The 54736-nt window shown below is 38.0% G+C and overlaps 3 protein-coding genes across 4 annotated transcripts; all 3 read right to left on the reverse strand.

Annotated features, from left to right (window-relative positions):
* Positions 1-5038: 5038 nt before the first annotated feature.
* calm1b (calmodulin 1b) lies at positions 5039-15339 on the reverse strand. Its single transcript, XM_081378523.1, has 6 exons — positions 15041-15339; positions 11688-11718; positions 11458-11601; positions 6845-6951; positions 6571-6706; positions 5039-5992 (listed from the first exon to the last, which is right to left on the reverse strand). Exons 1-6 carry the CDS (start codon positions 15041-15043, stop codon positions 5964-5966), a joined length of 450 nt encoding a protein of 149 aa, XP_081234649.1. The 5' UTR covers positions 15044-15339; the 3' UTR covers positions 5039-5963.
* A 3518-nt stretch (positions 15340-18857) lies between these two features.
* On the reverse strand, positions 18858-26760 carry psmc1b (proteasome 26S subunit, ATPase 1b). 2 transcript variants are annotated; one of them, XM_081379551.1, is made up of 12 exons: positions 26464-26514; positions 25377-25430; positions 25200-25296; positions 24992-25116; positions 24725-24910; positions 24086-24214; positions 22683-22779; positions 22381-22570; positions 21683-21834; positions 20259-20413; positions 19871-20114; positions 18858-19231 (listed from the first exon to the last, which is right to left on the reverse strand). In XM_081379551.1, the coding sequence occupies exons 1-11, from the start codon at positions 26464-26466 to the stop codon at positions 19980-19982; spliced, it is 1323 nt and encodes a 440-aa protein (XP_081235677.1). In that variant the 5' UTR covers positions 26467-26514; the 3' UTR covers positions 18858-19231; positions 19871-19979. The 2 variants fall into 2 exon arrangements, with proteins under 2 accessions (XP_081235677.1, XP_081235676.1); XM_081379550.1 differs by lacking the exon at positions 18858-19231 and having other exon boundaries at positions 19841-20114; positions 26464-26760.
* Positions 26761-31663: 4903 nt separating this feature from the next.
* kcnk13b (potassium channel, subfamily K, member 13b) lies at positions 31664-36260 on the reverse strand (the record flags this gene model as incomplete). The annotated part of the gene is made up of 2 exons (XM_081378354.1): positions 31664-32562; positions 35921-36260. 2 exons carry the CDS (start codon positions 36258-36260, stop codon positions 31664-31666), a joined length of 1239 nt encoding a protein of 412 aa, XP_081234480.1.
* Positions 36261-54736: the final 18476 nt, after the last annotated feature.

A 54736-nucleotide genomic window follows, 5' to 3' on the forward strand; every position in this document is an offset into this window, starting at 1 on the left:
ACAACCCATGTGCAAATTCATAAGTCAACACCACTGCTGAATGCTGAGTATCACAAACTACCTTGTAACCAATCAGGTCAACGTGTGATCGTCAATGAGTGGATCTCTGAGCTGGTGTGAGTGAGTGGAGGCGGGGCTAATTTGCATATTCATATACCACATATACTAAATGAAGTATAGAGTTTGTGTAGAGTTACATTCGTTTTTGGACTCAGTCGGACTCAGACTGCAGCCCTGCCTCACTCCATTTCCCTGCCAGAAAAACGTGTAGAGTTACATTCAAGCTATGTGATATCAAGTAGTAACTTGCTAGATTTTGAGTGCGGCTCATCCCCATTCCTATCCAATAAGAAATGTGTTGTACAATTCCAATCACCTTAAAGGAGAACTCCGGTCAATTTTAACATTGAGCTCATTTTTTTGTACATTTGGAGTGCTGTCAATACAGAGAACAATGACAAAAATCGGTGTTGCCTACACCGAGTTATTCTATTTTTAAAATTTGCACCCTGTTGACTTCAATGGGGCAAGTACTAAACCTGCTTTTAGCCTCTTAACATCCTTGATGTGTCATTACAAGTGCACAGAAAATGTGAGTGATTCCTTCTGAGTGAACACGGGTGAGTCTGACTGCAGTAGATGTGAAAGATATGTATAAAAATGATGTTATTTAAGCCAGCGCAAATACCTGTGTTTACATCCTGTTTTCGGTTGAAGTCCAAAGTAGTGAACTCGGCAATCGATTACTTTGGACTTCAACCGAAAACAGGATGTAAACACAGGTATTTGCGCTGGCTTAAATAACATCATTTTTATACATATCTTTCACATCTACTGCAGTCAGATTCACTCGTGTTCACTCAGAAGGAATCACTCACATTTTCTGTGCACTTGTAATGACACATCAAGGATGTTAAGAGGCTAAAAGCAGGTTTAGTACTTGCCCCATTGAAGTCAACAGGGTGCAAATTTTAAAAATAGAATAACTCGGTGTAGGCAACACCGATTTTTGTCATTGTTCTCTGTATTGACAGCACTCCAAATGTACAAAAAAATGAGCTCAATGTTAAAATTGACCGGAGTTCTCCTTTAAGGCATGAAGAATTTTTTCGTTAATTTTTGTTCAAAATCCATTCATTTTGGTGATCGAAGATGAGTTTTAAGGGATACAATTATTGACTACAAGGGGACTTTAATTATTTATATATAATATGTTAATGCTTTGGCAACATTGATACACAGTCATGCTAATAAAGAGAGAGAGTGAGAGTTGGGAGTAATGCATTACAAGTTACATTGATTGCTTTTTTTAAATACATTTGTGAAAGTAACACATTACTTTATAAATGTATACATTAATTGAGTTACTTTTTAAAATTCAGTTTTAATTCATTTGCTTAAATATTTTTGCTGAAATAAAATTCTTTCTTGTCCATGACAGATGCGTCCGCAGGAAGAGACAAAAAGTACAAAATTACTACTTTCAATAAACAGAGTTGTACGGTAGGAAATATAACCTGTAATGCTCTGAGATCTTTTGTATGGCATAGCATAGGGGCCAGGAAATATTCTAATTGGTCAGAATATAATAATATTCTAAATGTGTTTTTAAAAGAAAATGAAGGTATAGGCTATGTTGTTGAATGCATTACTGTGTTAAACAATTGCAAAAAAAAACAAAAAAAAAACTGCAAGGCCTGGAAAAGAGTGAGCCTCAGCCAGGTGAGAAAAAGTAACGTAATAAAACACTACTTTTCATAAAAAATAACTTTTTAGCGAGTAACATAACATTGTAACACATAAAAGTAAATTTTGCCCAACAGTGTTCAGCATGTGGTTATGGGGAAACCCCTCCTCAGCGCACCCTTGCTGGGAAGACGCATGAAGAAACGTTTTTATGAAGCAATTTATTACAAAATCTGTCTGAAAGGGGTTTTATGCATTATGTGTTTCAGGGCTTTGTGCGTGACTTTTCATGGCGGGTTCACTGTGTTGCACTCTGCCATACTGTACTCCAATACACACAGAGACATGGTCTACAAACACACACACACAGAGAGAAAGAAACACAAACTGCTGTCAGCAGTGTTATATAACAAACTGTCTTCAGGCTTCGTAATCCTGTATGCTGATGTTAGTGTCTCAGTGTGTCTGTGCGGTTTCTCTCTTGCCTGACAGTTTCTACAGCTTCCTGCTCAGAGCCACAGATTCAATAATACATGAATAAAAGATGAAGATACACTGTAAAAGATTATATGACCAATAAGTTATGACAACATATGTTTTTACATTGCTTTAACTCATCAAAATAAGTTAAGCAATTTTCACCTTTTATACGTTATACAAGATTCAACTCGTTTTTTTTTATTAATTTACTTAATAATTTAAGTTGAAATGACTTAAACATCCAAGCTGATTGTACTTAGTTTACTCTTAGTTTGACGTTTGGATCAATTTGAATGCAATTCACACATTTCTAATAGTGACAAAGTGCAAGTTTGCTGATATTCATCCTGCTTTGTATTGTTACAGTGTAAATGAACAAATGAACAGTCCAGGTGTGAGAATTTCCCATTTATTTGTCAGCAAATAATCCGCCAGACTTTTGACAGCTCTGGAGCTTTTGTGAAAACTACAGATTATAATTACGCATTTTTGTATCCCTGTCCACAGGCACAGAACAAAACAAAACATTTATTGCACAATAGGTTTATCACTGGTAATGGTATCGTACTTTGTCTACTCTTTAAATAGCATCATGGTAAAAACAGCCTTCTTCACGGCTCACTCCCACTTAACGTTTACTTTTTGAATTCTTGCACCCGGAAACAAAACAAGTCGATACCATTTAAGATAAAAGTTTGCTAAGAAGTATTTCCTTCTGACGCAAGGCGGTATTTGACTCTTGTCGATTCAATTCACCTTGTTCTTAACGTAAGTGCAGAGCAGCCATTGTGAGTTGATTTTGTCGACTGTCGAGGCTTCCAGTCTCATTCTCTTCCTGTTATTTTATCTGCACAAAAACTGTCCGTTATGCTGCTTGATATTGCAAACTATTACTTGTTATTATATTATCCAGATATTTACCTATAGCAGCAAATGAACTGGAAGTCTCAGCACATTGACAGAAAATAGCTTACCTCCCTGTATAAATATAAGGTGAATAGGAAAAGACTGGAAGTGGCCTTGGATGGCAACATGCCCAGTGCATTATGGGTGTTGAAGTTTTCCTATTCGGCAAAATAGAAGTCAACAGTCCTTTTTATCTGTTTTCTCAAATCAGGTATATCATCAACTTACTCTCATTATATGTATTAGTAGACTGTTAGGTTAGGGTTTGGGTTAGTAGAATAAGTTGACATGTAGTTACTTATCGTCAGTAATGTCTGTTGGGGAGAAATAAAATAAAGTGTTAGCATATAATAAGCAGACAGTCTATTAATACTCTAAAGACTATTAGTTGACATGTAGTTGCAAAGTTACTTATAGTTAGTAGAATGTCTAAGTGGACTTTTGAAATAAAGTGTTACCCCATGTTTTATTGAAAGCCCATTTTGCCATTGGTGAATTAGCCCTTTAAGTGTCCAAATACTCACTGTAAACCCTAACACTCAAAATAATTATTTGGATTGAGTAGAGCCAACTTAAATTAAACAAAATAGTTCAAACAAATTAACTTTACTTTTATGAGTATTTAGAACAGTCTTTTTCTTTTGAGTTCACAAAACTGACACATTTTAAGTCATCTGAATTGTTTCAGTGTTTTGAATTGTATTTACTTAAATCTTTTCATTTAGACTAACTTAATTTTAATTGAAACTGGGCTGGGATTTCTATTTCCCAGCATGCTTTGCCATGACACTCAAAGGGAGAGTAAATGCTAAAATCTAATGTTCTGCTTACTTAAACTTTGAATTTCTTAACATAAACAATTTGATGTAATTGATTGCCTAATTTTTTTTTTAATTCTGAGTTTTGCCAACTTATTCAGGTTTACAGTTTTTATGAGAACTCCATGTCAAATTCAAAGGACTTGACTAATATACTTTTTCACATCCGGACTGGTGTCATAATACAGAAAGAAAAGGGGCCAGTTTTGCTATAGAAACCTTAAGAAATACTGATCTGATATCAGACAGGAGGAAGTCTTTGCCACAAAAACAGCTGGTAAAGGTTACAGTGATATTTCATCAAGTGATGTTGCACATAAATTGCACAAACAAGTGTTGCTAAGTGTCGTCTGATGTGGACACAGTACTGTCTAATGAATCAAAAAAGGACATTTATTTAAGTTTAATGGGAGCAGATAAAGCAGTGTGCTGTATTTTTTTCAGACTTTTTTGACCGAGCACCTGCTCAATTTAGAATGTGCGCAGCTGCGCACACTACTTCGAATTGAAAAATGTAGTTATGCAAATAAAATACAATTAATTTAAAATTTGTATCATTATTTTTTTATTTGTAACATGCAGGAGAGTCTCTGCATTGTGTTGTGGAATATGATAGGGCTTTAGTCTGTGTTGTTGATGGTTGAGAGGAGGTGTGGAGGGGGAAGGGTGGTAAATCCTGCTCTCTTCTTACTGGTACGGCAACATCCTGCCTCATTTTCACGTGAAATATTGATACTCCTAATTTAACCACAGGGCAGCTCAGATATCAAAATGTGTGGGTTTGGCGAGTGAGACTGTCTCCTGCTTCTTGGGTGGGCGGCGGTAAAGATTAGGAGCTTTGCATTATGCAGGTCAATTCTAAAGAGAATTGCGTCTATATATACATACATATGTGAAGTTGAGAAAACTGAGGTGTAAAATGACACTTGAGAAAAGGAGAAAACTGGAAGGGAAGCTAGATGATCTGGTTATTAAATGTTTGATGCTTTGTCTCAACAGGAAGCTGTAATTTAGCTGGAACACAGGTGGTCTAGTGCGGTCACTGATCTATTTGAGCTCAAACGGGATGGATGTCAGAAAACCTGGACCTTACTTCGCTCAACGGACACAGGATGGTTTCATAAGGAACAGCATAGAGCAGGGAGTCGTAAAGTACATGGTCACTTTATTCGAAGAAAATATTAAAACAGTAGCATGTACAACTTGGAATGAATGCAAACTGAAGAGTGGAGTGCAAACTCCCGCAGCAGAAGAGATGCAGGGGAGAATTCACCGTTCAGGAGTAAAGAAACAGAGGACAGAAAAGTGAAGGCTCAGACACAGTCCTCCAACCATCTCGAACATCCCTCCATCATCTCCATCATGGTGAGACACCACAGAGACGGCCGTCCAGTAAAAGAAAGTCATTGAAACGAAAATAAATGATTGACAAAAAAAACAAAAAAAAGTAAAATCATGCCAAAAAAAATAGATTTTTTTCCTTTTGGATTTTTGCTTGTTATCCCCCGCAATACCTTAAAGCCCCATTCCACTCGAAACTTGAATTTACAAGCTTTCTCCCTACTTGTGGTTCCTCTTAAATTACAAAAAAAAAAAACAAAAAAAAAAAAAACAGTACAACACTTCAGTGGACTCAGCACGCTCTGATTGGCTGGAGAATGAGCTCCGGGCTCAAGCTGCATGCATGAAGAACAGAAGAAAAAAAAAAACCAAGAGAACAAAAGGAGGATGGCCAGCCCAAACATTATCAAGAGCAGATGGAACTTAAGGAGTTCACCAAATGCTGTTTTTCTTTCAGTTTGAAGGTAGTTACAGGATATTTTTCTCTTGAATAACTGATGCTAGACTAATCTTTGGGGACATGATCACTAACCATTTCATGCAGATATTTGACTTTTTTTTCTCCATTATTTTCTGTGTGGACAGAAGGATACTTTATTTTAACATTCAATTATTATTATTTTTAAACAGAAATATTGTGAATAAATAAACATTTTTTTCCCCAAGAGGTAAGTAAAACATTTGACTGATTTTTTTTTCTCTTCTAAGAGGGCACGGCAGAAGGAGGCGGCTTCACTTTGCGGTCATCATCTGTACAAATTCTGAGAGGAGAGATGGAGAGAAAATGAGATTAGGCAGTTGCTTTTGGCCGAACGCCACGCTGCGCACCCAGCTGCTAAATTGCTCAATGGCTTATTAATTTTTTAATCAAGAGGTGAAGGTAGAATTCACACGGTAATTAGCGTCCCATTTCCGAATAGCTTTCATACGAGTCTAATCAAGAGGCTCCGCTTTCAGCAAGACAAAAAAGAGGCCCTTTCACATGTGCTCTGTACGATTATGGTGCATTCTGGGAAATATGAGCCAATTTCGACGCAGATAACTTAGAAGTAAAATATACTGTGGTGATTCCAACATGGAGATGAATAAAGTAAACACCACAGATGAGATTTTAAAGGAATTTTAGTTCTCTGAACGAATCATTAAGAAATCATGAGGTAATGAGATCACAGTTGAATGTAGAGTCATTTACAACGGTTTCGAACGCAGTGGAACAACCAATTGGAATCAAGGACTATCCGTTTTACAAAATAGCCTTTTATAATAGCCAAACAAACATATGACTAAAAAAAGGAATGTTGTAGGAAATACAGTGAGCGTTGAGAGGTAAGCAACATACCTTCATAGTTCACCTGACCATCACCATCTATGTCGGCTTCTCTGATCATCTCATCCACCTCTTCATCTGTCAGCTTCTCGCCGAGATTTGTCATGACATGACGCAACTCTGCAGCACTGATGTAGCCATTACCGTCCTGGAAGGAATAAGAAAATATAAGCCACAGAAAGGGCAGGAAAACTTTGGCCTCACTGCCGTGACTCTGAAATTCGAGTCGATTTTGGCTGTAATAAACAAACTAAAGCCAAATAAAGTAGTTACAGCTCAAACATACCTTGTCAAATACCCGGAACGCCTCGCGAATCTCTTCCTCGCTGTCTGTGTCCTTCATTTTCCTGGCCATCATCGTCAAGAACTCTGGGAAATCTATGGTTCCATTTCCTAAGAAAAAGGGAAGTGAAATTTTATTGAAAACCAAAGTATTGACAGGAATGTTCACCTCAAATACTCTGAGAGGTATAATAAACCATTTCCGCCTCAGAGTAAAGGCCCGTTCACACCAAGAACAATAAATATAAAGATAAAGATAACTGTTAGGCATCCACGCCAGTGGACGTGTGCTGCAGTTTTGTCGTCTGCCTTTTTAAATGCTCAAGCTCATTAAAGTCTGGTGGATTCTGATTGGCTCTTAATTGTTCATCAGCTGGAATAATCATCCTGAAAGTGATTCCAACGATATGGTTCCTCTGTGTCATTATATTTAGAAAGATTTTTAGAACTATATATTTATCGTTATCGTCCTTGGTGTGAACGGGCCTTAACAAAATAAGGTAACTGTGACTTTAAATCTTAAAATTGCAAGAAATAAACAACTTTGAATGAACTTGTTTCTCATAAACGTGACCATTTCTCATGATTGCGACTTCATGCAATGTGGCCTTTTCTTATAATTACAACTACAACTTTAATTGTATTTCTTATTTTAAAATTCATCTCACGATCACCTCTTCTGTTTTTGTCTCTCAGGCAAAGAAAAGGCTTCCATATTGAAGTGTCAAAGTTAAAGATCTATGTTTTGGGTGATGACTGGGTGATCTCCACCCCAGCTTAGGGTCATTTACATGGAAAGCTCTCAGAACGCAAACCGCAGCCGTGTCACGCCGTGGTCACTCACAGTTTACAAGCAAGCCATCAAAGAGATGAGAGTACTGGGAGGTGGGGATTCGCTAAGAGAGATCAAAAACCATGTGACTCACACTGGATTAGCAGGAGATGATAGCCCTCAAGGGGCTGCGGTGAATAATAAAAGCTGAGAGGGTTACTGTGATATAAGAGACGTGGCTAGATCCCTAAAGCTGGCACGGACTAGCCTTAGCTTGACCATAAAAGAGTTAAACCATGTCTAACGTTCATCGAGGTCTGAAAAAGGTCAAGTGTGCGGTAATAAAGACCAGGCTGGATTACTGACTGGATGTGTGAAACCACTGGTCTAGGATTAGCCATCCTAAAAGAGACATTGAACTTTCACTCTGGTTTAAAACCTATGGTCTAAAACCTAAAACCTTTGGGTTGCAGCAGATGGTGATTTAATGGTCTGTGGCGTAATGTAGCACGAGTGAAACTCGTATTCAATGAAAACGTGTGCAACAAGCCACATTCTTAGCATGGCAGATAAAAATGTAAGACCTTCAATTGCCACAGGATGTTGAGTCATATTAGCACAGTCTTTCAAAGGTACCGGAGGGGGATGCAATTCATTACTAGAAGAACCACTCAGCAACACACGATTATGCTGAAATCAGCCATTTCCAGGTCACTTCCAGTGTCGGTTCTCAAAATAAGTTCTTCCACGGTTTCCCGGCAACTGAGTTGGATGAGTGTGTGGGAACGAGATGACAAACGCAAAGAGTGGATTACGCAATTACTTTTATTTTCCACTACTCGCATTATTGCCGTCTGACCTAGATCATGTCACGGCAGGAGAGAGACAGGCTGCATCCCACAGGCCCATCGATTCGCTGATCGACCGGCTTTAGAAGTCTTGCAGCCTCCTGATCATCCCAGACCATCTTGTCTGTCTGAGAGGTCTGTGACAGGAGGCTGATGGAAGAGTTTTCTTGTGTCACTCCTTGCTGAGTCACAACGATGAGTGGATGAGATTAAATTGCTGTACTTCAAATGACAGATGTGTAAAAAAAATAGTCGGTAAATTAAAGGTAAAGGATGTTGTTGTTGTTTTTATTGCATTGCAAGTTTAATATGCAAAGACAACTGAGTAAATGACGAATAAGAATGTCCATGATAAAGAAAAAGAAAAAAATTATGCAAAATTAAAGTTTGAACATAAATGTATTTTGGCAGTGTTTACACAAGCACCCTATAATGGTAAATTAAACCATTGCCCATAAATCATAAATTGTCTCAAAATCGTTCGTGTCTCAGCTATACGAGATAAGCAATCTGAATGTTCTATTGTTGGCTGTGTCAATAAACACAGAACGCGTTTTTCCATTCCACTGCGCTATTTTTCCATTGCTTTTCTATGTAAACGTGCTAGACGGACGTGTTTGATCGTTGCGCTCGCTTCTCGCATCTTTACAGCGTCTCTCTCAGGAAACAGCGTTCTAAAAACAGCGCTCAAGTTAAAAGAAGTTTAACTTTAAGAAAACGCATGTCATCTTGCACACCTTGACGTCTGTCTGTAGCGTATTTACAGAGAAAATACTGTAAAAGTAGTGGAATGCAAAAACTCGACTTTCTACTGTGCAGAGTCGAAGTGCTCCCAAGTGCTATTCCACCATACATTATAGTTATCCTTTTTACCCGCTTAGAAAAGCGCCACGTTTTATTTTGTGTCACCATACTTGGTCGTGTAACTACTCGTGTAACTGTATTTAAATAGGGTAAACGTGGAGGTGTTTGGTCGCTTCTAACTTCATCTCTGTTTGGATCCTAATGAATGAACTGGGCTAAGCTAAGTGCTATCAAAGTGTCGCCGCGCCAGAGCGATTGAGTGCACGCACTAAGACGAGAGAGGTATGCATCAACTCGCCTTGTTAAGGGAATAACATAGTTTAATATGAAAAAACGGTGAAGTAACCCTTTAAAGATACACACACGAAAACAGCGTGTTTTTGCTTCCACCCATACAATAAATAACCTATAATAAATGAGAAGTCATATACACCTAGGATGGCTTGAGGGTGAGTAAATCATGGGTTAATTTTCATTTGAAAGTGAACTACTCCTTTAACACATAAATAGGTTTTTGTAGAGCTTTTGTGACATTTCAGTGGGTCTACAGAGATCTTCTGTATTCAATTCAATTCAATTTATTGATGGATAGCCCCTTGAGATGCAACATCTCATTTTCAAGAGGGTCCAAATACACATATACATAATAAAACATAAAGCCATTGTCTTTATGATTTCCTCACTATGATTTTTCCCCTGTATGCTTCTGCAGGTTGGTAAAAATCAAATGACTGATTTGAAAGACTCAAGTTTTTTTTTTTTTTTTTTTATATTAATAAGCTGTTTTATTGATATATTTCCTTTCTAAGAAATAATAATAAAATATCTTGCCTAACTATTTAATAAGGTTAAACTTTTACACCTTTTCTTTCATTATGATATTTGGACAGTTGCATTACCCTGACATTTTTGACTTGATGCCACTTTATAAATTGTATTTATAATGTAATCTTTATAATGTAATCTCTTTAAATAAATAATAAAAAAGAGTGTTGAGTCACTGACCCAATAAGTAAGCCATTTGAAGGCTGATTTCCTGAACCAACATGCTCTGTTTGTCTGAGCAGTCAGACACAACATAATAATGAGTTTGTGGGGAGTGTCCTTTAAAGGGTTTGTTCACCCAAAAATGAAAATTCTGTCATCATTTACTCACCCTCATATGGAAGCTTGTTTCCGCCACAAAATAAAACATTTTAAAAGATAATTCTGACTTTATTTCTCAGAATTGCTAGATATAAAGTCAGAATTGCGTGAAATAAAGTCTCAATTGTGTGTTATAAAGTCAGAATTGCGAGATATAAAGTCCGAATTCTGACTTTTTTTCTCGCAATTGCGAGTTTATATCACGCAATTCTGACTTTATATCACGCAATTCTGACTTTATAACACGCAATTGCGAGTTTATATCTCGCAATTCTGACTTCTTTTCTCAGAATTGTGAGATATAAACTCACAATTGTGACATATAAAGTCCAATTCTAAGGAAAAAAAAGATGGACTTTTTTTTTTTTACCTCAGAATAGTTTATATCTCACAATTCTGACTTTATAACATGCAATTGCGACTTTATATCGTGCAATTCTGACTTTATATCTCCCAATTGCGACTTTATTTTTCAGAATTGCGACTTTATATCTCACAATTGCGACTTTATTTCTCAGAATTGTGACTTCATATCTTGCAATTGCGACTTTATTTTACAGAATTGCGACTTTATTTCTCACAATTCTGACTTCATATCTCGCAATTCTGAGGAAAAAAGTCACAATTCTGACTTGATATATCGCAATTGTGAGGAAAAAAGTCAGAATTGTGAGATAAAAAGTCGCAATTATTATTATTTATTTATTATTCAGTGGCGGAAACAAGCTTCCATACCCTCAAGATGTTCCAAACCTGTATGACGTTCTTTCTGCAGATGAACACAGAAGATGATATTTTGAAGAATGTGTATTTTGAAGATATTTGAAGTCAATGAGTGCTGTCAACTGTTTGGTTACCCACGTTTTTCAAAATATCAGTGTTCATCAGAAGAAAGAATGCATACATGTTTGGAACATCTTGAGGGTAAGTAAATGATGACAGAATTTTTATTTTTGGGCGAACTAACCCTTTAATTTTGAGATATTTAGAAACAGGTGATAAACTGCATTTAACGTCGATTCATAGTTTACTTTCAAATCCACTCACCGTCAGCGTCCACCTCATTGATCATGTCCTGCAGCTCTGCCTCTGTGGGGTTCTGGCCCAGTGACCGCATGACTGTGCCCAGCTCTTTGGTCGTGATGGTGCCGTCACCATCCTTGTCGAATAAGGAGAAAGCCTCCTTGAACTCTGAGATAAGACAACAGCGGTTGTATTTAGTGTATGCTTCGAAACACACATATCAAAGTGATCCGATTATGTGCATGAACTCTCACCTGCGATCTGCTCCTCTGTTAACTGGTCAGCCTACAGATCAAAGAGAAAGGAGATGCTGGTTACTAAGTAGACAGAAAAAAGGCATTTCTGGTTTTAATGCATCTCTATACACCAAGAAGAGTCCTATCGTTTTGCCATTAGACAAAAACTGAACTGGTAATGTGACACTTGTAGCATGAAAAGGTTGCAAATGCATTTTTAGATTTTCGATGTGACATCCAAACAAAAACACTTTATACAGTAGCATCAGATTACAGGACATTGACCAACAATCCAGGCCTTTGGTTAACAGTGAAGAGGGAAAAGCTTGCTGTATGAGTCTCAAGAGCTTGCTAAAGTGGATGAGAGCTGCTAGGAAAACAAATAACCCACATTATGAAGGGGTGGAGTGGAGCTAATGGACCAAAGAAAGAGGAACACGCAGCCGTCCCTTCAAACACACTAATTATTCCACTTCCTTGATGCATTAAGCAGCCATACTCTCACATGATATGACATATAGCCTAACATGCACTGGCTTAAAAGCCACACATGAGTCACTGGCAGATACATTGAGACAGAGTGCTGGTTTGCTGGATATCTGGGTCTTTCTGCTGCCAGCTGTATGGCTCAATTCATTCCTCCTGCCCATGTGCCCATTACACCTCCATCAGCCTCCTCCTGGGGGACGGGGACCGTAGAGGAAGAGACGCAGCTGCTCTGGGACTCTCTGAAGACTGTCTGTCCTGCTGTCCGAAACGTTTCTCTTTTATAATGGGCAATAAATGGAAAGCAGTGGTTGTAGGTCGATTAAAACATCGCAAACATGCATATTTAAGCAGGTGCACTAGGACCCGACAATTTCCAAAACGTCCAACAACATGGTAATCGTGTAATCGTTCCCATGATGACCTTTGGCTGAAACTACTGAAGTGTTTGTCATAGACTGATCTATGGACCAGGTCAATATTCGACCAATGTTTGGCCATTTTAGTCACCAATAGTTGTGCCATAGCTGTGTGATTAACAGAACCGTCCAGTTCCCTTTTCAACATTTATCGGCAGACCTATCAGAAAGATAGGTATTTATTTATATTTAGGCTGTATATTTAATTCAGTGGCTATAGTGACAATGTAATCATTCGTTACTTACTTGGTATGTCATAATTTGTGTCATATTTTCAAGTTTATGTCAAAATCGTTAGTAAAAGAATGAGGTCAAGCTGGCTTTTTGGAAAATACATTTTTGCAATAGGATCAGTATCAAAATATCACTTCTCCGTTTCAACCTCAAATTTCCAAATCATTGCACCTAATAGTGATGCATTTAAAGAAAATGTGACCACACAAAACCAATATGCAAATCGAAGCCTGTGAAATTGGACCTGTTTCTCCTCTATTTTCAATCACACACCTGAAGGCTCTCTACAACTATCTCTAGAACTCCACAGGGCAGAGGAACTGCACGAATGAATCCGGTCGGCTGTACTTACTGTGCTTGACACTACTGTCACCCATCTGCGCTGAGATGTGTTTGTCTAAAACGCTGCTCTAGGCTATCGCTTATTAAAAATGTTCAGGCAAATGAATGTAGGTCAGTATACACAGCATAATCCTCAAGAGTCCCAACACATAGGCTAAAGCACGAGTTTCAGGGAACATTACATCATATCTTCACCCAGGACAGCTGTCTCCTACCAGATGCTGTTCCTCTTTATTAGAACACACACAAAACCAATACAGAGATCAAACCACCTACAATAAACCAAACCAGTCCAGAAACACTTGAAGGGATAGCCTAGTTCACCCAAAAAGGTAAATTGTGTCATCATTTACTCACCCTCAAGTTGTTCCAAACCTGTATGAATTTCTTTCTTCTGCCGAACAGAAGATATTTTGAAGAATGTTGGTAATCAAACAGTTGAAGGCACCCGATTCACTCACTTTTTTTTTCTACAATGGAAGTCAATGACTACCATCAACTGTCTGGTTACTAACACTCTTCAAATATCTTGTTTTGTTCAGCAGAAGATAGAAATTCATACAGGTTTGGAACAACTAACAACTTTCATTTTTGGTTAAGCCAAACGAACAAAACCCCAGGGGGAAAACGTTATTGCTCAAGAGTTTAATCTTTCACAGCTTACTAAAGACTTAAAGAAATAAGCTCTCAGTTAAGGTTCTGCTAAAGAAGAAATAAAAATGGACAAACTTACACAACTGTTGACAGACAGTACGAGTATAAAGAGTATAAAATAAATGCAGATAGCATAGTTTTTTTTAAATCGGTTATTAGGTTCAATCTGGCTAACATTAGTTAACAATGAAAAGACTTTTAAAGCATTTATTAGGCTAATCGTAATGTTAATGTAAACATTTACTAATACATTACTAAGTTGTACCAGTATTTTTAATGGACCTGAGCTAACATGAACTAACAATTTATGATAATTTCTTCATTCTGATTTCTGCAGGGAAGCACATTTAAAAAAATTAATAAAAAAGAAATACAGGTTCTGTTTACTAGGATGCACCACAATTACATCACATGTGAAATATCAGACAATACCTCTCAGATTCAACAAACAAACAAAAAAGCTACAAGACAGACATTCTACAACGACACACCTTTTATTTGCATAAGCTACAGTGACTACAGAGAAAATACAGGAAATGACCATGACCCTAAGCCTACACCCTTTTAGTCCACGCAACACTGAGGTTTGGTTACAATACAACTGCCTGTCATTAGTGAGGCCTTTAAATGTCAGTAAAGTGGTTTTAGATGGGAAATACTGACCAAGCTGTTGTAATTCAGTCTTTAGAGGGGGTATAAAGGGAGATAGATGATGCAACATCCTACACATCCTCATCTGAGACACATCTAAGTTACAATCATCTTCATCATGTCCCATCCATCATATTTCACATAAACAGAAGCATATCAGCATAAACATCCTTATCAACCCAACCTACTGACCCTCGACCCCTAAAACACTGCCCAGTCTGTCTAAAATAAATATCACAACTACGGGTTTCCAATGTGCTGTCATGTGTATCTAAATCATCTCATTTTAGGATATAATACAACAATTATAATACATGGCATGTATTCCGCATCATTTGATGTGTATAACCCGTATGTAAGATAAAGGATGTAAGAATTGCGCAGTTTTAGATTCAGGCTTCACTGACCGATCCACCACTAAACTGATAAAATAACGCGCAATGTTTAAAATTAGCTCGCCGTTACGTCGGAAAGTTACATCTACAAACTAAAGCTTTAATTAAAAGCCTGTTTTGAGGTTCATTTGGTGCGGGCAGAAAGTTAGAGTTACTGCATTAAATAGTATAGCATTAAAATATCACGTACCATGTTTGTAGGGAATAGAGGGTGATGATGATGACAATCTCCAGACTAAACTAAACGCAGCAGGTCTCTCTCTCTCTCTCTCTCTCTCTCTCTCTCTCTCTCTCTCTCTCTCTCTCTCTCTCTATCTCTCTCTGTCTGTCTCTATCTCTCTCTCGCTCTCCGGGATGCGCGTGCACTGCTGCGGGTCCGGCTTCTGTGCTGTGTGGACTCACTCACTCGTTCGGTGAGAAGAAGCGCACATGTATTAATCCGCCACTCACTTCCTGACTCAGTGCGCGCGGAGCGGCCCTGCCTTTCCCTCTCAGCCAATGACACGCGCCGTTACAGCGCAGGCAGACCGACCGAAGCACGCCGATGATGCAGTGAACAGTGTTTTCTTTCGGTCCTGCTGAAATATTTCAGCAGGGTGATGGATTCATACAAGTCTGTGCAAAACAATACATCTTTGCATACTATTAACAAGTACTGCTCCTTGTTTTAAAGAATGTGATGATATGAATAACTTGAAGAACTCCCACTCAATCATACTGATTGACAAGAACTTGCAAATTTTGTGATTTACTAGATGAATGAATTGTCCATTGTCCAGTTTGAGGCACTAATAATTAATGTAGGTCTCCTGATACATTATACTTTTGTCAGTGTCACCTAAAAGAGATGTGTGCAGTTATTTCCCTAATGAAATAAAGGGGGTTTGGGTATTTCAGCTGGCTCGACTGGAAGACCAGCTTAAATCAGTTAAGACTACCATCATAGGCTGGTTTAAGATGGGGTTTGTTTACCCTCCGGAACTCAGGACTCATATATGGACTATAAATGAGTGAATTATTATGATAAAAAAAAGTTTTTAACAAAAGAATGCTGCATAGTATTACATAAATCAATACCGCTCCATGTTTAAAGATGTTTAAGGATGGTTCATAACTGTTGAAACATTTTCTACTGACTAAAATTGCTTATTTTGTTCCAATCATTGTAAGGGATGAATTAATTTTCCAGGAAAGTCTGCAGAACTAGGTTAAGAACACACAACTGTAACATCAAAGTTAATTCATGCTATGTGTATGTAATAGAATAGAATAGAAGATTCTGTTATTTGGAGAATCTTATTAAACTGAATGCCATTATTAGATAATTATTAAATTAACGCTAATTTCCTGCTTTTATGAAGGACAGGCTCAAGTGATGTGTGGCACTAGTTTCTCCAGGCGGAAGGACAGCGTGAATTTCCCTCCGCTAGAGTATTTACGGTGTCGGTTTGTTACGGAGCACCTGATTGGTTGACGCGGACCTGCAATATTATACACAATGTTAAGGGGGGCATTATTGGCCGCCCTGGACCTGCAATGCACCAGGCAACGGTGTACAATAGAAGACCCATCCAAAACTTCTTAGCATTTTTTTTAATTACTATTATTGAAGGAGATTATATTAGTTCGTGGCTACGTTTACTTTTATTGCACCACATTTCAGTACATTTTCTTTAAAAAGAGGAAGCAAAAGAGGAAGTGCATCAGGTTTTTCTCACATTGCATGTTTAACACTTTCTATTGGCTAATGTAGCCTACAACCCACGAGCGAATCACATGTAGAACCAGTTTTGTATGTAAATGTAAAATTACATTACATTTTTTTAAATTAAAAACGTAAATTATAATGCAGTGCATAAACCTGTGCACTGTATTTAACCATAATATTTCAATTTTAAAGAGTATTTTCTACCTCACTAGAACTGAAAATCAGGCCTACATGTATTACTTAATCTTGTATATATATATATATATATATATATATATATATATATATATATATATATATATATATATATATATATATATATATATATATATATATATATATATGTGTGTGTGTGTGTGTGTGTGTGTGTGTGTTTATTCAGCAAGGACGCAATACATTTATCAAAAGGGACAGTTTAATTTATAATGTTAGAAAATTTCAATAAATGCTGTTCTTTTAAACTTTCAGTTTATCAAAGAATCCTGAAGAAAATGTGTCACGGTTTTCACTAAATATTTAACAGCAAAAAGCGCACACACTGTTCTATAGGTAGTTATGCTATCTAGTTATATACCACACATTAACCACATCCTAAAATATGGGTCATTCCTGTCCTGGGAATCGGTAATATTTCAACTTGGATTTTTTTTTTTTTACTACATATGATTCATTTTCTAAATACCCCACATCATTAGGTAAATATCAAACTTCCACAAAATCATATTTTCCACCCCAGGCACTAAAGATCTTTTATTATTTTCATATTTAAACAACTTTTATTCTCAACCCTATAATGGACAAAGTGGAATTGGTTTAAAAGGGATTTTACTCAAAACCTGTAATAAAACAAACATCTACTGCTCATGCGTCCCTTATAACAATTTAACAACTACAAATGTGACATTTGCACATTTTCATGGTTATTGTGTATTTTTGTGAGCTATTGTGTATCTGGTCTCTTCATATATATATATATATATATATATATATATATATATATGTTTTCAATTTAGATGTTTAGGGCCTAACTAAAACCACAGTTTTATTGTGTTAGTCCTTAACATGTCAGCTGCTAATCAGCAAGAAATACCTTTATTTTTTAATTGTCTTCCATATTATAATATTAATGTGACAAGGTTGAGAATAGTGTGAAGATTGAAGACTGTAACAGGTCAGTTTTATATTTTTCCTATCTCTCTCATATATTGTGCCCTGTCTGGGTCAACATATCTGCATGCACAACACAGTCTTTCTGCTACTGATGTGGCTGCCATGTCTGACATGGGATGCTTGTGGACACATTACATCAAATATTCCAAATATAAAAATTATGAGTTGTCATGATTTTGGTAAATATATAAAGTATATACATGTGGGCTTGTGTTACCTCTTGCCAAGAAGAGTATGTTCTATTAAAACGGGCAAACACGACACCTAGTGTCCTTAGTGTGGAGGATCACATCTGAACCGGGTTCCTGAACTGTACACCGAGTTGTAGAAGCTTTGCCTCCGTGACACACACATCCAAGGGGTCTGGATCCAGCTTTCGGTTCACGCGAGCTAGTCTCTGACTGCTGAATGTGCATCGATGTGCAGACAGCGAATGATTTAAGGAGAATGCAGCACTGATCCCGTGAAGGCCCGCAGACTGACTGCTTTCTGCTGACTGGACACTTTCATTAGTCGCTCCTTTATATCAAGGGAAGCATTTTCATCACACTCTTCATCCTGCTTTGCAGAGGTCAGTACGAACGACGTCTTCAAGATAGGACTGAAAAAAGGCAAACTTTCCTCCTAGAGGATTTAAAACATTTTATATACAGTAGCACTCCTAATAAGGCGAATGTCTGCCATAATATTTAATAACAATGTATTTAGAGATAACGTGCACAAATAAGAGCTGCAGCACACCCAGTAAGTGATGAGGTTGTTTTAAATAATTAAGGGGAACGGAGAACTGAGATTGAGACGAGAACAATCTAAAAACGCTGCATTAATTATGGCAGTCTCTGCAGAGTCAAGCAGGAGAAAAGACGCTGGTCCTTTCGTCTAATAATTAGCAGAACCTCTGCGGAAGGGAAATTAATCGTTCCTCTCTCTGAGGATATGCTTTCTCTGCAGGCGCTGCCTCTTACTATGACTTTCTGATTAAGATAATGAAGTTCAGGAGAACAGATTTTCAGTAAAATTCCTTGAAATTGATATCTAAGAACATTCAAATGAATAGAAAACTAGACTGACAGTTTCTTTTCCGGAAAGGAAAAGATCTGAAATTCATACAGAAATGTACACACACACACAGGTTTTCATGTTTAATGGGGATTTTCCATAGCCATGATGATGTTTTGTATACTGTACAAACTGTGTACTCTATCCCCTTACACTAAACCTACCCATCACAGAAAACGTTCTGCATCACTCAGTGTGATTTATAAGCTGTTTTCCTCATGGGGACAAAAAATGTCCCCATAAGGACTTCAGATATTGCCATCTTTGTGGGGACATTTTGTGCCCACGCCATAGGGTTTACCTGATACTTAAAAAAACAGTAATATTGTGACATATTATTGCAATTTATAATAACTGTTTTAATTTATTGTAAAATGTCATTTATTCCTGTGATCAATGCTGAATTTTCAGCATCACTATTAGTCTTCAGTGTCACATGATCCCCTATAAATAATTTTAATATGTTGATTTGATGCTCAAGAAACATTTATTTTTATGATCAATGTTGAAAACAGTTGTGCTGCTTAATTTTTTATTTTATTTTTGGAAACCTGATACACTACCATTTAAAAGTTTGGAGTAAGTAAGTAAATTTTTACTTTTATTAAAAAAGGATGCAATAAATTGATCTGGTAAAGTTTAATTTCTAATGTTAGAGAAGATTTATATTTATATATTATTTTCAATTCATCAAAGAATCCTGAAGAAATGTAAACATTTAAGCAAAAGTCATTTTTTTTAAGCAAAAAAATGACTTTCAACATTATTAATAATAATACTAGCCATTATTAATAATTGAGAACCAATAATAATTAATAATATCTGAGCATCAAATTATCATATTAGATTGATTTCTGAAGGATCATGTGACACTGAAGACTGAAAATTCAACTTTGACATCACAGAAATAATTACATTTTACATATATTCACATAGAAAACAGTTATTGTAAATTCTGACTTTTTTTTGTTGAAAAAAAAATGCAGCCTTGGTGAGCAGAAGTACATATCCCATAATCACCTTATGTGGGCTAAGGAAAAAGAAACAAACCAATCAAAGCTCTAGCATTTATTTTCTGATCACATGAACGAAAAACAAACCGTCAGACAAAAACATGCGTATATTATAGCCAAATGTGTGCGAGATGGAGCGTCACACTCACATTCACATAGAAATGAAAACTGGAGGAAGATTAGAGATAGAGGCCTTCGGGGGTGCCCTCCTGCTTCTTATACAAAACATTTTCTTTAGACTTCTTGAAGTCCTCGTTGGTGACCTTCATCCTGCGTTCTCTGAGGGCCATGAGCCCGGCTTCTGTACAGATGGCCTGAAGAGACAGGGAATCAAGAGATGAGATATAATGAACAAGTCATCTGCTTCCTGAAAATATGAAGAAACAACACAAGAGGGCAGCAGAGCTTTCTGCAACACTTTAAAATGAACCAAACCCCTGACAAGCACATCAACATACCTTAATATCGGCTCCTGAAAGGTCGTCTTTAGCCAGGATGAGGTCGTCCAGGTTCACATCATTGGCAACAGTCATTCTGCTGGTGTGAATCTGGAAGATCCTTCTTTTGGTTTTCTCATCTGGTAACGGGAACTCAATCTTACGGTCGATACGACCTGGAGAGGAAGACAGACAAGAGTTTTTTTGTCCAAAAACAACTACTTGAGTAGTGCATTTAAAAGTACAGTAACACTTTAGTTTAGGGTCCAATTCTCAGCATTAACTAGTCGCCTATTAGCATGCATATTACGAGGATATTAGCTGTTTATTAGTACTTATAAAACATTGCCTTATTCTGCATGACCATATTCTACATCCCTTAATCCTCATTATATAAACTTAACAACTATCTTACTATTAACAAACAGTAATTAGGAGTTTATTGAGGCTAAAGTACTCACGAGTAGTGAGTACTCAGCTGCGGATTCTACCCCTAATAAACACTGTACACTGCCATTTAAAAATGTAGAAAACAGTGTACATACTGTAATTCATCATCCCTACCTTTTACACAGGTACATTTACTCAAATAGTTATGCAGATAATAAAATGTGAAAAAACACACACAAACGCACGTCTCTTTGCGGGGCCACACCGAAATAAGCTGTTCTATCGCAACTGACTGGCAAAAAACTCTTTAACTTTAAAACTGTTTTTGCGCAAGTGCACATGCTACATGAAGGCGGATTGTATGAAACGGATCAAACAAATGTTTGTTTCATTAACGATCTGTCGTTTTATCACATCACGCGCTGACAGAGATGCAGTATAATGCCATGGGTCATCAATTTTTGTACATCAAGCCATAGTAAGCTGGTTTTCCACATTAAGCGCTTTAGAATGTCCCTGTTGCAAGCATTGCGGGGCTGAGAGCCGTGGGAACGGAGCGAGTGTGCCACACCGGTCTTTTTCCCTAAACCTTTAACTTCGTTACAGTCCCCAAAAGCGTGCATTGCGCTTATACTACACCCATAAAGAGTGAACGAGCTGCCGACTGCTGCAGGACGCGCGCGAGGGAGAGACTCTCTCTATGCACATAAATAAATGGGAGTGAGAATTCCCAGCCTTATGAACGTGCCACTTGCTGGAGTTATTCATATTGAAACATTGTATTAAAATTGATACCCACAACCTCGCACCAAATTTCAGGCCCTGTACATTTAGTAAGCCAAAATCCGAAATTTACCTTAACATGTTTCTTCAAAATAGAGGAAGATGCTTATATCTCGATTGAATTGGTGCTTGAAGGATGTTCTTCCACAGCAGCCATGATTAACAGTAACGTAAGTATTTGTAATTTGTTACTTCACACCCCTGCTTGAAGGTGCATCTAAAGTTCACATAGACTTAGAATATCATAGTATCAGTTTGCAGAAGCATCTTACCTGGTCTAATAAGAGCAGGGTCAAGAGTTTCTATTCTGTTGGTAGCCATAATGACCTTCACATCTCCACGTGAATCAAAGCCATCCAGCTGGTTGAGCAGTTCCAACATGGTTCTCTGAATTTCACGTTCACCTCCTGAGTTCGAGTCGTATCTACAAAGAGGTATTCAGGGTACACCATGACACAGTATCTTTTAAAATACCCATATTATGCTTTTTCAGATATTACATTTCATGTAGTTTGTAATATAGCTGTTTGTATGCGTAAAAGGTCTGCAAAGTTTCAAAGATCAAAGCGCATGATGAATGGACTTGTCGTCTTCAGCCTGAAACGCTTTGTCAGGGATTCCAGTCTTACACCAATCACAACAGACCAATCAGAGCAGAGTAGACCAATCACAACAGACTGGGCCATCTGACCAATCAGAGCAGAGTAGGCTCTCAGAAAGGAGGGGTTTAGAGAGACTGAATCCTTTATTGAACCATTTCAGAAACTGTGAGAAAAGATTTTATGTTGCAAATATATTGTAACAAAATGAAAGTGTTTTTTGTCCTTGGATGCATATAAACCTTTTGTAAGAGACCTCCAAAACAACATTAGGAACCTTTAAACACAGCATTATAGGGGCACTTTAATAAAGACCAAAAATGTGTATGCATTGCAATGGATATGAGCATGTTTGGATAATATTGCTCTACCTCTTAGTTCCAATGGCGTCAATCTCATCGATGAAGACGATGGAAGGTGCGTGTTCCTCGGCCACCCTGAAGAGCTCGCGCACTAATTTAGGGCCGTCGCCGAGATACTTCTGAATCAGCTCTGAACCAACAACGCGCAAAAACGTTGCAGACGTCTGATTGGCCACCGCTTTGGCGAGGAGGGTTTTACCTGACATCCAGAGGAATTATATGACAGATCAATATTTGTGACGTCTCCACATGCCCATGATAACGTATTTCTTTCTGTGAATTCTGTAAACAAACAGTGGTGTTGGACTCACCTGTTCCAGGGGCGCCGTAGAGAATGACCCCTTTGGGAGGCTTTATCCCCATTTCCTCATAATACTCTGGATGGGTCAGCGGCAGCTCCACGGACTCCTGCAGGCCAAAGCATGTGTTAAGCAGCATAGAGTCATTTTTATCTGATTAAACATCACCAAGTACCTGCAGTTTCTTTTTGAACTATTATAATGTAAAATGCTTTAATATGTAAAATTCCAGCTATATACAGAGATCTCTTAGAACAGAGTTGTTTTCCATTTTTGATGCCAAGGACCAGCAGATGATGCCCTTTTGACGGAAAACCTGCCTAAAATATAAAGGCAGCTATATATTTCCATGTATAAAGACACTCAAAAATACTAAGCACTAGATTTAAAAAACACGTTGTTTTCAAAATTACAAAATCGAATAATCAGCTTCTATATTATCATTGAACTAAAACCAAAAGAAATGAAAACATGATGAATTATTACATTATATATAATATTGACTTGTTTTGCATTGTTTTTGCATTAAGAAAAATGTCACATACTATTGTTCAAAAAGTTTGGGTTCAGTAAGAGGAAAAGAAAGGATTTGATAAATAACACAGTAAATTAATATTGGGAAATATTGTAAAACTTTAAAACTGTTTTCCTTTTGAACATATTTTAAGTAGTAATTTATTACTTTGATGCAAAACTGAATGTTTAGCATCATTACTCCAGTCTTCAGTGTCACATGATCCTTCAGAAATCATTCTAAAATGCTGATGCGATGCTCAAGAAACATTTCTTGTCATAATTAATGTTGTATCATCAAATTCTTTAATGATAAAAAACATTTATTTGAAATTGAAATGTTTAATAACATTATAAATGTCTTTACTGTAACTTTTGATCAATTTAATGTGCTCTTGCTAAAAAAAGTAGTAATTTCTTTCTTTTCAAAAAAACTTTTTAACTGTAGTGTATAAACCCTGAGACAACATTTTCAACGCAATTCAAATGTATTTTAATAGCAGTTTTCACACTAAATATTGTTTCTTTAGTTTTTCCTTGCCACTGTCACCTATCTATGATAAAAGCTTCAGCAATTATTGCAACATGAAAATTCGATACCGTCACATGCCTAGCGAGAGCAGAGGGATTTTAAATGTTGTAAAACCGATGCAAAAATTGCGTTTTTATTACTCAACAGGTGAGAAACGTATTTTATTGATCAGATAAATTGCCATATGTAGCTCTAACAGAATTCATTGTAAAGCATTATCTATTGTGAAGAGTCATATTCATCCGCACAGTCATGCAGAGCCGAAGCACAACCAAAACAATGTTGTGATTTTGTGTGGCCAAAAGTTAAATAGTGTCCCTTTAATAAACACATCTGGTCTTTCAATCCAATAAAGATGTCTTTATCTTGCCTTAATTTCTTGAATCTGGGCGTCCAGTCCACCGATGTCCGCGTATGTCTCTTGCGGAGCCTTCTCCACCTTCATGACTGTAACAAGAGGGTCTGTGTCGTCCATCAGCACCCCGATGACAGCATGGACCTATAAACAACATCACATTTATTAGGTCAATCTACCAACGTTCTGCATCCAGAATTAGATACAGGAAAGCATACAAACAGTTGCAACTACAAAAAAAATATTAGATTTTTATTTGTTTTCCAAAAATCCATAAAACAAAATACATTTACATGAAGCCACATAACTGTTTTCATAGATTGCAGCTTGAATATAAATATATTTTGTCTTACTGCACTGGAAGAAGTTTTCATATTTTTAAACTTGTTTGTAAAATGAAGAAAAGTAGGACAAAATGTACTCTTATTAAAGATACATTCTCTAAAAACAAGTCTTAATATCATAAGAAGTGTTGCTTCTCAAGTAAATGTATCTAGTTTCAGGTATTAATCGATTTTTAATGGAAAATTAGACAAAAATACTTGCTTTCCAGTTTAAACTATACTACTTCGGAATAGTTGTTTATTATAATTGTCAATAATAAAGTTTGAAAGATTCATCCGATTTAAATCCTGATTCTGGTGGATATTTTACCTTGTGATTGAGTAAGACGGAACAGCCGGGCTCCAGCAGATCTTTGTCAACAAACGAGAGAATGCTGACATAATGCTCCGAGCCCACAGACGTGGAGACAATGGCATGATTGTCATCGATGATCTCCTCCAGGGTCCCCACAGACATAGGGGTCCCCCTGAGGTCATCGACCTTTGACCTCTCCTCCTAAGAAGAGAGAAAACGGAAACATCAGTACAGACCAACTAAAGAGAGAGAGCGAGAGAGTGAAAGAGAAGGATGGTGCACCTCCTGTTTCTCCTCTAGAGGTTTCATCTGCTCCTGGTTTCTGATGAACTCCTCTTCCATCAGCAGGTAATCTTTAATTCTCTCCTGCTTCAGGAGCTTCAGTCTGCACTGTGTGTGTGGGGTGACTGTACGGAGAGACAACCGTACATTAGCCGAAAATCAACCACAAGATACGCCTGAGTTCAACAGCAAAGGTCACGTCCTGTACCTAAAGGCAGTTTGCTGGCAGCATCAGGACCCTTGGACTTCCTCTTCCTCTTGCCCACTCTAGATGGAATGGGGGGCTCATATTTCTTCTTCTTGTCCTGTTATGATGATAAAGTCATTTAATAAGGATAAACACTTGGATAATGCCGTTTTAAAATATTCATGTTATTCTTGTCACCTTATCATCTTTCTTTCCACCTCCTGGTCCGTGTCCTCCGCTCTGACTCTGGCCCTGTGTTGAGAAAGATTCATGTCTAATGTACATTACCGCTCAAGAACATTTATTAATGTTTTTGAAAGAAGACTGAATGTATGTGATCAAAAATACAGTAACATCAGTAATATTGTGAAATATTATTACAATTTAAAAGAACTGCTTTTTATTTGTATATATTATAAAGTGTAATTTATTCAAAGCTGAATTTTCAGCATCATTACTCCGGTCTGAGGTGTCACATGATCCTTGCTTTAGAAATCAAATTAATGCAGCCTGTGGTGTGCATAAGAGACATCTTTTCAAAAACATTTTTTTAAAATCGTAATCATCTTATAAAGATGCTTGGCTATACACTTCAAAATAAATATATTATAAATACATTAAAACTGGGAGTATCGCTGTCGATATAAGTATATTATTCAAATTAGATTATAGAAATGTCAAGAACTGTACATTCATATGTTTAAGTGTGACTTATAGCTAACGTTACTGTACTGTACCTATATTTGAAAAGGAATAGGACTCACATATGCAAAACACTAGATTAGATGTCCTATATTATGAAAAACAAAATAATGTCCAAAATGACTCTTTCACTGAGCACTTTATGTAATGGAAGAATAAAAATATTGGTTGAATACCCTACTCTGATTTTAATGCGTGTATTTAATACATCTGTAATGGTGAACTGATTGTTTTCGACCAGATTGCAGGAATGAACACGCAAAAATACACAATAAATATTTGAAATATCGAGAAACTTTAAATTGCATTAACGTTTTTACAGGTTTTAGGTTGTATGCGGGTGAGTAGAGTGACTGTAACGCTTTTAATTGCAATTAATGTTTCTTCAGAGGATGATTGTTGTGTTGTTAATCCATCGATGTATAAAGAGGTATTTAGCAGAGAGTTACGACGAGATAACGTTACCGTTCACGCGCCCGTATACACAGCTTTCACACACTGTGTTTGAAAATAACAGAATTATTGACGGGAGAAGGAAACGATTTAAACAATGAATCGCTAAATAAACTGCTGGCTCACTCACCATTTTCACCACCGCTTGACGCTCACAATAAACGTCACTACGGATAGACTGATAGGACAAAGGGTGTGTAAGACCGAAACGCGTTTGTTCATTCACGACTGGAGTCTGGCCTTTAGTGAAGAGAGCTCTAATTTATCATTGCCAAACCGTTTTATAAATACCATTACCCCTAATATATGGGGCTCATATTAGCGTCCGACCTCGACCTAGTGATGGCAAAATGAGGCTTCCTTAACCACTGAGACCTCGCAGCCCATTGCTTCAGCTAAAGGTTCATTACTCGAAGCTTCATTCAGCATTGCTCACTAGTGACACCTAGCTACTGTGCAAAGAAATAGCAGACAAATAGCAGACAAATTAATAATTCTGACCCCTTATTAAGGGAATAACATAGTTTAATATGAAAAAAACGGTGGAGTGTTCCTTTAAAGGGGGGGTGAAATGCTATTTCATGCATACTGAGTTTTTTACACTGGTAAAGAGTTGGATTCCCATGCTAAACATGGACAAAGTTTCAAAAACTAAGTTGTACGTTTGAAGGAGTATTTTTGTTCCAAAAATACTCCTTCCGGTTTGTCACAAGTTTCGGAAAGTTTTTTTCGAGTATGGTTCTGTCTTACGTAAGATAGAGCGGAATTTCCTTATATGGGTCCTAGGGCACTTCTCCGGTAAGATCGCGGGCGCGCGCGCACTCCTAGACCAGAGAGAGTGAAAGCAGTACGCCATCAAAGCGCCCTGTCACCAAAGAAGTGTGTTTTTGGTTGCCAGGGCAAGACAACCCTGCACAGATTCCCAAAGAACCCAGCGTTAAGGAACCCGTGGATGGAGTTTGTTTTCCTGAGCATAAACGGAGTTGTGTAAGACTGTTGTTCCCTGCATTTCGACGATGATTGTTTTATAAACAAATCCCAGATCGACGGATTTGCAGATCGTCTAATAAGGATCGAGCAGTCACAATGATAAAGGTTCGCGGTCGTGCGTTGGAACGGTGAGTAAAACTGTTGAACAAATGTCTCTGTGTGTTGTTATCTAGGCAGGTAAGCACAGCTAAGCTTCGCCCACACGGCCCGCCTTCAGCCGCTCGTTTTTTTTCCGGAAAGACTCGGTACAGCCTATCTTTCAATTAAAAATATAATAAAACAAAAGACTTTTTGGAGATATGAAGGATGCAATATTACTCTATAGGTACTCAGGATTAACAGGAGATTGAGTGAAAATGAGCATTTCACCCCCCCTTTAAGAATTTAAACAAACTTACACAGCAAGAAGAAAATAGCTGCCTATGAAAGAGGACAACAAAAAAAAGTCTTGCTATATCAGTGCAAGTTAAAGTTGTGAAGTTAGTTTATACAATTGATAAAGGTATAAAGAGAATTGAACATTTAAACACATGTAGGCTTGCCGTTTTATAGTTTTATCTATTGATTCTAAAGCGTATTTATATTACCTTTATATATTTATTCATTTAAACTGTGCGTAATAATAATTGATAAACTAAAATTGCACATGTATGATCAATTAAGGGTGTAATAATAACATAAATAATATCTATATCATACAAAATTATTATTCTAAATAAGCATTACTAAAAGCCAGATGATTTTGTCTTTAAAAATCATTTGTTATGTAGTGACCTTTAATTTGGAGTAGAAACAGGTAGAGTGACTTTATCGCATCAGACATATGTCACTTTGCTCACAGCTGATTGGTCCAAGTTCGGTTTGCAACCTCTTACCTGGAACATAACCTGCCCCGGACCAGGTTAGCCGTGGAGCGGAGTTACTATGATGATGAACACTGCTAAAAGCCAAACTACTTTCATGGTGCCTAAAACCCAGGGTTGGTGCAAACTAATCTAAAACATACCTGGCTAGCAACCTAAACCGGCTTCATTATATAGGCCCCTGGTTGAGCTGTGGTATAAACTAAACGCTATTGGCTATTTCAAAAAAGGGGAGGAGCTGTTCTATATGTCCCATCCTGTCTTCCTGTTTCACATTGAATAAAGCTGTGCGTTTCAAGGCACTTCAGTAGGACTTTAAGCAGCACAACTGATTTTAACATTGATAATAATAAGGTTATTTTTTCTTGAGCATCTAAACAGCATATATATATATATATATATATATTTATGATCTGTCTGCTTTCATAGGTTTATGAACTTCAGTGTCTTTGATGTCACATGCATCTCTGATTGTTGGTCATCTTATTTACTAAATGTAGGTCATGGGCTATTTTCACCACCATCATTTTTCGATTCCACACTGTTTCCTGATTTCCTGAAGCACACTGATTGCTTCTCTGTCATGTTTTGGCAGGTTTGCAGGGGGTCCTCTCAGATCCAGCGCCGGAGAGCCAGAAACAAAGGCAGTCGTGACTACTCACAGCCTCCACACAGAGCCACTGTAAAGCTCCTCTGTTCAGAACAACACTGGCCAAAACATCTCACCCAATGGAACAACAGGACTCCTGCTATGTTTATCATCTAAGTCTGGTGGATTTGAGGTATCCTTCTTGCACATAAAGAGTTATAGTTTCCATAGCAACCTCCTAACATCATCGCTTCGGCAATGTGATCTAAACACATTTCGTTCCATCTTTATGTCTGAGTTCTGCTACTCTAAATGCTAAAAACCATGAGCTATATGAGTATTTCAGCCACATACACACTCACAAACAATAACAAAGGCATCACTGAGGACAATATTTATTTATTTATTTGGTTAACGTGACACAAACCGTTTTTGATTGGAGTTTATTATGTCCTTTCACGTCAATCTGTGAAGCAAATAGAATATGACAGCAAGTATGATATGACTTTGCTTCTACTTGTGATTGTGTGATGGGGAAGACACAAAGTTCAAGATGTATTTGCCTTAATGAATTAAGACATTATTCATGCAGATTTCATAGACTGTCTATTCTATTCGTAGAAAAGTTCCCATAGAAACAGATTCTAAGTACAATTGATGCAATGAGAGCAAATGATTCATTTCCCACATACTCCATTGATCTACCAATGCGTAAATGTCACACTTCTCCTTTAAAGTTAGACATAATGAATATATAAGCATACTGTGACAGTGCTGAAATATGCAGGAAAACTATTGTACACCGGTTTGTTTTCAAATGAATGCACTCTACAAGTTTACAATTAGTGAAGTTTGTGTGAAAGATGTTGAACAGCACAGCGGCTCAAATTTCTTCAAGTCCAAAATCAGCAGCAATACATTATTTTGTTCACAAAGGGTCTCATTCACTAACTGTACAATCATATTCACTCAAAAATCATGATCGATCAAAAAGTTTGCTCTTTCGGATTTAAGCACACGTATGCAAAAACCACAGACTTCCTCCTGGTGGCCTCAGCTCAGAAACATGAATATGTATATATATACAGTACCTTCCTAAACAACCTATGATTAGACTACCATTCAAAACGTTTTTATACACCAAGGCTGCATTGATTTGATCGGAAAAACCCAAAACCAGTAATATTGTGAAACATACTACAATTTAATTTTCAGCATCATTACTCCAGTCTTCAGAGTCACATGATCCTTCAGAACTCATTCTAATATGATAATCTGATGCTCAAGAAACATTTCTAATTATTATCAAAGTTGAATATAAAAATATTAAGAACAGCATTTATTTGAAACAGAAATGTTTTGTAACAATGTAAATATTTAAGCTCTTTATTGTCACTTTTAAATTATTGTGTTCTTGCTAAATAAAAGTATTACTTTCTTTTAAAAACAAACCCATGAACAGTAGTGTATATATTCATAGATATTTAAATATCTTATCTTAGATATTATATATATATATATCTTAAAATATTTACTTGTACAATGATATGAATAGTGAATGTAAACAAAATTGCATTTTTAAAATAGTGCAGTGTAAAAATATGATTGTAGCTCAAACTGTGAAAGGTTCTGCATAAAGATACAGCCAATAATGTGCTGTCTAAAGACCTAAGGTTTTTATTGTTTTCAACTGGTTTTGAGATTCTTTAATCTTTGCTTTACTCAAACAAACATTATTTTAGGGCATTTGCAGGGCGTGACGAATGGCTGTACAGATGAAGTCATGCGTCCTTATATGGAGATGTTTGGGCGTGTATTACCAAATCACTAACATAATTATTATCCATATTCATCAACATAAAAGAGGACCTATTATCCTTTTTTCATTTTCAACTTTCTTTATTGTATAATGTTGCTGTTTGAGCATGTTAAAGGTCTGCAAAGTTACAAAGTAGTGTGTTGAAACTCGTTTCTGAAACACTCAAAGAGGGTGACCAATCACAACATACTTTTCCAGCCGACCAATCAAAGCACATTGCACTTTTTGGGAGGAGGGGCTACATAGAGACCGTAACTAAACAGGGCTGTGTTTCTCAAAAACACTGTGAAATAAGATGGTGGCAATGGCAATGATTCTACGATCTACTTAGGCTTTTTCAGTGTTACTGACAGACTGGGAAGAGAGGTGCTAAAATAATGTTTAAACCTTTTTTAGTAGACCCCAAAAACAAATCAGGACTTTGTAAAAGGGCATAATATGGCCTTTGTAAGACCCATTTAATCTGCATACACACATTTTGCGAATCCACCTCCACCATAAATTTAGCATGAGAACCTTGTACCAAAGAACATTTGTACGCAATTATTAGTGAATGAGACCCAAAGGATAAGAGTTAAGTTGTGGTCACATTTACTGTTGTTCTGTGAATTTTCAGAGGCTTAATCTACTCATTTTAACAGGAATCCACACAAAAAAGTTTTTCCCACACAGATTTCGCATTGCATTCAGTTGAATTCACCATGTTGACCAACAGAGAGCTGCATGGTTTGAAAAGTGTCTTCTGTGTAAGCTGCGCTTCATACATCTCGATGCTATTTCCAAGAGGGGGTTTCTGCAGCAATGCCAGAACAGTTTATAAAAGAACCATTTTTCTTTGTGTGAAGAACATTTGAATAATCGAAAGAACCTTGTGTGGAATGGAAAGATTCCATGGAGTTCTTTCTGGAACCATCAATGCCAATAAAGAACCTTTATTTTTAAGTGTAGACAATTGAGCCTTTTTTGCCTGTATGGTAAATTATTTGCTCGGCTTCTTTCGGGGGGTTGAAAAAGTGATCACAATTTGCTGTGGGTCCCTCTGGTTACTTCACATCTCTAAATGGTGGATTTATCTATCTACACTGGTCTCTGCCAACCGGTTGTTCATGATTCCCAGCGCTCCGACCCCTCCGGAGAACTCATTGTGGCGCGAGCTGCTGCCTAACTGGCGAGGATGTCCGTTAGCCATCTCTGACAGCTGCTTCTGCATGATGGCCAGATTAACTTTATTAGCGGCCAGAAAGTCTTTCATGGAGATCATCTCTCCAGACATCCGCCGTCCATCCGCCTCGCTGTCATTGACCGCGTCAGTCTCGATGGAGGTTTCCCGTCGGGTTCTCATGTGGCCCGGGACGACCGCGTTCCTCCGAGTGTGGCGGTTCCCTCGGCCTGGGCAGCGGCAGGGAGTCTCCAGCCTCCGCAGAAGCCAGTTGAGAACTTGCTTGATCACGATGGAAATGACGTTGAACAGCGAGTAGATGCAACACACTCCTGTTAGAATGAAAAGGAAGTTGCCCACCCTGTAGGCCGCCTGAGCCATGTACATCTCACGCTGGTTGCTCACCATATCCCCAAAACCAATGGTGCTGAAAGCCACGAAACAGAAATAGAGGGCGTCCAGGTAGTCCCAACCCTCGGCCGCAGAATACATGGCGGACGCGCAGCAGGAGACCAAGATGGCGGCGACTCCTAAGATGAGCATCACGCAGTACACCGAGGGTTTCCAGCCGGCCAAGCTGTCCGTGCGCCGCTCTCTGTTGCCGGCGGAGGGACGGTGGCTGTTTTGGGCCGGACTGGCTTTGCGGCGTTCTCTGCACTCGTGGCAGAACTTCAGAACAAAGGCGATCACGGTGATGACACGTTCCAGGAAGAGGTTAAAGAACAAAATGGTGGCGGCGCAACCAATAAGCCCATAAAAGATCAGGAAGATCTTTCCGGCAATAGTGACGGGTGTCGTCATCCCAAAACCTGTGCCACACACACACACAAAATGAGGATGTTAGATTTATACCCATTATAATGCTATCACAGCAAGCGCAATGTATAATACAGGCTGCAAGAAAATGTTCTTTATAGTGCCACTCAATATACTATCTTTTTTAATAATATATCACATTTAATATAATTTGTAAATGTCTTTTATAGTTATTACTTATTACATTTGCTTCTGGTTCCTCAACCTACCTTCCATTTGTTTAGTTTAGTTTCTTTTTAAGTCTGAACAGTAAAAAAAAAAAAAAAAAAATAAAAAACTGGAAATCCACCTATTTAATTAAAATCGTTTTTTTGATTGTGTGACAAGTTGGTACATCAGGTCAGTACTTTTTTTATGATTGAAATACTATTATAGTTTTTAATAATATTTTGAATAATTTTTTAGTTTTAGATTTTAATTTTAAAGTTTTAGTAATTTTGTCGTGTGTTTTTGTCATTTTATAGTTTTTATTCTTTTTTTATTTTAGTTTTAGTTATTTTAGTGCATCAGGTTAAGCTATGGAAATGATAAATGTGATCTTAGCAACCAGCGGAAATAAAAAATTAAGTATATATATATATATATATATATAATGTTTATATTATTTAAAGTAAATATAATAATGCCAACTCTTAATCAACAATTTTTTTATATATTTTGATGACAACTTAATAATTGCTTATCATGGTTTCTATCTAAAATTATACATGTTAGCTAACTGTATGATTTGTATTTTCTTGAACAGTCACCTCTGATAATGTCAATTGTAATGTAATATATAGAAACATGAATTTAAAGCTGCTTTGTGAATATACAAATCAATGTGAATTGAATTGAATAACCCTGTATCAGGTGTTGCAACATTAAAACATTTTTTATTCCATCTGTTGTTGTTTTTATGTTTTTGTCTGCGTCGAATGTGATTTAGACGCATGATTAAGTCTAAAGATCCATTGTTAAATTCTCACGCATGTTGAGCCTACACAAGTTTGCGTTGTTATCATCACAACCAATGTGGACCAAGCTAGAAAGTTTGAACAGAAACGATCAGGGGTGCGTTTCCCGAAAGCATCGTTGGCCAACTATGGTCGCAAGTTCATCGCAATGTCCATTGAACTCTATTGGTAACGACGGAACTTGCGACCATAGTTGGCCAACGATGCTTTCGGGAAACGCACCCCAGATCTGGCCGCATGTAACTTGCAGTTGGTCTCAAAAATCAGAAAAAACAGATTCCCCAGTCAGTGTGAACAAGTACATTGTGTTTTGCCAAAGTAATTCCATATAAGTCACCTGATATAATCTAAAGACATCAAAACAAATTGAGAAGCTGTACTCATAAAAACCCTTCAGCCACTGCATAACTACAATGGATTAGCACATGCAACTGCTATGGGCTAATTAGAAACTAGGCTGTAATTGTCCTTTAATGAGCCGCATGTGCTCCAAATCCCATGTGAACCCCGGGCTCCAATCACCTCCAGCATCCAGACAACCCCACTTTCCCTTCTTCTCAAAACACTAGGAATCGGTTGCCATTGGTGACGGCAGCCTTACCTCTAGTTTTTTTTTTTTTTTTTTTTTTTTCTTGCATTGGTCATCTTACCGATTTCATTGCAATTAAATCCTGAGATGTTTCACCCACTGGCACATTTACGAAGACCTTTTCCTAATGTGTGTCTATTGATAACCTGAAATTAGGTGCATGAATTAAACTAGTAATGAATAAGACTAAATGCTTTGGCTATTATGCAACTATGCCCTGGATAACTGTCCACTGTTCATATCCATGATATGAATAGTCTATACAAGCATCAGTAGAGGATAAGAGTAAATATTAATGAGGCTAAAATAAACTTCCCCTGCTCTGCCTGTTTCTTTAACCACGTCTCATTTTTTTTGTGCATGAAATGCCAGCCGTAAGACTGCATAGAAAAAAGATCTGATGCATTTAATATTCTCAGAAGCCCTTTTGCAAAGACAAATCTGACACATGCTGAGAATTGAACTTGGTTTATGGAGATACTAAATTTAAAGTTCTCCTGAACTGAATAGTTTTCATTGATGTTGCACTTATTCTAAGGCAAAGCAGGCTACAAAGCTGAAAAAGGTTTATGTACCAATCAAAATTGGATTGGAATTCTGTTTGCGGTTAATCTGTTTATCATGTTCAAAGATTTTCACATATAGGTTTAATCTCTTGCTTCTTCACAGAAATGTGTGTTTTTCCTCAATATAGCTCTACACTATCAGATGTGTCAAGTATGTGTTAGAAGTGTTGACAAGCTTAGCATTCACTTCAATGAATAAATGAACGAGATGATTGATTCAAACTGATTTCAAGCTCCATCTATTGAATTGTCAAGAGTCAGACAGAAAATCGTTGGCAAATGTCTTAACAAAATAACTGCTTTTTTGCACATTGCACACATATTTCTTTTTCTGGTGCTTCAGCTAGTAATATGACCTGCTGAAAATGAGAAAAAGGATCGAAAAATCGCAAACAATGTCTTTTAATTTGTGCGATTTAGTTAACATCGTGGATGAGATCATCAGAATTATGAAAAGTATTTTATATCTATACTTTTTGTCATAATTCTGATTATAAAACTCACCAGAGTGTGATGTTTAACTGTAAGCAGATGAAATACATATATAAAGAGGATCTTTGGGAAGAAGTCTGAATTGAATAGCCTATTCATTTTACAAATATCTGAAGGTGACAGAAAGTAGTATACTGCGTGTGAACTTTTGTACTGAGGTAAAGCCAGGTTGTTTTAGATAATGCAATAATGTAATATATATATATAGAAAATATTAAATAGATTGGTTTGCACAGTGACCTGCAGCTCAGATTCTAATTCCAAAGTGCAAATAGCTTTTGTAAAAACAAATGGCAATTATTGTTGGTTTAACTTAAAAAAGTAAGTAAACTGGTTGCCTTAGAATTTTAAGTCCATTGAAATGACTACAATGAAGGAGATTGGTTTCATCAGCAGAAACTCAAAATATTATGTTAGTTGTAAGTTGATTTGACAAAATAAAAAAGGTTGTGCTAACAAATTATGAATTGTTTTTTATTTATTTTTACAGTGCATGTCTCAAGAATTAGATGTTTTAAAAACCATTCAATCTTGATTAAAAATAGTTAAATAAACCACTGCGTGATAAAATCCATCTAGTCGCTGTCTGTATGCGAACCAATTGGTAAAAGGACCTGTTGCACATGTTACTTTAATGTACTTGTGCTGGCTAAAATCACAAAAATAGATTAAAACGGACTTTGAAATTTTATAGTCTGACATTTTTGTCTAACTATCATGCAAGTTTAAGGTTGTCTTGGCAGCTCACCGATAGTTGAAACCACAGTTCCGACGAAATAAAAAGCTCCCGCAAAATCCCATCGCGGTCTGGTCGCGTCCACACGGATTCCCGCCACATTGGCCTCCTCATAGTTCCTCAGGAAGTTATTCAGGTCGTCTTGACTCAGGTTGTACTTGTGCGTGAACTGCTCGATCCTCTGAGCCCATCTCTCCTTGGCGAGCTTCTCCTTCGGATGCTCCAGAGCCGAAAACACCGCTGCCCCACATAACAGGTAGATGATGATTAACAAAGCCAGCATTAGAAATCTCGCATTGTCTTCATTTAGGGTACCGATGCTGTTGCAGCAGCATCCAGCCCGGCAAGCCATTATTTTATAGCAATATTATTGGAACAGATGAACCACCACATCCCAGTTCATCATGGATCATGCATTTTTTTCTGTTCAGAGGTCTGCGTCCAAATGTTTCTGGGATCTTCGAGCGTTATTCTGCTCGAAATGTTCAGTTTCTGCCGGAACCGATCCTCCAGCATGATGCGCTTTGTCTCCAGCGCAGTGATGGACTGTGTGACCCCAACCTCTCCAAGAGCGCGCGTGGATCCGCTCAGTGGCGTCAGAGGAGGTCACACACACATATACACACACACACACACGGGTTCATGACTATCACTGAGGGTGCCCGATATGACAAAAAGGAGAAATCTTTTTAAACATCTAATTTAAAACACATAGACTAAGCCAAGTTGTTGAAAATATCATTCATGTTGGTTTCATTTAAAAAAAAAATTCTATACAAATAGCCTGCTTATTTAATGACTATGAAAATATGGTGGAACCATATTATTATTTTTTTTACTTTCATTAATCACTTATTTTTAAAGTATTTTCAGGCATACTTTTCAAGGTAGATTTTTTTAGGGTTATTAATATCACATTTTTAGGGCTACTCCATTTGACTCAAATGTGCATTTTCATAAAAAAGTATCATAAATATGTTTGATATTTGTTTTTGTTTTTTAACTCAATGACATTGAAACACAATCATGAGGTCTATTTTTGATTTGGTCACATAATAACAAAATTGCTTTCTGCTTGTCAGCCAAACCACATGATATGGATTTGGCTGACAAAAGTTTTTCAGATAATTAAGTTTACATAATACATTTTGAAAGAAGTCTCATCTGCTCACCAAGGCATTTATTTGATCAAAAATACAGTAAAATCAGTAATATTATGAAATATTACAATGTAAAATGTAATTTTCAGCACCATTACTCCTGTCTTCAGTGTCACATGATCCTTGTAATGGTGGCTGTTTCAGAGGAACAAAAGTAGGATCCAGATGCAGCAAACATTTATTCAAACAAACATAATAAAAGTAAATCCAGGCAAAACTGATGAATCCAGACACCGGCAAGGAAGGCAAACAAAACTGACAGCAAGTATACACACATAACATCCATATACACCTGGGAACAATCAGGAACTAATCAGCAAGAAAAACTACAAAGGACTACAAAACAAACAACTAACAGCAACATGTTATATCATACAAGAAGACGTGTAGTGTATTCAAGCAATATTGAAACTTTCAATGTGTTTTTGAATAATTTAATACCGATAAAAGAATGAACATCACACCATTGACATGCACAAAAGTCTTGTCACGACTATCTGTGTAACATTATGCACGTTATTAGATTAGACTGTGCGGTGGGAATACTTCATTGTGATCAATAGTGTATGACCTTTTGAATCTGGTTGGGAAATTTTCAGCATTTACTCTGGGACGTCCAGAGGCAACTTCTGTAAATGTCACTGTTCGAACAGGGAAACGAAAATCCATTATGCATTTAAGACAGACAGACACAATGTATTTATAGATTCGGCCCTAAACTGTCCGATCGATTAGTTTAGACATTGCACAGAGCTTTGAAGTCTGATGCATTGCGTTATTTTTAGAGCTCAAAAATGTGCTTGTCCTTAGAAAGTTTTCAGGACCTTGGTGATTAGGATTACGTTCAAATCTGGCCCGGCTCCACAGGGGCGGCAGAGGGGGAACTGGTGCACCCAATAATGAGTCCAGCCTGACAACCACCCCTTTATTGTCACCGTACAGTTATTTGTATCAAATAATAGGATTTTAATGTCAAACTGTCAAAGTCATGTTAACACACAGAAGTGTGAATTGGCCTATAGAGAGAGGATAGAAGAAAATATAATACTGCTTTACATTTACATTGTCATTTAGCAGACGCCTTTATCCAAAGCGACTTGAATGAGGACTACAGCAAGCGAGTCATCATGAAAAGGCAAACAATGCAAGAGGTGCTCAAAATACCAAGTTTCAGACATTGCTTAGCACAAGCCAGACAAGGGAGGGATTCAAGGAAATTGAATTGTTTCTTTTTTTACGAGGTTAAGTGCTAATGGAAGATATGAGTTTTCAGCTGTCTTTTGAATGTTGTCAGGGATTCTGCATTCCGGATGAGGGTGGGGAGATCATTCCACCAGCAAGGAACCGTGAATGAGAATGTTCTGGAGAGTGATGTTGTGCCTCTCTGTGATGGTGCCACGAGTCGTCGCTCATTGACCGATCGTAGGCTTCTGGTAGGGATGTAGACTCGTAGGAGTGAGTGAAAGTAGGAGGGAGCTGACCCTGTGATAGACCTGTAAGCAAGCGTCAATGCCTTGAACTTGATGCGAGCAGCGAGTGGTAGCCCGTGCAGAGAGATGAAGAGAGGTTTGACGTGGGCCCTTTTGGGCTCGTTGAAGACAAGACGAGCTACAGTATTCTGAATCAATTGTAGAGGTTTATTTGCACATGATGGAAGTCCACCCAGAAGAGCATTGCAGTAATCCAGCCTAGAAATGACCAGGGCCTGGACGAGAAGTTGTGTTGCATGCTCAGAAAGGCCTGATCTTCCCGATGTTGTGCAGTGCAAACCTGCATTATCGAGCTGTCTTTGCGATGTGGTCTTTGAAGGTCAGCTGGTCATCAAATATTGCTCCAAGATTTCTGACCGACCTTGATGGGGTGATTGATGATGAACCTAGTTGGATGGTGAAATCGTGCTGTAGAGACGGATTGGCAGGGAAGGTGAGAAGCTCAGTCTTTGCCAGGTTGAGCTGCAGGTGATGTTGTTTCATCCATGTTGAGATGTCCGCCAGACAGCTTGAGATACGTGCAGCTACTGTGGGATCATATATTGAAATGAGAGGTAGAGCTATGTGTCATCAGCATAGCAATGGTGAGAGAAACTATGTGCCTGTATGATGGGTCCCAGTGATGTAGTGTAAATGGAGAAGAGGAGGGGTCCAAGCACTGAACCCTGGGGAACGCTTGTGATCATTTGATGTGCTTTGGATGCCTCTCCAGGCAACCCTGAAAGACCTACCTGTGAGAAAGGATTCAAACCAGTGCAGTGGAGCTCCTGTGATGCCCAGTGATGAGAGGATGGACAGAAGGATCTGATGTCGAAGGCAGCAGACAGATCCTGGAGAATGAGAACTGAAGATTTGGAAGCAGATTTCGCAATCCGCAGGGCTTCTGTGACCGACAATAATGCAGTCTCGGTTGAATGGCCTTTCTTGAAACCAGATTGGTTGGCGTCCAGCTGGTTATTCTGAGATAGGAAAGACTTGGTTGAAAGCAACTCGTTCAAGCGTTTTCGCTATGAATGGTAGGAGAGAGATAGGTCTGTAACTCTCTACAAGTGATGTGTTTAATGTGGGTTTTTAAGCAGTGGGGTTACCCGAGCCTGCTTGAATGCAGTAGGGAAAATGCCAGTATTGAGGGATGAGTTGTTGATGTGTGTGAGTGCTGGTAGAAGTGTGGGAGAGATGGCTTGTAGAAGGTGTGAGGGGATGGGATCTAGAGGGCAGGTGGTAGGATGACTGGAGAGAAGGAGTTTAGATATTTCTGCCTCCGTTAGTGGAGAAAAGATTTCTGGCTGAGGGTGTGGTTGGTCTGGGTTTGTGTGTGTGTGAAGCTGAGAACTGACTGCTGATGGTTGTTGTTTTGTCGGTCAAGAAATTAGCAAAATAATCAGCAGTTAAAGAGGAGGTGGGTGTGTGGTGAAGGGGGACAGAGGAGAGAGTTGAATGTTTTGAAAAGTGTTTGTGTGTTAGAAGCGCTGTTGATCTTATTTTGCAGCATGACCTTCAACAGAAAAGGATGAGAGCAAAGGCTGATAAATGCTAAGGTCAGATGGGTCTTTTGATTTGCAGCATTTCCTCTCTGCTGCCCTGAGTTTGGTCCGGTGTTCACGAAGAACATCAGATAAAAAGGGATTAGAGGTAGTAGCACGTGCTGGCCTGGAGAAGAGAGGGCAGATATTGTCTAGAGTAGAAGTTAAAGTGGAACATAAAGTATCCGTTGCGGTATTCACATCCAGAGAGGAGAATTGTGAGGGTGAGGGAAGAGAAGATGGAGAAAGTGAGCGCAGGTTTCGTCTGAAAGTAACTGGTAGAGGGGTTGGAGGTGCACAAGTTGAAGATTAAAAGTAATGAAGAAATTATCGGAAATGTGCAGAGGTATCACCAAAATGTTGTCTGTGATGCAGTTGCGTGTGTAAATAAGGTCAAGTTGGTTGCCTGATTTGTGAGTACATGTGGTGAGCCATTTGAGATCGAATGAGGCTAGGAGAGAGATGACGTCTGTTGCATAAGGCTTTTCTAGATGAATGTTGAAATCGCCAAATAATACAAGTGGGGTGCCATCCTCAGTGAATGAGGGCAGCAGCACATCCAGTTTCCAACAAAGGTTCCCAGTTGACCTGGGGGGCAATAAATAACTACAATATGGATCTTAATGGGAGTTGTAAGTGTAATAGCATGGTATTCAAAGGAATTGTTATTGCATAGAGAAGAGTGAGTTGAGTATTTCCAATTGTTAGAAATGTGAAGACTCCCACATTTCCCCCACCCCTCCCCTTTCATGTCATGTCGTGATTACCGTAATTTCTAGATGAAAACATGTTACTTATGAGTTTCATTGGCAACACTATCAACGCCTAAATGAATCTGCAGTGGTCAGGTGGTACAACTAGGAGCTCTCAGAAAATTCCTAGTTTACAAGTTTTAATTACGAGCTCTATGAGGATGTGAAGTTGAAATCTCGTAATTACTGTAATTACAACATGGTGTAAATGTACCTTAAGTCTCTTCTGGTCTCACGTAGATGAGGGAGACACATTCACGTTTACACCTGATGCTTTAATCCGTCTCTTTTGTCCACTTTCAACCACTTCTGTCCTGATTTCTTCAAGGCGAGGGTCTACGGGTGGATAAATGTATGAACCTTTTCAGATCTTTCAATCTAATGGACAAAAGCACAAATTACATATGAACGCGCACGGAGATGACGCAAAAACTTACCAGACAGCATTATTCGACGCTTACTAGATGTGGGCCGGATCTGGGCTGGCACTGTTGCTGTCTGGGATGTGGAGAGCAGCAGCTTTAGTTTCTGCTCTGACAGCCGCAAGACCACGCCGAATGCTGTGAATGTGTGTTAGAAATCAGGAATGGCAAGAGAACATCGTGCTTGGTACGTTTTACATCTTCAAACCAAACTTGAGTCTTCAGCCAACAAAGTTTAAATCCCGTCTTACTAGCGCTTCCCATAATGTTTATGCATTAGGTCAGTAGGCGGATAGGAGGCGGTCTCTTGTGGCTGTTCGACCGCATGAGAGTTTCCACTAAGCAATCTGGTCAAATGCATTTTCGACTTCCTCTAGAAGTGTTCGAAAGTGGACAAGCTCAAAACATTTTAGACCCTGTTTACACCTGTATTTAGCGTCATCCACTTGTGATCCGATCTTAAAGGGGACATATCATGCTAAATGCACTTTTTTAGCCCTTAAATGCATTTTGTTGTATATTTGGAGTGTTTAGAAGTACAGAAAAGATGAAATTATTCTCTTCAGGTGCTTCGTTGATATCTTTATATTCTGTTTTGGTCATATTTTTCAACCGGTTCAGATTTTTCTGTTATCTATGACGTTTTTTGAACTAATACGTCACAGTATTTGCAGTGGAACTGCCAAATAAGGACATTGACTTCCGGCCCAACACTTCGAGCAATCCGCCATTATTATTTCTCGCTGCAATTTTGTAGTCCAAGCTAAAGGGTGCAGAAGTTATGAGAGGGTAAGTTAAAATGTTCGGTTGTTGGATGTAGTAACCCACACGCTTCATTACACCGTCTAATTTAGATGAACTGCCGCGCTTGTGACAGGAGCATGTTTAACTGAAAGAACGAGCAGAGAGACCCGGTCGCACGCGCGCGCACTCTCTCTCTTCAGAGCCAGGCGAAAGTGTAAACAAGACATCACCGTCTCCAAACTAGACGCTGTCTTGCTCTCTCTCCCTCGGACATATTAATCAAAATAAATCGACACGGTGGTAAAAGGTCGGAAGACCAAAGTTTCATGTGTAAATACAGTAAAATACCATTGCGATACATCCATATGAAGACGTTGTTCTGCAGGTTCGTCGTCTTCATTTTCATCTCGCTCCGGCTCCGACTCTGGCTCGAACATGTAAGGCTGGCTGGACAAGTCTTCCGTTGTTGACATTTTGTTAATAACGTGTGTATAAAAGTTTCTGTGCCGCTAGATAATCCTATCTCTGCTACCAGACTACAAAAATGGCCGAACGGGGTGGAGTTGAACCTCTGCAACCTGGAGAGGGGGCGGGGTATGAAGTGTCTCAATATTATTTAAAGAGACCGCACCAAAACGAGTTGCTTTCAGAAGCACATCAGAAAAGGGGTAAAAAAAGGGGCCTGTGGAGCTATAATAATGAGGAATTCAGACCCAAGCATTGCAGTTCCGCTTTATATAGACTACAAATGTATGATTTATATGTAAAAAGGAACAATTTAAAAGCATGATATGTCTCCTTTAAAGGACAATTCCGGTGAAAAATGAACCTAGGGGTAATTAACACATGGTTACCGAGTCGATCGTTCCCTGGGATGCGTTTTCATGAAAATCGAATGTAAAGAGTTTTATCTCTAAAAACAGATTAGCTCATAATACTAGTATATGGGGCACAGTGTAAGTAAAAGTAAATCACTAGTTAATACCACTAACAAGGCTCAAAATAGCCTCACACTAACACGGTAGCATAATGAGGGTCCCTACATGCAAACCGAAGCATCGAGAACTTTGTAAGTGTACAGACAGTTTAATAAGAAGATACTTTATAAAGACAGTACATTACGCGTATACAGGCAGCAGGCATCTTGAAAACAGTCTCGACTAGTCGAGTCACGAACGCCGTGCTACGTTAGATTTCACAAACGCAATTCCTATCGACCAGCTCACTTAGCACGGCGTTCGTGACTCGACTAGTCGAGACTGTTTTCCAAGATGCCTGCTGCCTGTAAACGCGTAATGTACTGTCTTTCTAAAGTATCTTCTTATTAAACTGTCTGTACACTTACAAAGTTCTCGATGCTTCGGTTTGCATGTAGGGACCCTCATTATGCTACCGTGTTAGTGTGAGGCTATTTTGAGCCTTGTTAGTGGTATTAACTAGCGATTTACTTTTACTTACACTGTGCCCCATATACTAGTATTATGCGCTAATCTGTTTTTAGAGATAAAACTCTTTACATTCGATTTTCATAAAAACGCATCCCAGGGAACGATCGACTCGGTAACCATGTGTTAATTACCCCTAGGTTCATTTTTCACCGGAATTGTCCTTTAATGCATCTTAATACCAGGTGTAAACAGGGCCTTAGACAGCAATGCTCCACATATAATCTCAAAATATAATCTTTACTTTTGTTAGTGTACCTGCTTATGGCCCAAAAGGAAAAATAAATGTTATTTTGGCTTCAGTAGAGTTGCAGAGCACTTTAGAAAAATATCAGGAAAGGTTTTTTGGCTTGACTGCTGTAATACTATCACTGCGTCCGGAATCGCGTACTGTCTGAGAATGGGCACTACATATGAATTTGATTTTACTTCTCGACTGTTAAAAAAGTCCCCTGTATAAACTATGAATATGGGTGGTATTCCCATATCCGGACGTACTACAGCTGCCACATCACATGACCTACCGGCATCTGTTTACTTCCATTCATAAATCCCCTCCCATGGCCTCATGGGAAAGAAAAGTGTCCATCAACTGCACACTTCATAATTCTGCCTGGAAGTAGTAGGTCATCCGGGGACTTCCTACTGTTTTTCGAATACTACATTTGGACATACTACTCTTTTGGCAGACTGTTTTTGCATACTATATAGTAGGGAAGTATTTGATTTCGGACACAAAAGTCTATGCAACACATCACATTCTTACTCAAAATTCCAAGTTCAGATGACTCTTTTTGTTTGTAAGTACTGCTCTGTCCTCTGGGTGTCAGCAGAGATACTCAAGATCCAAGTGCAAGTGAATAAGAGTTTATTAATAGTGATAATGAATATAAACAAGGCAAATAGTCAAAGGCAGCAAGGCAATGGATGCAAATCCTGGAAGCAAGATGATCACCGTAGACTTGCAGTAATCCACAACGGATAGAAGAATCCTCACCAGACCAGAATCCAAACTCACGACTGGAACAGGAACTGAGGGCTAGAGAGACACTGTGAGGCTCACGACAGGACAGGTACAAAATAACGATCTGACAACAAACACAGCCAACGCTAGGCAGATATAGGAGTGCTAATAGTCTGCAGGTGCAGCCAACCTGATTAACTAATCATCATCAAGGTTGCTAGGAAACCCAAACAAGCAATCAGACAGTTGACAACACTAGACAGACACACAGAGAAGAAAACACGGACCCATGAACCGTGACACTGGGCAGCGGCACTGCAGAATTCCATCTGATGTCAGGGAGACCTCAAAACTCCCTGGAGGGCGATGGGTGCTATTGGTGGGACAGACATCAAAACATCGGCATGGAGGAAGAGGAGAGGTGCAAAAACACCAAAACTGAAGGCGCCGGAGTAAAACCCGTTAGAATTGCAACGATTGATAATGATGTTGTAAATGAGGTCACTTCTCTTTTGCTGTAATGTGACTTCCTCAAATGTTCACACCTGCTTCCTAATCATTAGTCCCACACCAGGAAACTGTTAATGACAAGTGTCTCTTGAATGAAAATAGTTTCATATGCACACAGTTGAAACTCTGTAGCCAATGTCACTCTGCAGAACAAACCGAAGCACCTTTTATCCACAGAAAGAGGAACATCAGTCCATTCCCTTCAAAGCTTTGAAGTTTAGCCACTCCACTGGAACAGAGAGGGAGTGAATAGATTTTTGAAATATGCAGCCGACAGAGGAAACCACCTCACTGGAATGATGAACTGACTTTAAATTTGCTATTGTTTTAATAGCTACTTTAACATCATGACTTTACTTTACATCAGTTACTTTACACTAATGGTTGTCACCTAACTAGCAGGGAACATTCTCAGATCTTTGGCTAATGTTCTGTCAAGGTTCTCTCAATGTTATGAACAGTAAAAAGAATGTCCTTTTTAAAATTATCTGGTCTTTAACAATGTTCTCAAAATGTAGCACAAAAACATTATTTATACATAGTTTATGGGACTTTTTTTCTGAATATTTTAGTTGGATGCTTTGTCTAATGTTTGTTAAATGTTGCCACTTGTTTTAGAACATTCACATTCAAAGTAACAATCCTCTAATGTTTGAAATATGTCCTTAATGTTCGCATAGCCAAAAAAAAGTTAAAACTGGACGTTTTGAACGTTCAAATAGCCTAACATTCAGACAGAACTTTTTCCTAACATAAAAAATGCAATTTATACAAACAATGACTTGAATACACATCTTCAATGATGAACATGTTTGTAATTTATGAATTAAAATATATTTTGATATTTTTTGAGTGCATGAAGTAAAAAATGTCGTGGCGGTGCAACTGTCCTGATATCACTAGGAAGATAAAAGCTTTATTAAATGACGAAATTCAGGTTGATGAGGCAAGCAACTTTATTGTTTACCTTGGAAAATATGTTTAAAAACATATTTAAAAAAATCTTAAATTTTTATTTTGAAAATAATGATTAAGACATGTTCAATCACATGTATTCAAGGGGTAAGGAAAATATTATATTAGTTTTTAATTGATGGTTCACGTTATTAAATTAAACCTTTTTTGAAAATGTTTTTCAAATCCATATGAAACCAAACTGCACGGAGAGTACATTTCTGCTTGTCACATGTATTTTTACACTACTGTAGATATGCTTAAGATAGCATGCTTAGATATGATAGATAGGCTTAATTTCGGACATTCAGAATTAATTGACATGCATGTGGGTCGAGGCTGAAGTGGACGACCATGTTGCCTGATTAGTCTTTCCCAAAAGTTTGATGCCTTATTTAGCTTGTACCCCAGAGAAACAGATTTTGATTTTTAGGTCACTTATTTTGAAATAAATATCACGGTTTCTCAAACAACCAAAAGCTGTGGGTTTGGTAAACAGTTCAATAAAAGCATGAATAATGGATGGGTGAATGAAGCATGAGGCTAAAGAAGCTTAAAATTAATTAATTTCTTCAGAAATCATTCTATGATGGTTTGCTGCCCAAGAAACATTTCTTATTATTATCAATGCTGAAAACATTCTTTAATGAATAGAAATGCAAAAGAACAGCATTTATTTCAAATAGCTTTTTTTATATATATATAATATATTAGTCATTACTGTCACTTTTGATCAATTTAATGTATCCTTGCTGAATAAAAGTATGTTTCTTTGGAAAGAAAAATTTTACTGACCCCAAAACCTTTGAATAATTGATATATGTGTGTGTGTGTGTGTGTGTGTGTGTGTGTGTGTGTGTGTGTGTGTGTGTGTGTGTGTGTGTGTGTGTGTGTGTGTGTGTGTGTGTGTGTGTGTGTGTGTGTGTGTGTGTGTGTGTGTGTGTGTGTGTGTGTGTGTGTTGAATAGACATTATGACTCATAAACACAGAATATATGAAGTTTTTAATGCCATGGTTGTTTACTGACCATCAGCAGTGCATTTATACATAGCAAAGCTTCCAAGAAACGGACAGACAGGCAAGAGAAATCTTTTTCCCATTACAGTGAAAGGCTGACCTTCCTTCTTCTGTCTGAAGAAAGATCAAATTGGTGCTGTGATTACAGGCCTGGACAGGACCGAACAGGGCCATTAGTCCTTGCTCTTCTTCTCTTGATGCGGCCTGTTTTTCAGCGGGACACTCTGTCATTAAACCTCCAAGGTCAAGACACAAACAGCACTGCACACATCACAATCTCAAAGGTCAACATGAAATCAAATGGACAATTTTTTTCTCATCGAAAACTGCAGTATTTATTTTAAATGATTTATCCGTGCGCATCTTTTTTTTATTTTTTTATTCATGTTCGCTTGTAATCTTTAATCAAAACAACTTCCCCTCTCTCCTGCAGCTCATCTCTTCTCTGATGATGTGTTTACTGGCATGAGGGCGGGGCAACCTGTCACTCACATGACATCACAGCAATAGCAAACCATAACCATCTAATTAATTGCTGATGGACAAAATCAAGTCCAACCCAATATTTTTTCTTGTTCAAGAAGCTGTTTCACTTAGATATATATGGAAGCTTGTTTCCACCACAAAATAAAACATTTTAAAAGATAATTGCGATTTTTTATCTCACGATTGCGAGTTTACATCTCGCAATTCTTTATTTTTTAACTTTTTTTCTTCGCAATTGCGACTTTATATCAAGCAACTCTGACTTTATATCTCCCAATTGCTGTTATACAGTCAGAATTACGATATAAACTACAACCCGAATTCCGGAAAAATTGGGACGTTTTTTAAATTTGAATAGAATGAAAACTAAAGGAATTTCAAATCACATGAGCCAATATTTTATTCACAATAGAACATATATAACATAGCAAATGTTTAAACTGAGAAATTTTACACTTTTATCCACTTAATTAGCTAATTTAAAATTTAATGCCTGCTACAGGTCTCAAAAAAGTTGGCACGGGGGCAACAAATGGCTAAAAAAGCAAGCAGTTTTGAAAAGATTCAGCTGGGAGAACATCTAGTGACTAATTAAGTTAATTGATATCAGGTCTCGTCTGTAACATTTTTAGCTATAAAAGGTATGTCTTAGAGAAGCAGAGTCTCTCAGAAGTAAAGATGAGCAGAGGCTCTCCAATCTGTGAAAGACTGCATAAAAAGATTGTGGAATACTTTAAAAACAATCTTCCTCAACGTCAAATTGCAAAGGCTTTGCAAATCTCATCATCTACAGTGCATAACATCATCAAAAGATTCAGAGAAACTGGAGAAATCTCTGTGCGTAAGGGACAAGGCCGGAGACCTTTATTGGATGCCCGTGGTCTTCCGGCCCTCAGACGACACTGCATCACTCATCGGCATGATTGTGTCAATGACATTACTAAATGGGCCCAGGAATACTTCCAGAAACCACTGTCGGTAAACACAATCCGCTGTGCCATCAGCAGATGCCAACTAAAGCTCTATCATGCAAAAAGGAAGCCATATGTGAACATGGTCCAGAAGCGCCGTCGTGTCCTGTGGGCCAAGGCTCATTTAAAATGGACTATTTCAAAGTGGAATAGTGTTCTATGGTCAGACGAGTCCAAATTTGACATTCTTGTTGGAAATCACGGACGCCGTGTCCTTCGGGCTAAAGAGGAGGAAGACCTTCCAGCATGTTATCAGCGTTCAGTTCAAAAGCCAGCATCTCTGATGGTATGGGGGTGCATAAGTGCATACGGTATGGGCAGCTTGCATGTTTTGGAAGGCTCTTTGAATGCTGAAAGGTATATAAAGGTTTTAGAGCAACATATGCTTCCCTCCAAACGACGTCTATTTCAGGGAAGGCCTTGTATACTTCAGCAGGACAATGCAAAACCACATACTGCAGCTATTACAACAGCATGGCTTCGTCGTAGAAGAGTCCGGGTGCTGAACTGGCCTGCCTGCAGTCCAGATCTTTCACCTATAGAGAACATTTGGCGCATCATTAAACGAAAAATACGTCAAAGACGACCACGAACTCTTCAGCAGCTGGAAATCTATATAAGGCAAGAATAGGACCAAATTCCAACACCAAAACTCCAGCAACTCATAGCCTCAATGCCCAGACGTCTTCAAACTGTTTTGAAAAGAAAAGGAGATGCTACGCCATGGTAAACATGCCCCGTGCCAACTATTTTGAGACCTGTAGCAGAAATCAAATTTGAAATGAGCTCATTTTGTGCATAAAATTGTAAACTTTCTCAGTTTAAACATTTGCTATGTTATCTATGTTCTATTGTGAATAAAATATTGGCTCATGTGATTTGAAATTCCTTTAGTTTTCATTTTATTCAATTTTAAAAAACGTCCCAACTTTTCCGGAATTCGGGTTGTAAATTAAAAATAAAAAGAAATGAATTTCTTGCAATTGTGAGTTTATATCTCACAATTCTGACTTTATAACACACAATTGCGACTTTATATCACACAATTGCGACTTTATATCACACAATTCTGACTTTTTAACACACAGTTGCGACTTTATATCACACAATTCTGCACTTTATAACACAATTGTGACTTTATATCACGCAATTCTGTAAGATGTAAATTCGCAATTGTGAGATAAAAAGTCAGAATTGTGAGATAAAAAGTCGCTATTACCTTTTTTATTTTTCATTCTGTGGCGGAAACAAGCATTTACGTCACAATAGATTAGAGCAGTATTACAGTAACTGAACAGCTTGTTTACCTACAGCTACTCATATCTGTTGGAGCAGAAAATAGGACAGACAATAGAGGCCCTGCTTGCCGATATTGTAGCCTACTGAGACTCAATGTGAGAAAGCCTGTAGCAGTAAATCCAAATGAAAGGAGGATGTGTTCACAAGAGAGATAGCAGCGGACATGAGGCTGTATCAGATGGTCTGAATGCAAAAATCAGGCCCCGCTGGAGCTGAATTCTGATGCCTCTCTCATTAAGAAAGCAGGCGATTTGCACAAGTCACAATCTGTTTCCTCTTCATTAAAACACAGACATGAGAACCAGGAGCATTTGGGGGAACATTTGATTGGATGGATAGAAAAACATGGATCTTTGTAAGGGAGTTGTTGTCAGGATAAAAGATAAAAGGACTGACGCTGTTTCTTTTATATTACCATAATGAAATGAGTTGAATTATGATAATATTATGTAATCCCCCAACTGATTTCTATAGGGTGTTGTGGGTAGTTGCTAGGGCTAACTTATGAAATAATAGTCAGAAAAATCCTTTTTTTTATTTTTTTTATGGAACAGCCTTAAAGGGATAGTTCACTTTGAAATAAAATTTTGGTATGTTTTACCTTACCTCAAGGGCATCCAAGATGTAGGTGTCTTTTTTTCCGCAGTAGTTTCAATTTTGATATTTTTAGGTCAAACCGTTCTTGTCTGTCAGTCATTTAATGCAGGTCTATGGTTACTGTCTCAAAAAGCATGCACAGAGTCCAAATTAAAACAATTCCCCGTCGTCCAAATTAAACAATTCCCTATCGTAAGTACACATTGATGGCCTAAGACACGAAACGAGCGGTTTGTTTCTTAGGCCATCAATGTGTACTTACGAACAGTATTTATATCGTTGTTACCTCTTGAACACAGGAGGTCTTGAACATGTCGCCTTGGCTATGGTTTCGTTCTAATGAACTGCAGTAGCCAAGGCGACGTCTAGTGTATATATCTATACCCGCCCGCGCCCTCAGATCACTTGGACGCGGCTGTGTTCAAGAGGTAACAACGATATAAATACTGTTCGTTTTCTCACACAAACCGCTCGTTTCGTGTCTTAGGCCATCAATGTGTACTTACGATGGGGAATTGTTTAATTTGGACGACGGGGAATTGTTTTAATTTGGACTCTGTGCATGCTCTCTGAGACAGTAACCATAGACCTGCATTATATGACTGACAGACAAGAACGGTTTGACCTAAAAATATCAAAATTGAAACTACTGCGGAAAAAAAGACACCTACATCTTGGATGCCCTTGAGGTAAGCTAAAACATACCAAAATTTAATTTCAAAGTGAACTATCCCTTTAAGACAAATTATTAAAAAAAAGTTTGCAGATATGTTTTCCCCATTGACACATCAGGTTTTTATTACTCGTATGGTGTGTATATACTCGGAGGGAAAAAAAAAACACCTCAATTTTATTTAGAGGCCCAACATATGTAATTTTGTGCAGATATTTATATGGACAAAAAGTCAAATTAAATTCTGATATCTTGTAATGTAAATCAATGAAATCGTATAACAGTGTAGCAGACTATATACCCCTAAATAATGTCTTAAAGGTATAGCGGAGGATTTTCCCGAATTTTAGAAAATAACCGCCCTCTCCACTTTTTGAAAAAATGCACATGCGCAACACTCTACCTGCTCCCAGAGCCCGTCTACGGAGAGCCTGCCCACTCCCTATTAAGTCCTATTGTACCAAATTTTGGTTGTAGTTCCACCAGAGTTCCACTGGGGGCGATCGCCCATGAGTGCAAAATGAATGGGAGTCTATGGGGCTAGATGGCTAAATGGGTCTCTTTCACCCGATTGCCGTTGATAAATATCAGATTTCATTGTAGGTTTTGCAAGTTTAACATGGGTTATAGGTCGAAAGTTGAATGAACGAGTACTTATGTCCTTTCTTACAGGTTGAGTTGTTGTTGCCCATAACACGCTAGCATTCTGCTAATGAACGCTGATTGGTCAGTGAAGGACTGATTACGACCAGAGATACCGCTCGATGGCATCGTGGCATCCGAAGCGGGACCAGAAACAAACAAAACAAAAATTCTTCTAGCACGTGTATTTACCTGTGTCAGCTGTGTTGTTGATGCCTCGAGAGAAAAGAAAGTGCAGAGCGCGAAAGCACCAAAGCGACTGAAGGATTGCCGTAAAGCAGTATCTCTGGTCGTACGATGTGTATGACGTCATTGCCATTTTAAAAGACTTTTTAAAGCAAATAAGTGACTCTAAAAAATCTAACACCCAGCAATGTGTAATTTCTTTGCATCTCCTTTCGAATACAACATTCAAATTACTAGACAAAAAATTATATCCTGAGAAAAGTGGATTTTGATTGGTATAGTGCCATAGACCTCCATTCATTCTGCACTCGTGCTGTGAGCGCCCTCATATGGAATCAGAGTGGAACTGCAACCAGTTCAGAAGCCGGAAGTTTACTGAGAGGGAAACTTCTCGCCTTATTAGACATTCTCTAGTGGAACTGCAACCAGTTCAGAAGCCGGAAGTGTACTGAGAGTGAAACTTCTCGCCTTATTAGACATTCTCTGCTGCTCCCGAGAGGGAACGCCTATTAAACGTGTGCACGAGAGAGCATGCACGAGCCTAGTTCTCCTTGTGCACGCTCTGTTTACAAGTTGCTGTTGGCATGGCTCATACAAGCCTGCTTTCCTTTACCTGTCGAATAGAAACTTCGCGACTGAGGCATCAGTGGGAAGCCCAACCTGTGCTTTTAGCGCACGCCAACGTGTGAAATATTCTCCCAAAAACACTCCAATTCAAAAACATTCATGCAAGACAAAATGTCAAATGCCCTTCCGTGTTTTATTTACTTATTATACTGATCGATTGAGTGAGGACACATGATCTGCAATGGAGAAGTAGCTTGTTGCATTTGTGTAATAAATACTATGTGAACACATTGGAATTATCAAAAATGAAGGTTTTAGAACATTTCAGCGTGATACCTTTTACCATTTGGTCATAAGGCTACTTTAGACAAATTGAGATGTTTACTGTGTCTGCGCGGTGCGTGACTTGTGCCAGAGCTAGCATCGCTAATCATAGCTATACATTAACTTTTACTAGCAGTGATTTTAAATGGATTTCTCCAAATAGCATGCCAAACTTTACCTGTCGAGTAGAAACTTCGCGACTGAGGCATCAGTGGGAAGCCCAATCTGTGTTTTTAGCGCACGCCAGCGTGTGAAATATTCTCTTTCTTTCTTCAGAGGCCTTTCTCTTCTTGTCATAAAATTCGTAAACACTTTTTCTCTTGCGACCCTCAGACATTTTGAAAAAACCCGGTGAGAACGGGCGAGCTTCAATGAATGGCTGAAACCGTAGCTCACCACACACATACACCCGAAAGTGCGCATGCGCAGAAAGCGAAAACTACCTAGGGACGAGCACGTACGACGGCCTTACGTAAACATATCACCAGAATGATTGACAACTAGGAGGACCAATAGTCTTGATGATCCACCCGGAAAAAGAAAATCCTCCGCAATACCTTTAAAGCCACACTAGGTAGGAATTCCGTTTTGGTCAAACAACGACGAGTTGTTGATTGGGTAATAAAACGAGTTCGATTGGGTAATAACAGAGACAATTTATATAAAAGGACTTTGGTAATAAACACAACGCGTTTCAAATCGCCGGACATCGAGCTAGCCTCCGAAGATGTCTAAGTTACTAATCCATCAACAAGAACGCCAGGTGCTTTTTAGCTCACACCAACGAGTGAAAGCTTCTCCGAGTGATATACAATATAAGCATATACTTACAAGTCCAACAGCATGTGAGGACGTGTTGGGGGAAGTGAGGTAGCCTATGCCGTAAAGCAGTCGAATTTTGTAGTTCTTTTTGTGCGCGAGGGTTACTACCCGAACCCCGAAGTTTAAAAGTACGATTAAAAACTATACAGACCCCGCCAGGCTATGGCAGACATGTCATTCAACCTGTTGTAAGTCAATGTACCATCACAAGAGTCTTGGAAATATATTATGAAGGTTGAAAAGTTACCTAGTGCTGCTTTAATAAGATCATATTTACATGTTTTTTGATCAAAGCTCTGTAATTTTATTGTGGGGTTAAATATTGCAATGATGATTGAGAGATGTACAAATAAATGTTCCTCAAACGTCTGTATCATATTTGATACTCACATTTTAACATGATTTTTCTAAAAAAAAAAATATGTATGGATAATCAAGTAAACCTTAGTTGCTTCCGTCCAGTAAGTGTTCATTTTAAAATATCACTAACAATATAAAAGTTCTTATGTTTAATTAAAAAATGTGTTTTACTATCAGATGAAGAATGCATATAAGTAGATTTTGTAAAACAGGATTTTCAGCAAAGTTTTGATTATGTTAACTTGGAGGCCTTAGAAATTTGCATATCAAATATGATACAGTAGGCTTTAAAAATCAGTAATTATAAGAAAATAATTTAAAAGTCAGTTGGGTTCAGACAACATTGGACCCCATTGACTAGCATTATATAAACAAAACAAACAAAAAACATTGGGACATTTCTCAAAATAACTTCTTGCAAAAAAAAAAAAAAAAAACATTGAGACATTTCTCAAAATATCTTGCAAAAAAATAAACAAAAACTTTGAGATGCAGTTCTCAAAATAACTTCTTGCAAAAAACCAACAACAACAACATAACAAAAAAAAAAAACATGGAGAAATTTCTCAAAACATCTTGCAAAAAATAAAACAAAAACAAAACAAATAACAAAACAAAATAACAAAGCAAAAAACAAAGCAAAAAAACTCAACGTAAAAAAAAACACACAAAAAACAACACAAACGCAAAACAACAAATCTTCTTTTATATTCCCTTAAGAAAGAAAATCATACAGCTTTGGAATGACAGAATAAATTAGATTTTGCATCCCAGATGTTCAGTGCTGTCTTTGAACATCACTGTATATTTAGACACAAACATGTACTCGAACAAATGTCCTTCATTGTAACAGGGGAATACCCCGTGAGTGGGCGAGCCCTCTGGCAACCTCTCAGTGTTGCTCTGGGCAACATTGATTA

The sequence above is a fragment of the Scardinius erythrophthalmus genome (genome assembly GCF_964197995.2).
Source record: "Scardinius erythrophthalmus genome assembly, chromosome: 11".
NCBI classification, from domain to species: Eukaryota; Metazoa; Chordata; class Actinopteri; order Cypriniformes; family Leuciscidae; genus Scardinius; species Scardinius erythrophthalmus.

Bases quoted from the DNA above. Each gene is read 5' to 3' on its own strand.
- calm1b (XM_081378523.1), bottom strand. The intron at 11,602-11,687 runs GTGAGAGTTCAT...GTCTTATCTCAG, and splicing joins AACAGAGGAGCAGATCGCAG to AGTTCAAGGAGGCTTTCTCC. The intron at 6,952-11,457 runs GTGAGTGGATTT...CCTTTTTCTTAG, and splicing joins CAATGAGGTGGACGCTGACG to GAAATGGAACCATAGATTTC.
- psmc1b (XM_081379551.1), bottom strand. The intron at 22,571-22,682 runs GTGAGTCCAACA...TCTGGATGTCAG, and splicing joins CTACGGCGCCCCTGGAACAG to GTAAAACCCTCCTCGCCAAA. The intron at 21,835-22,380 runs GTAGAGCAATAT...ACCTCTTTGTAG, and splicing joins GACGCCATTGGAACTAAGAG to ATACGACTCGAACTCAGGAG.